The sequence below is a fragment of the Vitis vinifera genome, chromosome 6 (assembly GCF_030704535.1).
Source record: "Vitis vinifera cultivar Pinot Noir 40024 chromosome 6, ASM3070453v1".
In the NCBI taxonomy this organism is placed as follows: domain Eukaryota; kingdom Viridiplantae; phylum Streptophyta; class Magnoliopsida; order Vitales; family Vitaceae; genus Vitis; species Vitis vinifera.
In genome coordinates, this window is record NC_081810.1 from 16,029,615 (window position 1) to 16,101,703 (window position 72,089).

The window sequence follows — 72,089 nt, forward strand, 5'->3', positions numbered from 1 at the left end:
TTCAGGAGGACAGAAACAACCCTGAAATGCCTTCTTACAGAAGAGTTCCCAGGAACTTTCGGGAGGTAGAGCTTGAAGATTGTGGATATAATGAAATGAAGATTCTTTAACAGCAGAACCTACTTCAACATTTCGTGTTGTAATTACTATCCTGCTGCCTCTTTTGTTTTCTGGTAAAATATATTTAATAAATCTCCAGAACTCTAATTTCCAAACATCATAAAAAACAACGACATACCTTTTATCCTCCAAATACTCCCTAAGTCGAGTAATAAGAGACATCTCGTCCATTGCATCGGTACCATCAGGAATTGACTCTTTCCTTGCTAGATAGAATTGCTTTATCACGTTCCGAAGTACCTCCTCCATCTTGAATGACTGAGACACAGTGATCCAGGCACGGCAATCGAAGTGTTCCACCATCCTCTTGTTGTCATAAACCTTCTTGGCAAGAGTTGTCTTGCCAAGCCCGCCCATGCCCACCACCGAAATCACTGTTCGTTCTGGAGCTCCCTCTACCAGCCATTTTATCAATTCACCCTTGTGAGATTCAATACCCACAATTTCGGCATCTTCGATGAAAAGAGATGTCACTCCCGGGTCATGCCATGGAACACTTGTACCACTGCAGCTGCCTGATCCTAGCTCAAATGAACTAATAAACCCATAAGTTGAACTTGCTTCCTTCAGTTTACCCACCTTTAGCTTGAGATCCTAGACCTTGGAGGCTATCTCATGGCGTGGTTTCAGTTTCGGGAGTAGGTGAGAAATCTTACAGAGGAAACCAAGGACCCCACGACGATGAGGGGGATTTGCAAAGTGAAGAATGTATTCATCGACGAGATCTTCTATGCAATAAGTCGTCTCCCTTAGTTCTTGGACCCAAGTTTTAACGCCTTGGCCGGTGTCTCGTTTCTCGGCCTTTGCATCTGCATCCTTGAGGAAAGCTTGGATGTAGAGCAGCTCTGTTTTGATATCTTCAACTTGGGTGTGGACACCTCTCAATAATCTGGCTTCATCAGCGAGCAAGGAGAGCAACCTATCGGTGACTACAGTGACGGCGATCTCTGCCATCTCTTCCTCCTAACCTACTTCTGGAAGGCAGACTAATAATGAATGCTGTGAGTTCTTGACCCAAATCCTCTTGGTCTTTTTTTAACTCACCCACTGGGAATCTAGTCCATCGCATAATGTTGTTTTATTAAATTTTAATTATATATATATATATATTTTGTATTTTATATAATTAAATCAAATATAAAAAGTACCGCATTTTCCTATAATTAAAAAAAAAAAATAGTAATAATCAACAACTAGATGACTTTTCCTTTCACAGCCCCTATTTCTCTCCTTAACCATACAAGTTGTTTTCCGCACTACTTGTAGCTCATGAAAGTGATGAAGCGACTCAGAATGGTGATTACATCGAGAGGATCTCTATGTTTTTATTTATTTATTTTTATATATTTTCAAACTTTTAATTTTTAGTTTTGAATTTTAATTGAATCTAATTATTAACTTTGAAAATTAGTTTGATTAATTAAAACATATTTGGTCGTAATTAAAACTAAAAGAATTAAATTGTTGCACCAATAATTCTGTAATGTTGGTAGAGATTTAATTTTTATACATTTAATATTTTTAATTATATTTAATTAAATCAATTTATCTCAAGTTTAACTTTTGATCTGTATCTTGTTATCTTAATTATAAAAATATGTTTATTATAAATATAATTTCTCATAGCAATCTTAAATGAAAAATATTTAAAGCTCATTATAATCTATAAATAATATTAATAAAATGAAATATTATTTGTTAACATTTTCAATTAATACAATTAAATGGTTCCTTTTTATGTAGTTGTATTATTTTATTAAAAATAAAAAAAAGGCTATATAAAACTTTATTAATGCTTTTTATTTAATTCTCTAAAATGAAAAATGACTCTAAATTAGATTTTTAACTTATTCGAAGGGAATTTTTTTTAAAAAAGAAAAAACTACTAGATCGAAATGATAAAATGTCAAATACATTTTTTTTAAAAAGGTCAATTAGCAATAGGTCTACAAATTGGGTGTATTTAGATCAAGCCAATCCGATTTTATGAGGTCCTAAACCATTTTACCACAAATTTTATAAAGCAAGGCATGCTTTTAATAGAGACCAAAAAAGAAGCAGATATTAATTTAGGTAGGCAAAAGATGATGCTTTAACATGGATTTGAAAAATCAAGAAGAGGTATTTTCCTCTTCTACAATTATAGAGACATGTGAAAATTTAAAATAATTAGATTCAATTGAAAACAAATTATTGCAATGCAATGAAAAATAATTAAATAAGAGAACACTTGTAAAATAACACCAATATGTATGGTTAGTGGAAGCTTTAGATTGTCGATATTGTTAGGCATTTTAAAACTTGGACCAAAAAAGGAAATTGCAAGTGACCAGTGAATCAATCAATTTTATTAATAAACATATAACATTTGATTTGTTTATTTCCATAAATCCATGAAGAATACACATGAAGAAAATGTCGAAGTAATTTTAAAATTAGAAATTGAAATTTATTATGCACATATTCACATATGCATAACTATTGGATATGGAGGTATCCTAATAGCTTTTTAACTAAAAGTTAAGAATTAATATATTTTATATCTCTATTATTAATGTTTTTTTTATTGGTTTGCATTTTTCTTTTTTGTTTGTGTCAACTTTTTCAATAGTTTGTTGTCTTATTTGGTCATTTTCAATTTTTGTTTCAAATGATGTTAATGTCTCTCCTACCCCTCCTGAGGTAAAAGAAAATAAAATTGAGAAAGTTTTGTTTCATTTTTATTAGAATTTTATTTTTCTCATTTAAAGTTTGAATTTTGTTGATTAAAAATTTTATTATTTGGATTATTTGATGAATTTTTTATTTCTTATTTTGTAGTTAAGGTTATGATTCTTACAAGAGGTTTCCCAAATTTAAAAAATCAGTGGAAAAATGGAATTGTTGTTTTGATTTGTTGTATAAAGTTTCTATATTGTTTACGTAAAATATTTATAACTTAAAGTTTAAGAGTTATGAAATAATTTCTTTTTGTATCATTGTAAGGGGAGAAAAAAATTGTATTTAATCCATAGAGTATCATGAACAAAATGAGGAGATTATCTATAAATATAATGTTTTTTAATAGTATTTATGGAGAAAGTATGATTATCAGAATGAGTAGAAGATATTGACAAAGACTCTTGTTTAAAATAAGAACTTTTGGAGTAAAGTTTGAAATATTTGACAAATTATATAATTGGTTTTCAATTTGAATCATTTCGAAGTGGAATTTTAGATTATTAATATTTGTTTGATTAAATATGATTCTAATTTTTTATAAACAAAATTATGTTGATTAAATGACACAACTAATGAATCTACAGCATATGAAAAATTGTCTAGATTACATGTGTAATTGTTTAAATTATTTGTAGAAATATCTATCCTAAGAGACTTGGATGAATTAGCTCCATTTAATTACTTTATAATATTACTCATTGTGACAAAAAATAATCACAATCTAATCCTTTGAATATTTAATTTGTTTATTTCCATAAAAATTGAAATTTTTTATGCACATATTCACATATGCATGACTATTGGGTATGGAGGTATCCTCATAGTTTTTTTAATTGAAAGTTAAGTGTTAATGTATTTTTTATCTTTATTATTAATGATCTTGTATATATTGGTTTGCCCTTTTTGTTTTGTGTCGACTTCTTCAATAGTTTGTTGTCTTATTTGGTTATTTTCAATTTTTGTTTCTAATGATGTGATGTCTCTCCTACCTCTCCCAAGTAGTAGAAAACAAAATTTGAGAAAATTTTACTTCATTTTTATTAACATTTGATTTATCTTGTTTAAAGTTTGAATTTTATTGATTAAAAAGTTTTTTATTTAGATTATTTGGTCAACTTTTTATTCCTTATTTTGTATTTAAGGTTACGATTCTTTTCACAGGTTTTCTAAATTTGAAAAACTAATAGAAAAACGAAATTGTCATTTTAATTTGTTGTATAAAGTTTTTATATTATTTACTCAAAGCATTTCTGACTTGAGGTTTAAAAGTTTTAAAATAATTTCTTTTAAGAGGTTTAAGATATTATTTACTCAATCCATGAAGTATCATGAACAAAAGGAGGAGATTTTCTATAATTAAAACATTTTTAACGGTACTTGTATAGAAAGTGTGATTATTAAAATGAGTAAAAGATATTGACAAAGACGCTTATTCAAAAATGGGAACTTTTGGAGTAAAGTTTGAAATATTGTACAAACTATATAATTGGTTGTCAATTTCAATCATTTCTAAGTTGAATTTTAACTTATTAATACTTGTTTGATTAGATGATGAATCTAATTTTTTACTAACAAAATCATGTCAACTAAATGATGTAGGTAATGAATCTACAATATATGAAGAATTATCTAGATTACATGAGTAATTATCTAAATTTTATGTAGAACTATCTATCCTAAGAGATTTGGATAAACTAGCTCCCTTTAATTCCTTTATGATATTACTCAATGTGAAAAAAATAATCACAATCTAATCCTTTGAACATTTGATTTGTTTATTTCCATAAATCAATGAAAAATCTACACAATGAAAATGTCAAAGTAATTTTAAAATTGCAAATTGAAATTTTTATGCACAAATTCACATAAACTTCACTATTAGGCATGGAGGTAACGTCATAGATTTATATATATATATATATATATATATCTAAAAGTCAAGTGTTAAGGTATTTTCTATAGTGTTAATGTATTTTCTATCTCTATTTTTAATGATTTTTTTTATTGGTTTGTCTTTTTCCTTTTTGTTTGTGACAACCTTTTCAATAATTTGTTGTCTTGTTTGGTTATTTTCAACTTTTGTTTCTAATGATGTTGATGTCTCTCCTACCTCTCCTAGAAGAAAATAAATTTTGAGAAAATTTAGTTTCATTTTTATTAGAATTTGATTTTACTAGATTAAGGTTTGAATTTTGTTGATTATAAAGTTTATTATTTGAATTATTTGGTGAATTTTTTATTCCTTATTCTGTAGTCAAGGTATGATTCTTTCAAGAGGTTTCTTAAATTCGAAAAACTAGTGGAAAAATTGAATTATTATTTTAATTTGTTGTACAAAGTTTTCACATTGTTTATGTAAAGCATTTCCAACTTGAGGTTTAAGAGTTTTGAAATAATTTCTTTTTGCATAATTGTAAGGGGAGAAAATATCTTATTCAATCCATGTTGTATCAAAAAGAAAAGGAGAAGAATTTCTATATAATTATAATGTTTTTAATAGTATTTATAGAGAAAGAATGACTATTAGAATGAGTAAAAGATATTGACAAAAACTCTTGTTTAAAAAATAGGAACTTTTGGAGTAAAGTTTGAAATGTATCTGAAAAAAAATTCTACTTGGTTTTCATTTTGAATAATTTCTAAGTTGAATTTTCAATTATTAATATTTGTTTGATTAGACGATGAATCTAATTTTTGACAAACAAAATTATGTTGACTAAATTGTACAACTAATGAATCTACAATATATGAAAAACTATCTAGATTACATGAATAAATGTTTAAATTATATGCAAAACTATATATCTTAAGAGATGTGGATGAATTAGCTCAATTTATTACAAACAAAATTATGTTGACTAAATTGTATAGCTAATGAATCTACGGTATATGAAAGACTATCTAGATTACTGAATAGATGTCTAAATTATATGCAAAACTATATATCTTAAGAGATGTGGATGAATTAGCTCAATTTAATACAAACAAAATTATGTTTACTAAATTGTATAGCTAATGAATCTACAATATATGAAAGACTATCTAGATTACATGAATAAATGTCTAAATTATATGCGGCACTATCAATCCTAAGAGATTTGGATGAACTAGTTCAATTTAATACATTATAATATTACTCACTGTGATAGAAAACAATCACAATCTAATCGTTTGAACATTTGATTTGTTTATTTCCATAAATCCATGAAAAATCCATATGAAGAAAATGTCAAAGGAATTTTAAATTTTGAAATTGAATTTTTTTATGCATATATTCACATTTGCATAACTATTAGGTATGGAGGTACCCTCATAGTTTTTTAGTTGAAACTTAAGTGTTAATGTATTTTTTTATCTCTATTATTAATGATTTTGTTTTTATTGGTTTGTCATTTTCTTATTTGTTTGTGTGAACTTTTCAGTAGTTGTGTTGTTTGGTTATTTTCAATTTTTGTTTCTAATTATGTTGATGTCTCTCCTACCTCTCTCGAGATAGAAGAAAATAAAATTTGAAAAAATTTTGTTTTATTTTTATTAGAATTTGATTTTTCTTGTTTAAGGTTTGAATTTTGTTGATTAAAAAGTTCGTTATTTGAACTATTTGGCAATTTTTTATTCCTTATTCTATCATTAAGGTTATGATTCTTTTAAGAAGTTTCCTAAATTTGAAAAAACTGCAGAAAAATAGAATTGTCATTTTGATTTGTTGTATAAAGTTTTCATATTATTTATGTAAAGGATTTATAACTTGAGGTTTAAGAGTTTTAAAATAATTTCTTTTTGTAACACTATAAGGGCAGAAAAAAAATCTTATTTAATCCATGTAATTTCACAAATCTAATTTTAAATTATTAACATTTATTTGATTAGATGATGAATCTAATTTTTGATTGAAAAAATTATGTTGACTAAATGATCAACTAATTAATCTATAGTATATGAAGAATAATCTAGATTACATGAGTAATTGTTTAAATTATATGCAAACTATCTATCCTAAGAGATCTGAATGAACTAGCTCTATTTAATTCCTTTATAATGTTATTCATTGTGATAGAAAATAATCACAATCTAATCCTTTGAATATTTGATTTGTTCATTTTCATAAATACATGAAAAATCCATATGACGAAAATGTCAAAGTAATTTTAAAATGGCAATTGAAAATTTTTATGCACATATTCACATATGCATAACTATTTGGGTATGGAGGTATCTTCATAGTTTTTTTTTAACTAAAAGTTAAGTGTTAATGTATTTTATATCTCTATTATTAATATTTTTTTTATTTATTTGTTTGTCTTTTTCTTTTTTGTTTGTGTCAACTTGTTCAATAGTTTGTTGTTTTGAATGGTTATTTTAAATTTTTGTTTCTAATGATATTGATGTCCCTCCTACCTCTCTTTCGGGGTAGAAGAAAACAAAATTTAAGGAAAATTTATTTCATTTTTATTAGAATTTGATTTTTCTTGTTTAAGGTTTGAATTTTATTGATTAGAAAGTTTATCATTCGGATTATTTGGTGAATTTTTTATTGCTTGTTCTTTAGTTAAGGTTATAATTCTTTTAAGAGGTTTCCAAAATTTGAAAAACCAGTAGAAAAACAAAATTGTCATTTTGGTTTGTTGTATAAAGTTTTCATATTGTTTACTTAAAACATTTTTAACTTCAAGTTTAAGAGTTTTGAAAAAAATTTCCTTTTGCATGATTGTAAGGGAAAAAAAAAAATCTAATTCAATCCTTGTAGTATCACGAAGAAAATGAGATTTTTTTTATAATTATGACGTTTTTTAATAGTATTTGTATAGAAAGTATGACTATCAAACTCTTGTTTAAAAATAAGAACTTTTAGATTAATGTTTGAAATGTTTGACAAATTATAAAATTGGTTGTTTTGAATCATTTCTAAGTTGAATTTTAAATTATTAATATTTGTTTGATTAGAAGATGAATCTAATTTTAGATTAATAAAATTATGTTAACTAAATGATGTAGCCAATGAATCTATAGTATATGAAGATCTATCTAGACTACACGAATAATTGTCTAAATTATATGCAGTACTATCTATCCTAAAAGATCTAAATGAACTAGTTTCATTTAATTTTTTTATAATATTATTCATGGTGACAGAAAATAAATCACAATCTAATCGTTTGAACATTTGATTTGTTTATTTTCATAAATACATGAAAAATCCACTTGAGGAAAATGTCAAAGTAATTTTAAAATTGGAAATTGAATTTTTTATGCACATATTCACATATGCATGACTATTAGGTATGGAGGTATTTTCATAGTTTTTTTTTAACTAAAAGTTAAGTGTTAATGTATTTTCTATCTCTATTATTAATGATTTTGTATTTATTGCTTTGTTTTTTTCCTTTTTGTTTGTGTCAACTTGTTCAATATTTTGTTGTCTTGTTTGGTTATTTTTAATTTTTGTTTCTAATGATGTTGATATCTCTCCTACCTCTCTCGAGTTAGAAGAAAATTCTAATAACCAAACATAGGTTGAAAAATCAAAATTTTCTTTTATCCTTTACATTATTCTTGATTATATTGAAATTCAAAAAACAAAAAACAAAAAGTCTAAGATTGCGATATACACATTAAAGAATGTCACATATGCCTTTCTTAGAGTTATATCTATAAAATATAAATATAACGCTTAAAAGAAATGTTTGTAGATGTTATCGTTGAAAAAAGTTTATTCTTTTTTTTTTTTTTGTAAGCTAAGAGTGTCTATTTAACTATATTAGATGATATATGTAACTTTTTAGTAGTATTTTCTTTTAGAAAGACAAAATAAGGTGATAGATTCTTTTACTTCTACCGCTTATGCATTAAGCATAGACCGGGCTTTAAAATAGCCTAATATATTACAAAAACAAATAACCTAATACTTTAACAACATTAAGTACTATTTAGTTTTAAATTATATTTAAAATAAAGTAAAAAAATAAAAAATAAACACCACCTAAATCTTTATCTTTTTTTACCTACTTCATTCACAATTTTCCCTTTTTTGAAATGGAGGGAAATTTGGATTTTTAAAAAATAGGGGCCACATGGGGGTTTGGAATATATGGTAGATGTAAGACAATGAGCTTTGAGTCCGAACACAAAAGTAAAAGTCCAAAATAATTTAGTAAAACTCTTATAAAATAATAATCTTGGTCTACCCTTATAAAATAATACTCTTAGGATTAAAAAAATTATTATCTTAGCGAGGTTATGTTTCTACAATAGTACTTACATATGAAAATAATTTTAATAGGAGTAGTGATGTATGCATGGCAAAAAATTAAGGCACACAAAAAATATAGGGGTAGTGTATATATGCATTGTAAAAAATTAATGATGAAGTTGAGTTTAGTTTATGCACAAAGAAAAGATAGACAATTTTAGAGAAATATTTGAAAATTAGTTTAATTGAGAAAATATAAATTATAAAAAAATATTAATACTGTGGTTTGAATGTTTGCTTATTAATTTTTTATATACTCCATTAGTTACTAGTTTATATTTTTTAGTGTTATTAATAATTTTTTTTTTTAAATATTATTATTTTATGCATTTAGTGAGGTTATTAGTTTAGAATACCAACCTGAGTTAAGACCATAAGATTTTATTATTTAAATGAAGTTATTAATTTATTTAATATTTATTTACTAAAGTTTTACAATAATCATATCTTTGAAAAGAAATATGGAAGAGATTTTGGGTTTATTTGGTAACCGCTTTTTAAAACAATTCTGAAAAATAGTTTTTGAGAATAGTTTTTACAAATTATTCTTTGATTTTATAGAACAAAAGTCAATTTGAAAACCTAAAATATTTTTAACTTATTATTAATATTTTTAAATATATTTTAAAAATAATTTTTATATCTGGTGTTTTATTTTTAATTATTCTACATATATATAAAATTATTTCTTTAAACAACTCTCAAAAAACAAGTAACTAGAAACACCGTGTTTTTTGTTCTTAAGAACAGAAAACAGAAAACCATTTTTGGTTATCAAACGTGTTTATTCTGAAAAATAGTTCCCAAATAGATCCTTCTTCATTGGAAGTAAAAAAAAGGCAAGAGTTTGAAATTTTGAAAATTAGTAATGATATTGAAAGAAATTAAGTTGGGAGATGCGTTATGAAAGGAGACCCACACTCTCCAATTAACCCTTTTACACATTCAAGATTTGAGAGACACACATGGAAATTCTGGAGAAGAAAAATTTTAGAAGGAAGTTTGTTCATCATCCATGAATGGATGGATAGAGGCGGATCGGGATTAGGAAGCCGAATATTCTTTTATTGTAATTTAATTTGATAATTATGCATAAATAATTCTATTGATTGTAAATGATTTATTTATAAATTTGATTCATTTAAAAATAAAATTTTCTTTGTTTGATATTAAGTTTTTGTATGATTATAAGATTTTGTTTGAATATTTAGATTTGATTGAAAATTTGTGTTTGATATATAAATTTGTTTTGCTACATTTTGGTAGAAAATTATAAGTGAATCAATATTTCATAAAATAATTTATTTTAGAAAAATATTTTTAAAAACTAAACCTTGTATTAATTAATTATTTGTAATATAAAAATTGATTTTTAAAAACTAATTTTAAAAGAAATAAATTGACTTTAGGTGATAATTAATCAAATTTATTTATTTATTGGACTCTTTTTAATTTATCTTCTTTGTAAATAATTTAATTTATAAATTCATAAAACATATTGAATAAATGTAAATATTTTTTCCTCTCTATAAATTGTGTAAATTGTTTTGTATCATTTTGTGTGAGAATATTGAATAGGTAAAAAATACAATAAAATAATTTAATAATGATAAAATATTTTTTTTCATAAAAAAATCTTCATACTTATTCTTTTATGTGATGAAAATTAATATTCATAAAATTCAATTTATTTATTTATTTTATTTGTAAAAGACGTAATTTTGGTAAATAATTTTACTTTCAAAATCCACACAATATTTTGTATTATTTAAAACAAACTTTATTTATTTATTTATTCTTGTAATAAATTGTGTATTTGATTTTAGAATTATTTTCTGACAATTTATATAAAGATTTCAAATGGATCATTAAGTAATAAATAATTTGAGTCAATAAAATACTTTTGAACATTAAATTATTAGATTCATTAAAATTGATTCTTTATTATTTGTTTTAAAATATAAAATTCTCCTAGTTAATAATTGATCAAATTCCTTTTCTCTAAGTTATTGAACATAAAAATAAAAGTAATAAATTTGGAATCAAGATAACATAACAATTAGCTTAGCAAGTATGGGTATAATAGAAATGATAGTTAATGTCATATATTAAGGTTTGAAATCATGGTTTAACATAAAAATCTAAGCTTAATCTACCATTTCTGCCCTTGATGTGTGAATTAAGAAGAAAAAAAAGGGGAATATATGAAAAACAAGAAATTTCATATTTTGGGTGGGGGCCTAAGTTTTAAGTGCCCTAAATCTTCTTGATGCAAGTTCCTTAAGTGAGCCAACTTGCCTAGAGCACCTTTATTTTAACTACCTTGAGACACCCTTTTTCTAGTGCACCTCTAGCACATCTTTCTTTTAACTTTTGTCCCTTGTTCTTTAGCATGTTAAGTTCAGCATATGTACGTTCCTAAGTGTTTCACCTTATGTACACCCAACGTTAGGTTCATAGTTTTCAGTAGTACTCTAGTACTCTAATTAAGTGCATCCCAACACACTTATATTCTCAACATTATATTTATATTGTAAACATTTGAGTAAATGTCATCATTTATTATTATTTTTATTTATTTATTCCTTTACTTTTAAGCAAATGTCATCATAAATTATTTTTAAATTTACGATGTGAGTAAAGGAATATCCCCATTTGAATTCAATAAAAATGTTTTAAAAAAAGTTCCAAGTAAATCAAAATCTAAATTTTCCAATTTTAATTATAAAATGACATATTTTATTGAAAAATCCATGAAAAGAGTTTGGTAAAAAAAAGTAATCAAACATGGAAATCTTGAAAAATTATTTTCGGTCCTACCATTATGAAAACAATGAAATCCTCTCTAATTAGGAAAATTTTAAAATTGATCAACTTCCCATGATTAGTAAAAATTTCAATACAACTAAGTATACAAGAGGGACTTGAAGTTTTCCGACCTAAAGTACTTCGTCTCAACATCTAAATGAGAAAATTTAACCATAAACATTACAATTTCTTTCTTAATTTACACCTTAAATTCTAAAATTAAGGGTTAAACCTTGATGATATCTTAAAATAGTTTAGAACTTAGAGGCATGAAAGTTAGTTTCAAGGTACAATGAATAGAATTTGCACGTTTTTAGTGTAATTACACTCAAAGTATATTAAAGACTCAAATTTTATATAATAGGATGATTTCCAAGTGGTAGCATGTCCATAAGTCAAGTTCAAGAGTCTTTTAAGCGAGACTTTTACTCAATATATATGAACATTACACACATTTTCCCATTAGGGTCAATAGTGTAACTAACCATTATGTATTAATTGCACTATAGGTGGTTGTTGGAATGTTGCAGGTTAACCAGTTACCATACCTATCAACCTATATTTCGATTGATATAGGATCAACTCAACTAGTTGAGAGACCAATAACCATTGCTGACTAGCCCTCTTTACTTGCTAATCAACTGGTTGACCACTTTGGTTAACCAATCAGTCACTTGGGCCAACCATTGATCAACTACATAAGAAATATACAAAATTATTCTATAAGTGACTTTTATAAGGTTAGGTTAGTTCGATTTAAAAACTTAAGATTGAAAAACCCTTTTCATTGACAAAAATCCATGTTAAAACATGGATTTTCATCACTAAATGAATCAACCTCATTTTCATAAAAATTTTTAATAATGCATAAATAAGTTCTTTTAAAAAGTCTTTTAAAGAGTTTATTTTGTTTTTAAAAAAATATCAAACAAAAACTACTAAAGGAAAAAGAGCAATTCAAATTATTTTATGGATGGCAAGATAAATTATTTACAACCAAAATTATACCTATATAGATGAATTTATTTTTTTGTAATTCAATTTTTTTTTCAAGAAAATGAGTTGTTACATACAAAAAAAATAATAACTTAAAATTTCATGATTGAAATTTTCAAATTTAAAAAATTATTTTATTATATATTAATTCGTTTTAAAATATTACCTAAAATATCATATTACAATCTAAGTATTACACCATTATTTATGTAAAAAAATCAATTTAGATAATTCATAACATTAGAAATCTTGACGGGCTCCTCGAAATTTCTTCACTCTTCAATATCTCCAAAGTCTCCTTCTGAATTGTGGTCTCCTAAAAGTATTTTCTATGAAATTTTCTTCCCAAATTTTTCTCTCAAAAACTCTTCTTTAAAAAAAAAATCCAATTTTTTCTCTCCCAATCCTCCTATCTTTCCCCTTCCAAGGAATCAACACCCATGAAAGAAAAAAGAAAAAAAAAAAAACAGAAAGTCGCTTCTGTTTGTCCTCTTCCTCTAGCTCTACTCATGTGAAAATGATCCCAAAAAGTCTTCAATCTTCCATTTTGTTCTTTCCCTTACTTTTCTTCTTGATCACTTCTTCCAATGATTTTAAACTTAATTCAAATCCCCTTCCTTTTTATTCACCAATGCCATGCAATGCTTCCCATTCTCCTCCCTCCCTCAAAATCTCTTTTCTTCAAAGTTTCCATCTCTTAATAGTCATGCGCTCTTTCATCGCCTTCAAAATTTTCTGTCTAAAAATTCCATGGGTTACTTCTTTAACCAATTGTCAAATTTTCAAAATCTCTCTCTTAAAATCTTAAAACTCTCATTTTTCCTCCACCAACAAATGAATTTTCAAAATTTTATATAATATTCTTTTAAAATTTTCAAAATTTTTCTTAATATTCTCTTTTTTTCCCTTCAAAAGAAAAAGTTCTTTCACAAAATCAATTTCTTTTCTGTCTGACAACAAAGATATTATTCCTTTTATTTTCATTTTTTTTTTAAGAAAAACAAATAGACAAAGGCAAATTTTAGGGTCTACATATGTACTAATAGTCATAAAATTATAATCTTACAATGTATTGTATTGGATAAATAAATTGATCACACCTTCTTACCATGTTTTACATGCACCAAGTAATAATAGCTATTATTAGGCTAGAATTGTTATAGATATTTTAAGGCTATATATTTAAATTTATGATTAATTTTTTAAAAAAAATAATTTTTTTCTCTTGCTTATTACCTTCTAAATGAAATTGCCCTTTATTGTAATAACCTGGAAACATGTGGAGCCATAAATACCACAATATATTAAAAGAAATACCAAGTGGTGGGTTGAAAAAGGAAAAAAGGTTTCTTTGGTGTTAGTTCCCACTTCTGTGCTCATTGCACAGAATATAAAGCTCAGAGAATGCTTCAAATCTAAATTGTGAGAAGGTTACTTACGTACCGTTTCTTTTAGTTCTCACAATCATCCCAATATTTTGATGATTTCAAATCTATGTTGGGAATAGTCCAACTTCTAAACCGTGTAGAGTGCAGAGCTCACTAACCTTCTTTTACATCTTCAATCTATGCTTCAAGAAGGTACTAATGTGATTTAAGTGGTTTTTTTTTTTTTTTGTTGAATAGAAAAAACTAAAATATTTGACTTTTTCTATTAATCTAAAAATACATTATTGATATCAACCAATATAACTGAAGTGAACTTATTATCAATAATAAGTTTAGTTTAGATATATTGGTTAATATCAATGAGTTACTTTTAACTGAATTAAAAAAGTAAAATATTTTGACTTTTTCTATTTAGTTAAAAAACAAACACCACTTCACTTTATTACTTATTATACTCATTTCAATCTTTTGATGGTCTTTAACTCTCATATTCGCTCCATGTGAGAAAATGTCTTTATAACCAAACACCTTTCTTGGAAAAATGAAAAGAATAGAGTGTGTAACTCTCTTATATATCATTTGTTTTTTTTTTTTCTTTTTTTGTTTCTTTTTTTTTTTTTTTTTTTTGAATTTCATGCTAATAGAAGCTCTATTTTGGTCTTGCCATTTTCACGTACTCTTCAGTGATTTTTGTACGTACGTGTTTTGCATGTGCGCAAGTATAATATGATGATGAGGGGTGCAATTTGACCCTAGTTGGCCTTGTCTACCTAATGAACTTAAGATTTTAAAAAGTATATATTTAAAATAAAATAAAAAAATTTGTTTGGAACAACATCAAGCAAACGAGATGCAGAAAGATAATACATTGTTCCCATGAAAAAAGATTGATGACATATAAAAACGTTTTCTTAAGGTCAGAAGTAAGAAAATTAGAGACACTGAAGATATGAATTAGGAGGATAACCATGTTGACTTCGGGACCACAGACCGAAAATCATCAAAATGTGAGTGAGCCCTACACTCTGCATGGTTCTGGAGTTGGCAGTTTGATTTTTGATCTTGTTGGCTAGTCAATCATTCTCAGACAAAAGACAAGGTTTGTGCACAGTGGAGTTCAAGATCTCATCCATCAATGTATGATTTCCTTCCCTGGGGATCGAGAAGGCAAGACACGTATGACAATCCGACAGAAGGATTTCTTTATCATTTGGGTGACCCAGAAACATGAAGTTTAATTAATCTCTGCATTCTTATGATAAAAATGATGTTTGCATATTTGTCTAGTATTAGAGCCGTAGTGTTGTTCTCATTGGTATGATTCCTATTAGAAAATCTTTCTTTTTTTTTAATTATTTTATAAATAATAAAATAAAAATATGCTTGTTTTTGTGCAACATTAACATCCATGATTCCATAGCAAGTGTATTTCTTTTTGGCTGATTTTTGGATATGTTGTAATTCTTTAACTTAATTAAGTCTAAATTTAAAAATTTTATTGAATAATATACAATACAATATTGTTTGGGAGAAAAGCAAAACCTTGTGTTGATACTCCAATCTCTCCACAGATATTTTTAATTTTTGAGTTTGAATCCATAAGATGTAAATGACTGGAATTCTCATTTCAAAAGAGTAAAGATAGCAAATAAGAGCATTAACAGAATTCTACGCAACATGGTTGAGACCTCTAAAGATTGATCGCATAAACTTTCCTCTGCATTACGAGCATTTCTTCTAGCATGTGGATTGTTATAAATTAATTTTTTTTTAAATAATTTTTTTTTAATGAGTAATATAACAAGATAAGAATTAATTTTTAATAAAAAGATTAATACAAACTAAATATTAGAATTATGTTTGATTAAATGATTTTGATAAATAAATAAAAATGATGATGAAAAAATCAAAAGATACGTTTTTTTATATTTACTAAGTATTTACTTGTATAAGATTTTTTTTTTCTTTTATGTTACTCTATAACTTATATTTATTAATTTTGATTATATATTACTAAAAAATTATATTAGATGGGTTGAAAAAAATAGAAGGAAAGAAAATAGTAAATAAAACATTTAGGTAGTAGTCCAAAATAAATTTAAATTATTAACAAATACAGTTTTGGAAACTTTCCTTATTTCTTTTTAAGGAAAATATTTTATAATTTTTCATAACAATCTTTATTATTTTTCTGTGCATCATTTTCATTATTTTCAAATAGAGCATAATTATTTTCTTTAATTTTTTTTTTCTTTTTCCTAGAATTTTCTAAAACTTAACAGAATAGTTTTCATTAAAGAAAAAAAAATTGTGATGAAGGAAATTAATAATTCACTAGATTTATTATTATTTTCCTATTTATGAGATATTTTAGGTAAAATTAAATTATGCTTAATCATAAATCTATATATAATTTATTTATTATTTATCATTAAGTTAATTAGATAAAAAAAAAACAAAAACAAAAAACATAGTAACAAAAGTGCTGGATTTATGAGAAGTATATTGAATATTTTTGAGAATTTCTAGATTTTTTGGGCCATCTCTGGCCCACTTTACCATTTAGTGGTGAAACTTCTTGGGCCCTAAGAAGCAGTTCACGACCCAGTCCTGTTGAGAAACAGCCTCCCTAAAAGCTGCACCATCCCAGGCCCAACTAATGCTGGCCATTCCAGTCCTTGCTCTATTTGCACTAAATATACCAGTATTTTTCTTTGCAAATCCGATGTGGGATTGCCTCTTGAAGAGTTGAAAACACAAAAAAGCTTCAAGATCAAGGTTTAAACTTGGGTCTTTGGTGTGAAACAAATTGGCCCTCACTAATCAGACCAAATGTAATTTAATATATATATATATATATATATATATATATATATATATATATATATATTATAAGTTGAAAATTAATTAAAATAAATTTTTTTATAAATAAGTTAATTTTAATTATATTAGTATGTATTTTATATAATAAATTAAATACAAGATAAATATAAATTTATAAATAAAGTTTTCAATATTTCTAAATAAAAAATATTAAATACATTCTTATTTTAAAATTAATGTGTTTTCAAACTCGATAGATTCATCATGCATGTATTAATTTCTTCCTTACAACAATTGTAATGTATATATTAATTTTTTTATCCTTTTTTGAAATTAATTAATTTTCGTCAATTGAAATTTTTTGTTCAAATATTTATTAATATTTTTCTGTATATCCTGATATATTTATAAAATCAAATTACCAATATATCTATAAAAATCGATATTTTCATCGTTGTGCACAACCATAAACACATAAAAATGACCACATATAGGTTACCATAGTTCAACCCTAAAAAGAAGTTTCTCAAAAGGCTTCATCCCCATCTACTGAAGCACCCCTATTCCCTCTAGAGAACACATCACCACAGGAGTCATGCTTTTAATAGTCAACTCCCAAATATATTGAAAAACCCAATATCACTATAAGAAAAGAAAATGCAAACAATAATACCTTTTACTTCCTAAAGTGTCATCTCTATCCTATCATTGTATATCTTAGTCAATAATGACGATTTAGCAAGTGTCATCTTTAGTTAATGCTTTCAATGATGCTTTAAGAAGCATCATCTTTGAATGATGTTAACAATGATAACTAATTGAACATTTTTTTTTTATTAAAAATGATATTTTTTATATATATATTTTTTGGGCAAACCAATGTCCTTTTAGGGCTTGTAAACAAAAATAAAAAGAATAAAATAAGGAAAGACTATAGGTTATCCCCACGAACAACATCTATAATATAGGAATTAATAATTTGGAAAAAAAAAAATTGGCCTTATAACAACAATTTTTATTTAAATTCAATATTGGATTATATTTTATGAAAAGATGAAATAATAATATATGAAGTGAATAAACAGTTCCAAAATCAAATCACAGCCCTTAAAATTGTGACTTTTAGGGCCTTCTTTGACCTTATTTGAAAAATGAACTTCCATAGATTTGGTGTAGGTTGTAGAAGAAAAGTCATTTCACGGCTATTTGTGCAATTGCTCATTATTTCATTGGTCTTTTTGCAATTATTCATAATTTCAAGGATGGTAATGCATTTGCTCATAATTTTAGAGATTTTTTTGCAGTTAGTCAACATTGTAAGGGTATTTGTGTGATTACTCAAAATTTTAAGGGCATTTGTGTAATTACCCATAATTTGTGCAAAAGAACAATGAGAACTCAAATTTAAAAACATGCAAAAAATATATAAAGTCACTTATTGTAATTATCCAAGTTTGTTTTGTTTTATTTTATTTTTTAAATTTAGGTCGTGTTCAATAAATTACTATTGTCTAGTTGAATGCATTAGAGAGTACCTCCACAATAGCACTGTATTCTTAGCAAATCAACACTAATATAGGAAGGAAAAATCAATAGAGAAAGAAACAAGGGCAAAATGGCTAATCCACGTGAAATTTGTTATTGGTAGATCTCAACACAAAATTTGGGAGGATAAATTGAAGGATTGATATTTTCAGATTTTAAACGATTTATACATGAGTCTTTCAAGTGTAAGGCAACCTTTAAACCATTTGAGCAAGCATGCCCTTATTGTATATGATGAACTACATATTTTATATTTTATATTTACACCTAAATTTTTTATATATTTTTTTTTAAATAAAATATTAAAAATACTATTTTAATAGATTTATTAATTTTAAATATTTATTTTCAAATTCTATTTAATTTATTCTTTAAAGCACAAACATCATGAATTAAATACAAAAAATAAATAAAATTATAAATATTTTTAAATAGAAAAATAATTATACATATATTATAAAATAGAAAAATTATCATTTTAGTATTAAATGTATTTTCAAATCTAACTATTATTATAAAATGCCATAATTATATTATTCATATATCAATTATAATATATGTATTATTGTTTATTTATTATTTTTGGAATACTCTTCAACATTTTAATAAGTTTTGATCAATTTTTGTCTCACTAATTTTTTTTTCACATGTCATTGATATTTCTTGATATATTCGTGAAAGTCAATACTTTCATCCTTGGCAATCATTAGTGTAATGAATGAATGAACATTACTTCAAAACTAAATATGGAAAGAAATAAAAAGGTAAGAGAGAGGAGCATTAAAAAATATTGCATTCTCTAAAGATGAAAACTAATGTAACAAGAAGACATTCCTTACAGTTTTATTAGGAAAAAAAATGTTGTAATCCCGTCAACATGTAAATTCAAAAACATTTTTTTGGAAAGTTATAGGTTTGAAATATCCATGTTCTCAAAAAATAAAAAAAAGAAGAAGAAAGAAGAAAAAGAAGAAGAATTTTTCAAACATGATGTAAGTAACAAAATTTTATTTTAGTTAAATATTTTAAAATATTAAAATATCTCGAGGTATTGAGTTAGAGAAATATCTTAAATACACAAGATTTGATGTTGATTTTCCTTAGATATTTGTTAGTCACTTTTGAAGTATATGATTCCTAATAATTAAATATCTTTATATAGTGAAAAATCAACCTTAGCTCTTCTTTGTGATTGATCAAGAGGGAGACTTCTTAAATTTAACTCATAAAGTAGACTTTGATATCTTTTGAAGAACCCTTTGTTATGCTCAAATCTTATTATCCACATATCTTGTTTGACTAAGATCATTGAAATTGTTTCCTGAAGTGAGTCAGCACAAAATTCTGAATCTTTGGCTAAGTTTAAATTACCATATATTTTCCTAGATTCATTCCTTAAATATAAGTTGCTCACTTGCAACATTTGGAAACACCCCCAAAATGGATACAAAGGCAATCATGAATAAAAACAAAAATCAAAATAAAAAGAAATCATAGTGTACAATGCTTCCACTTTCAAAAGAAAAAAAAATGATATCAAATTAAGAGGGAGCTTAAGTTGTGTTGTATGTAGATCAACGAGGCCATGTTAAATAAAAATTTGATGATCTTAGAACAAATTGACTAGATGTGTTCTTTAATTTGACCAAACGCATGACTGGATTTCTTCTGAGTGATCAATTTCTAAATATAAAATTAGATAGTAAGTCGTATTTCCTTGAACACCAATCCTTATGTTTCTATGTTGATCCTCTTATACACTGATAGTTATGTATTAGTTCCTAAACTGAATTAGGATTAATTTTCTTCTTTGGAGTTGAAACTTCATTCTTTTTTTATTGACTTATATTATTTGGGAATTGTACTTAGTGTATTACTTGTCAATCTAATTTTCAAAGTTTATACTATATGAGTCTACCCTGAGATGCTTGTCAATGTTGATCTTAAAATTCCATATTAAATATCACTTGGTCTTTCTTAATTTATCGTAATTCATAGTCTCTTAAAAGCTCGTTGCTTTGAACTTAGAAGTTCAATTGTACATCGAGTGCTCAAGCATACTAACCAATGCTCGAGAGCTCTTATCCAACACTTCTAACGCTGAAGTGTTATAAGTCCTTTCTAGCACCGCTTCAAGTGGTTAGACTGCTCTAGCGATATAAGTTGTATCCAATACCGCTTCTAGCGCTCACGCCGCTTGAGTACTAATTTGCATTGAGCGCTCATATAGGTTATTTAAAGTCTTTCCAGTGCGTCATATGGGAATTTTTTAATATTTCTAGTTATCTTGAGCACTCTAGGTTCCTGTTCTTCATTCGTTTGAGGTCAGTTTGCTTGTTTTTTCTCATTTTCATTTGCTTAGCATTGTTTCAAACTTCATCAACATCATTTCTAGTAGTTTAGGGTCTGTTTGGTTCCTGTTTTCAAGAACTGTTTTCTATTCTTGAAAATAAAAAACACAAAAAACTTGTTTGGGGAAGGAGGTGCATTTTTGTTTTGTGTGTTTTTTGTGTTCTCAAAAATCACCTTTTTGAGATTGTTTTTTCACTATTCAAATAATATATTATTTTTTGTGTTTTCTCTTCTTTCTTTTTGTGTTTTCTTAGTTGTTTTTTGTGTTTCCACAATGATGAGCTCCACCCAACCACCACACCCCCACCCGCAAACCTTTTCTTCTTCCTTAAATTATTGAAATTAATATACTTACATATGGTGACAAATTCATCATTTGTTTAAGAAAATTATAACTGGTGTAAAAATTTCAAAATGAAATAATTTTTTTTAATTTAAATGAATTGTGCATATGAAAATTATTTATATATTTATAATATCAAGTTAATAGAAGAAATCACTTTATTAATTAAAAAAAATAACTTTCAAATGTGTTTTTTGTTTTACTTATTCTAAAAAACTTTTTTATTAATTCAATCAAACATGTTTTTTTTTTTTTTTGTTTTAGAACAAAAACTGTTTTCCAAAATTCAGTTCCCGAACACATTTTTTTTTTTTTTTTAAAACACAAAAACCTATTATAAAAAACTATTCTAAAAAATTGTTTTCCAAAACAGTTTTAAAAAACAACAACCAAACATGCCCTTAGTTTTCTTTCATTGTTTTCTCTTTTTTTTTTTATGCCTTTTTGTATTCTTTTATTTTTTATGGCTACTCATCATCATCAACATGAGGTGACCCCTCCTGGGTCACTAAAGCCCATTTAGGGCATTGCTCTCCAAGGTCCTTTCGAATTAGATGACCTTTTAGTGGGGTGTTTCCACTATGAGAAGGTTTCTACTTATTTCTATGCTTCTTTTCATGATCACCGTAATGAGGTCGAGTGTCCCATTAACCTTAAAGCTGTCTAATCAACTCAACCAACTTGATTCTAACCTAATCAACCCTAATTTAACCCAACCAACTTGAGTTTAGCTTGACCAACCTGAATTCAACTTGAGTTTAGAAAAATGAGGTTGGGTTGAGCTTGAATTAGGTATCTCGAGTTAAAGGTTGACTTGAGTTGAGGTTAGGTTGATTATTTCTTAATTTGAGTTGGCTAAGATTGGTCATCAAATCGACCATCTCACCCAAGTTGCAACCCTAGTTATTAATTTATGCCCTAAATCTTTAAATTTTTAAAGGTTAAGGGAGACTATTTTAAACTATTTTATTTACTTTATTATTAAAATATAAAAGGCTTATTAGATACAAACATAGTGAACACCACCACCAACAATTCCTATTGATTGATTCAAACCTTAAATAGTATTGCATAATCTAGAAGCTGGGATTTCCTCTATCCCTGAAGGGAAAGTAATAATAATACATGGAAAAGGAGAAAAACATCACATCAATCTTATATGGGATGCTCAAAGAAGTGTCCTTACACAACTTGATTTTCAGTAACAAGAACTTCAAACTTGATCGGTGCCCAACAGTTATCACCAAGCACAACCTACAATCATCACTGAAATTTCATTAGGTCACGACCAACAACCACAGCCATATCTCAAGTAGAACTGGACCAGGTGTAACTCAAGGCCATCCATCTGATCAGTCTTAAACTTGGGACTTTTTCAAACTGAATGAATTATTTTAAATGGACTACTACTTAAATGATTGATTAAATTCTAAATTTAGATGTTTCAAATTTATTAATGGGTCAATTACATTATAGACTATGTTTTTTTTATTTATGCAACAACTATATTGGAAGTGATGCAAATATAATACTTCAAATTTTCCAAAAATTTCAAATGGTAGAAGAAGACCATTTTGCACAGTTCAAAACTTTTTGTATTATTTAAAGAAGATAATCCTCCACGTGTAAAGCTAAGTAATATAACTATACATGTAACTGATAATTAAGTGGATCTAATAAGGTGAATTGACCTTCAGTTTCCTGCTATCTCAAAAAAAAAAAAAAAATGAAAAAATTGCAACCAGACATGGGACAATTCCCACACTGTGCCCAGGTCAAATTAGTTAAATTTTGATTCAACCTACTCAAGAGGTAATTTCATACCAACTAAAAGAGCATGAAAGTTCGCAATAAACTCACCCGGGATTTGGAATGACATTTTTGGTGGTCATCTTAGTGCCTCGGAGCTGAAGCCTCCAGCATGGGAAAAGTGGGAAAAGACACTGGGAACATGTTCAACTATCTGATAATTTTGGCCACCTAGTAGCATACTATTTGTGAATTCTGTTGACATATCCCAAAAATCAATCCTTCTAAGGGTTTCGAGGAAGCGAATGCCAGAGGGCACCTCCTCCAGTTGTGGGCTAGGCCCAATTTCTAAATGTTCGAGTAGAGGTGATGCTCCATCGTGTATTTTCAGGGTTTTCAGTCCCTTCATGTCAGTGAGTTGTAACCGTTTAAGTTTCTGAAATCCTAACTCTGCAAAACACAAACATTCACCGTCATATGCATCGAAGAGGTAAACCTCCAATAGATTAGGCAGAGCTTGGGGGACTTCCATTGGGTCATAGCTTAACCTGGACAACGTTAAAGACACATGAACTAGACTTCGAAGTGTTGAAAGCCATTCCGGCAACTTGCTTAAGCATCATTGGAGATAGAGAGTTCTAAGATATCTGGGTGGATCAGATATAGTTTCTAACTTGAGAATATCATCATCCCTTGCACATATGCATAAAGCTTCAAGGTACTTCATATTTGAAATGGAGGCACAAAGACTTAGCCCGTCTTCTTCCATAAGGTTTGTAATGCCCAGCTTCCTCAACTGTTTCAGCTTTCCCAGCTCCGCAATTAGGCCCTTCCCGTGATTTGCCTCCACATAACACAGCTTCTGCAACTCTACCATACTGCCAATCACCTCCCCTACAAGTACTCTAACAGATGGGAGTTGACCTACAGAATGGTAGTTATAAGAATAGGATAGAATATGGTGCAGCTTTTGAAGCTTCTCGATCTCAACTGGAAGCGCATCCACAAGGGAATGTTTCAGATCCAAAGTTTGCAGGTTTTGTAACTTACCTATGGACTTTGGAAGCATCTTGACTTTTGTCCTCCTCAGACTTAAGTACCTCAAGTGGAACAGATTTCCCAAATCTTCTGGAACACTATATAGAGGAGCATCTTCAAAATCCAATACTTTCAAAAGCTTAAAGTTGGTAAGGGATGTACCTGTAAACAGCATGGGCCCTAAATCAATGTCAAAAAGCAAAATTGAACGAATCTGTGAGTTTCTATTAGTAGTCTCCACAACATTATCTTTACTTTTTTGAATTGATATGAGCCGAAATTTTCCATCAAAGCTTGAGTCCTCTTCCCCCAAAGCACGACAAAAACTCAACTCCTCAGCCTTTCTGAGGATAATTTCACGCATCAAATCATGGACTCTGCAACTTCTAATTTTCCCTAGATAATCCACGTAAGACAATTGAACCAAGCTTCTATGAATCAGTTCAGTCAAGTATTCTTTGGCAACCTGTTCCAATGTTATCCCTTTCTTTCCTTTCACAAACCCTTCAGCTATCCACAGTCGGATGAATCTTCCACAATTAATGGAGTAGTCCTCTGGAAAAATGGCAAAGTACAAGAAACAAGACTTGAGGTAGTGAGGCAAGTCATCATAACTGAGGGACAGAATTTTAGTGATATTTTCAAGATGGGGATTACTTTCTAATTGGGAACCAAGACTGTCATTAAATTTCTGCCATTCTAACTCATTCTTCTCTTTGGTTGATAAAGCACCGCCCATTGCCACAATTGCAAGCGGCAATCCTTCACATCTTTTAACAATAGCAAAATAAAAAATTTTGAGGGGTTTTAGAAAACAAACGCTTTTGAACCTTTCAAAATTATTTTTAAACCTATCATAAGGTATTAATTTACAATTTTTTTTTAAAGCAACACTTTTAAAATTTAATTGAAGTTATCTTTTTAAAAGATAGATTTCAATTCGATTCCTCCTAACTATCATAGATTTAAAAATATTTTTTGAATTATCATATTTTTTAAAATTATTATAATTTTTTGTAAATCCAAAAAAAAATTCTTGCCACTTTGAAATTTTTAATTCCAATGGATCCATTTCCAATTAGGTCCAATTACATGGTACAATGACTTTTATATCGGACATTGATGTTATAAACCCACCCTACATTTCCAACTAGGTTCAATTATCCAACGTATTCAGCTTAGATAGCCATTGACATTATAAAACCAACCCACAATTCCAATTAGGCCCAATTATCTTATGAAATGACTTTGGACAACCCATTGACATTAAAGAACCAACCCACATTTCCAATTAGGCCCAACTATCTATTATATTAAGCTTGGGCAGCCCATTGACATACTAAAACCAGCTCATACCCTTAGTTGACTTTACTTGGACATGTTATTTGATTTTCAAAAAATTGAGAAGCAACTTCTTCTTTTGTGTAATTGATGAATTGAGGTATTCAATAATAAAGTTGATATTTCAAATGCAAATAGGCCTTGGTTCTACGACAAATCATACAACAAATCTTTGATTTCAAAGGAGACATGTAAAGGAAGGAAAATAACAAGAAAAGGAAAGGTGAAAAAAAAAACTTCAAATTCGTTTAACTTATGTTAATTTTCTATATAAAGATCAAATAATTTTGAAATGTATAAGTTTCTAAGTAATTTTAATTATGTTGATTTTCTTTTATAGTTTTCACAACTAAACCATTCCAAAGCAAAACTCTTCCTTTTAGTATTCTAAACAAGAAAAAATGGCTCTAGGTGGCCCACAAAAGTTATGCCACAGGCCAGTGGATCTATAAATGTGAACAAGAGAAATTGTTTATAAAATCAAATCATTTTTCATTCAAGGATTGGTTAGTTGTAAATGAAAGAACATTGCATGCTCAAAAAATGGGTATGTCAAATGTCTGTTTTTAATTTCTCACATCTCAATAGTAGTTAATGCATCTGCAAATGACATAACTAACCCATATATGTTTTGGGTATCAACTATCTCTATGATTTCATGATTCATAATGCTTCAATGGCATTTCCATATATTAGCGTGGGAGATATGGTGAAAACATTGCACTTCTCAAAGGAGCAACAAAGAAATAGTCCGGACCCATCAACATGGAGACATGGTTTAGGTTAAAAACCTAAACAACCATACAAACATAGTGAACACCACCACCAACAATTCCTATTGATTGATTCAAACCTTAAATAGTATTGCATAATCTAGAAGCTGGGATTTCCTCTATCCCTGAAGGGAAAGTAATAATAATACATGGAAAAGGAGAAAAACATCACATCAATCTTATATGGGATGCTCAAAGAAGTGCCCTTACACAACTTGATTTTCAGTAACAAGAACTTCAAACTTGATCAGTGCCCAACAGTTATCACCAATCACAACCTACAATCATCACTGAAATTTCATTAGGTCATGACCAACAACCACAGCCATATCTCAAGTAGAACTGGACCAGGTGTAACTCAAGGCCATCCATCTGATCAGTCTTAAACTTGGGACTTTTTCAAACTGAATGAATTATTTTAAATGGACTGCTACTTAAATGATTGATTAAATTCTAAAGTTAGATGTTTCAAATTTATTAATGGGTCAATTACATTATAGACTATGTTCTTTGCCTTATGCGACAACTATATTGGAAGTGATGCAAATATAATACTTTAAATTTTCCAAATATTTCAAATGATAGAAGACCATTTTGCACAGTTCAAAACTTTTTTGTATTATTTAAAGAAGATTATCCTCCACATGTAAATCTAAGTAATATAACTATATAAGTAACTGGTAATTAGGTGGATTTAATTAGTTGAATTGACCTTCAGTTACCTGCGATCTCAACTCAAGCAAAAAAAGAAAGTGCAACCAGACATGGGACAATTCCCACACTGTGCCCAGCCAAATTAGTTAAATTTTGATTCAACTTACTCAAAGAGGTAACTTCATACCAACTAAAAGAGCATGAAAGTTTGCAATAAACTCACCCGGGATTTGGAATGACATTTTTGGTGGTCATCTTAGTGTCTTGGTGCTGTAGCCTCCAGAACGGAAAAAGTGGAAAAAGACATTGGGGACATGTTCAACTATGTGATAATTTTGTCCATGATCTGGTACCATACTAAATGCGAATTCTTCTGACATGCCCCAAAACTCAATACTTGTAAGGGTTTTGAGCAGGCGAATGCCAGGTGGCACCTCCTCCAGTTGTGGGCTAGGCCCAATTTCAAAATGTTTGAGTAGAGGCAGTGCTCCATCGCGTATTTTCAGGGTTTTCAGTCCCTTCATGTCTCTGAGTTGTAACCGTTCTAGTTTCTGAAATCCTAATTCCGAAAAACACAAACATTCACCGTCGTATGCAGTGTGGAGTTCAACCTCCAATAGATTAGGCAGAGCTTGGAGGACTTCCACTGGATCATAGCTTAACCTGGACCTTCTTAAACATACACGAACTAGACTTCGAAGTGTGAGAAGCCATTCCGGCAACTTGCTTAAGCATCCTTGGAGAAAGAGAGTTCTAAGATATCTGGGTGGATCAGATATAGTTTCTAACTTGAGAATATCATCATCCCTTGCACATATGCATAACGCTTCAAGGTACTTCATATTTGAAATGGAGGCATAAAGACTTAGCCCGTCTTCTTCCATAAGGTTTGTAATGCCCAGCTTTCTCAACTGTTTCAGCTTTCCTAGCTCCGCAATTAGGCCCTTCCCGTGATTTGCCTCCACATAACACAGCTTCTGCAACTCTACCATACTGCCAATCACCTCCCCTACAAGTATTCCTCTAACAGATGGGAGTTGATATGCAGAATGGTAGTTATAAGAATAGGCTAGAATATGGCGCAGCTTTTGAAGCTTCTTGATCTCAACTGGAAGCGCATCCACGAGGGAATGTTTCAGATCCAAAGTTTGCAGGTTTTGTAACTTACCTATGGACTTTGGAAGCATCTTGACTTTTGTCCTCCTCAGACTTAAGTACCTCAAGTGGAACAGATTTCCCAAATCTTCTGGAACACTATATAGAGGAGCTTTTTCAAAATCCAATACTTTCAAAAGCTTAAAGTTGGCAAGGAATGTACCTGTAAAGAGCATGGGCACTGCATCAATGTCAAAAAGCAAAATTGAGCGAATCTGTGGGTTCCTATTAATAGCCTCCACAACATTATCTGTGCTTTTTTGAACTGATCCACGCCGAAATTTTCCATCAAAGCTTGAGTCTTCTTCCCCAAAAGAACGACATAAACTCAACTCCTCAGCCTTTCTGAGGATAATCTCACGCATCAAATCATGGACTCTGCAACTTCTAATTTTCCCTCTATAATCCACGTAGGACAATTGAACCAAGCTTCTATGAATCAGTTCAGTCAAGTATTCTTCGGCAACCTGTTCCAATGTTATTCCTTTCTTTCCTTTCACAAATCCTTCAGCTATCCACAGTCGGATGAGTCTTCCACAATTAATGGAGTAGTCCTCTGGAAAAATGGCAAAGTACACGAAACAAGACTTGAGGTAGTGAGGCAAGTCATCATAACTGAGGGACAGAATTTTAGTGATATTTTCAAGATGGGGATTACTTTCTAATTGGGAACCAAGACTGTTATTAAATTTCTGCCATTCTAACTCATTCTTCTCTTTGGTTGATAAAGCACCGCCCATTGCCACAATTGCAAGCGGCAATCCTTCACATCTTTTAACAATAGCAAGGGAAATTTCCTCTAATTCAGGAGGACAGAAACAACCCTGAAATGCCTTCTTACAGAAGAGTTCCCAGGAACTTTCGGGAGGTAGAGCTTGAAGATTGTGGATATAATGAAATGAAGATTCTTTAACAGCAGAACCTACTTCAACATTTCGTGTTGTAATTACTATCCTGCTGCCTCTTTTGTTTTCTGGTAAAATATATTTAATAAATCTCCAGAACTCTAATTTCCAAACATCATCAAAAACAACGACATACCTTTTATCCTCCAAATACTCCCTAAGTCGAGTAATAAGAGACATCTCGTCCATTGCATCGGTACCATCAGGAATTGACTCTTTCCTTGCTAGATAGAATTGCTTTATCACGTTCCGAAGTACCTCCTCCATCTTGAATGACTGAGACACAGTGATCCAAGCACGGCAATCGAAGTGTTCCACCATCCTCTTGTTGTCATAAACCTTCTTGGCAAGAGTTGTCTTGCCAAGCCCGCCCATGCCCACCACCGAAATTACTGTTCGTTCTGGAGCTCCCTCTACCAGCCATTTTATCAATTCACCCTTGTGAGATTCAATACCCACAATTTCGGCGTCTTCGATGAAAAGAGATGTCACTCCCGGGTCATGCCATGGAACACTTGTACCACTGCAGCTGCCTGATCCTAGCTCAAATGAACTAATAAACCCATAAGTTGAACTTGCTTCCTTCAGTTTACCCACCTTTAGCTTGAGATCCTGGACCTTGGAGGCTATCTCATGGCGTGGTTTCAGTTTCGGGAGTAGGTGAGAAATCTTACAGAGGAAACCAAGGACCCCACGACGATGAGGGGGATTTGCAAAGTGAAGAATGTATTCATCGACGAGATCTTCTATGCAATAAGCCGTCTCCCTTAGTTCTTGGACCCAAGTTTTAACGCCTTGGCCGGTGTCTCATTTCTCGGCCTTTGCATCTGCATCCTTGAGGAAAGCTTGGATGTAGAGCAGCTCTGTTTTGATATCTTCAACTTGGGTGTGGACACCTCTCAATAATCTGGCTTCATCATCGAGCAAGGAGAGCAACCTATCGGTGACTACAGTGACGGCGATCTCTGCCATCTCTTCCTCCTAACCTACTTCTGGAAGGCAGACTAATAATGAATGCTGTGAGTTCTTGACCCAAATCCTCTTGGTCTTTTTTTAACTCACCCACTGGGAATCTAGTCCATCGCATAATGTTGTTTTATCAAATTTTAATTATATATATATATATATATATATATATATATATATATTGTATTTTATATAATTAAATCAAATATAAAAAGTACCGCATTTTCCTATAATTAAAAAAAAAAATAGTAATAATCAACAACTACATGACTTTTCCTTTCACAGCCCCTATTTCTCTCCTTAACCATACAAGTTGTTTTCCGCACTACTTGTAGCTCATGAAAGTGATGAAGCGACTCAGAATGGTGATTACATCGAGAGGATCTCTATGTTTTTATTTATTTATTTTTATATATTTTCAAACTTTTAATTTTTAGTTTTGAATTTTAATTGAATCTAATTATTAACTTTGAAAATTAGTTTGATTAATTAAAACATATTTGGTCGTAATTAAAACTAAAAGAATTAAATTGTTGCACCAATAATTCTGTAATGTTGGTAGAGATTTAATTTTTATACATTTAATATTTTTAATTATATTTAATTAAATCAATTTATCTCAAGTTTAACTTTTGATCTGTATCTTGTTATCTTAATTATAAAAATATGTTTATTATAAATATAATTTCTCATAGCAATCTTAAATGAAAAATATTTAAAGCTCATTATAATCTATAAATAATATTAATAAAATGAAATATTATTTGTTAACATTTTCAATTAATACAATTAAATGGTTCCTTTTTATGTAGTTGTATTATTTTATTAAAAATAAAAAAATGCTATATAAAACTTTATTAATACTTTTTATTTAATTCTCTAAAATGAAAAATGACTCTAAATTAGATTTTTAACTTATTCAAAGGGATTTTTAAAAAAAAAAAAAAGAAAGAAAAAAAGAAAAAACTACTAGATCGAAATGATAAAATGTCAAATACATTTATAAAAAAAAGGTCAATTAGCAATAGGTCTACAAATTGGGTGTATTTAGATCAAGCCAATTCGATTTTATGAGGTCCTAAACCATTTTACCACAACTTTTATAAAGCAAGGCATGCTTTTAATAGAGACCAAAAAAGACGCAGGTATTGATTTAGGTAGGCAAAAGATGATGCTTTAACATGGATTTTCCTCTTCTACAATTATAGAGACATGTGAAAATTTAAAATAATTAGATTCAATTGAAAACAAATTATTGCAATGCAATGGAAAATAATTAAATAAGAGAATACTTGTAAAATAACACCAATATGTATGGTTAGTGGAAGCTTTAGATTGTCAATACAAAGGTTAGGCATTCAAAACTTTGGACCTAAAAAGGAAATTGCAAGTGACCGGTGAATCAGTCAATTTTATTAATAAACATATAACATTTGATTTGTTTATTTCCATAAATCCATGAAGAATACACATGAAGAAAATGTCGAAGTAATTTTAAAATTAAAAATTGAAATTTATTATGCATATATTCACATATGCATAACTATTGGATATGGAGGTATCCTAATAGCTTTTTAACTAAAAGTTAAGAATTAATATATTTTGTATCTCTATTATTAATTTTTTTTATTAGTTTGCATTTTTCTTTTTTGTTTGTGTCAACTTTTTCAATAGTTTGTTGTCTTATTTGGTCATTTTCAATTTTTGTTTCAAATGATGTTAATGTCTCTCCTGTAGGGACCCCACCCTCTGAGAACACGTGGCACGCATCTTGCAGTGACACGTGGCACGCATCTTATAGTGACATATGGCACGCATTGTCATCCGGGTCACCCTCATCTGAACCTTCCTATAAAGCACACATGACATACCTTTTATATCCGGACTGCCTCAAGGAAGAGCAAACGACGCTTACAAAGCATAGACATCCGGACGGCTTCCATAAATGCGTCCGCTCCACAATACATCCGGATAACCAACATGGGCTATCCGGATATAATTGTCCGGATCATTGACTAAAGTAAAGCGAGTCTTACACGCTATCACAACAACCAGCCATGGCCCACGTCCCATCACCTGCAGAGTGAAAGGACGGGTTGAGGTGACAACAAGTCACTTCCCACGATCATTCTACATGATCACTTCCCACGATCTCTGACAGCCGCATCACCTACCACGGTTTCTGACAGCCGCCCGTAGAGTGGTGATGACCCTGCTGCCATCTAATGTCATCATGACAACATAAAATATCTCCCCACCATTAATGGGAGGAACAGTACTCCTGGCACTATATATAAACCTTCACACGAAGAGGAAGGTAATCGCTTGATACCTAGAAAAAGGCCAACTGATTTATATCTCCCTTTCTAACCATGGCTAACAAAACCATCGGAGGGTGCGTCCGGACACCCTGTCCGGACGTCTTTTGCAGGTATATCGACTGAATCAAGAACCTATATTAGTTGAGGTCGCGCGTCCATCCATTTGGCAACTACGTGGAACACTAGGAGCGCGAGGTATCAACATTGGCGCCGTCTGTGGGAAAATTTTCATTTTGATTCAGTCACTAGCAAAGATGGCCACACCTTCCCGAAGTCGTTCCTCTGGTAGGGGAGAGGAAGATGATTTTGAATGGCGTCAAACCATCGAAAGAAGACAGTTGGCAAGCGAATGACAACTGAAAGCTCTTCTCCATGAGACAGAAAGATTGAGAGAAGAAAACACTGTATTACGCATCCAGGCTTCAACATCAGGGCCTCCTCGACGTCAGCATTCAAGGGGCCAAGTAGCAAACTCAAGGCCTCAACAAGAACCAGAATCAATATATCCTGGGACAACAGGAGCTATCCCAGGAGCATGCAACATGAGGCCTCATGAGCCACGCACACCTATGCCTCGAGCTCCCCGTGAGGAAAGCTCAGACTCTACTCACTTTTCAGCGAAAAGACAACGTGATGAAAAATCCCAATTGTCAAATTCGATGCGCGCAAGGCTAGGCCCACAAGAGCCTGGAAGATCAAGGCCACCAATGGCCACAACCTGGGTACCACACCCTGACCCCATGACCACCCCCATGGTGCAGAACATATACCCGCATCGTGACCCCATAGTCACCCCTGTGATGCGGAACGTTCATTCGCACCCAGCGGTACAGTAAGCTGGGGGAAACCTCCCAAACGAGCCACCCATTGGCTCCATCAGCAGAAGGCTGGATGACATGCTCTCCACGCCCTTCTGCTCTCATATCATCCATTACGAGCCCCCAAGGGGATTCCTCGTACCAAAATTTTCCACATACGATGGAACCAACGATCCCTTCGATCACATCATGCATTATCGACAGCTCATGACGCTCGATATTGGCAACGATGCACTACTATGCAAAGTATTTCCCGCCAGCCTACAAGGACAGGCCCTCTCATGGTTTCATCGCCTACCTCCCAATTCTGTTGGCAATTTCAGGGACCTGTCCGAAGCTTTCGTGGGACAATACTTGTGCTCCGCTCGACACAAGCAAAATATCAGCACCCTGCAGAACATAAAAATGCAAGATAACGAATCCTTGAGAGAATTTGTAAAGCGGTTTGGCCAAGCTGTACTTCAAGTAGAGGCTTGCAGTATGGATGCTGTCCTACAGATCTTCAAGCGAAGCATCTGTCCAGGCACTCCATTTTTCGAATCACTGGCTAAAAAGCCTCCTACAACGATGGATGACTTATTCAGACGAGCCAACAAGTATTCAATGCTCGAAGATAACGTGCGTGCAGCCACCCAACAAGTTTTGGTTGCCGGACGACCATCTAGAGGTGACGCGGAGAGAAATGCTATACCTCCGGACCGGCCAAGGCCATCCGATCGGAGGCAGGAGGGACCGAGTCGCCCGGATAGGCCGCCCCCCACGCCTCTTTCCATATCATATGAAAAACTTCTCCCTATGATCCAAGGTTTGTCTGACTTCAGGTGGCCAAGACCCCAAGGAACAGACCCATCCACAAGGGATCGTAACAAGAGATGTGCCTTCCACAAGGAACACGGTCACACGACAGAAACATGCAGGAGCCTCCAGTATCTGGTCGAGAAGCTCATCAAGGCAGGACATCTAAAGCAATATCTCCGCTCAGATACTGAAGGAAAAGTCACTTCCCAACATCACAATCCTGGAGCCCCCAAGGCCCCAGCCGCCCCCAAGGCCGTTATAAACTATATTAATGGGGGTCCATCTGACGAGGAATATGACTCTAGGCGAAAAAGGTAGAAGTTGTTGCGTGCCGCATCAATACGCGAACACATCAATTCCATCCGGCTTGGACTAACCGGAGGGGGCCCTCACCCCATAGATGGGACAATCATTTTCCCACTGGTAGATCCCACCCAGACACTGCAGCCACATCGCGACGCCCTCATCTTGTCCTTGGAAATAGGAGACTTCGATGTGCGGCGTATCTTGGTTGACCCAGGCAGCTCGGCCGACCTTGTACAGGCATCGGTCGTTAGCCACATGGGACACAGTCTCGCAGGCCTCGAAAACCCTGGGCGAATCTTGTCCTGATTTAACGAATCATCAACTACGTCCTTGGGAGACATTGTACTGCCGGTCCAAGCTGGCCCAGTCACTCTCAACGTACAATTCTCAGTGGTACAAGAGTTATCACCCTTCAATATCATCTTGGGGCGCGCATGGCTACACTACATGAAAGCCATCCCCTCTACGTATCATCAAATGGTGAGTTTTCTCACCAACGAAGGGCAAATCGACCTATATGGCAGCCAGCTGGCCGCTCGCCAATGCTATCAGATAGCACGAGAAGCAGGGGCCAACCAGGAGGATGCATCTCCCCCTGAACCCAGCATTGCACATGACCAATAGCAATTATTGGGCCCGGCGGACAAAGATCCCCTGGCAGCAGATCCCTTACAAACAATCCAAATTTCGGAGGAAAACACTCACCTCACGAACATCAGTTCCCTCATGACACAAGAAGAAACTCAGAGCATGCAAAACATCCTCCGACGAAACCGTGACATCTTTGCATGGGCACATTCTGATATGAAGGGAATTCATCCCTCTATTGCATCTCACAGGCTTAACGTCTTTTCAACTGCCAAACCCGTCCGGCAGAAAATTAGGCGCTTTCACCCGGATAGACAAAAAGTCATCCGGAATGAGATTGACAAATTGCTAGAAGTCGGATTCATCAGAGAAGTGGCTTATCCAGATTGGTTGGCAAACGTAGTGGTGGTACCCAAAAAAGAAGGAAAATGGCGAGTTTGTGTAGATTACACCAATCTCAACAATGCATGTCCAAAAGACAGCTTTCCCTTGCCAGGAATAGATCAAATTGTGGATTCCACTTCCGGGCAAGGGATGCTCTCTTTCTTGGATGCCTTCTCCGGATATCACCAGATTCCCATGTCCCCGGATGACGAAGAAAAGACAGCATTCATAACGCCACACAGCCTCTATTGCTACAAAGTCATGCCATTCGGACTCAAAAATGCTGGCGCCACTTATCAGAGACTGATGACAAAGATCTTCAAACCTCTGATAGGCCACACAGTAGAGGTATATATTGATGATATTGTGGTTAAAAGTAAAACCCGAGAGGAGCATGTTCTTCATTTACAAGAAGTTTTTCACCTCTTGAAGAAATATGGCATGAAGCTGAATCCTTCCAAATGCGCATTTAGTGTAAGTGCTGGTAAATTTCTGGGTTTTATGGTCAGCCAAAGAGAGATAGAGGTGAGCCCAGATCAAGTCAAGGCAGTCATGGAAACACCCCCTGCCAGAAACAAGAAGGAGCTACAACGGCTCACAGGCAAGCTCGTCGCACTAGGGCGTTTTATAGCCCGCTTCACTGATGAATTGCGACCCTTCTTCTTGGCAATACGAAAAGTTGGAGCACACGGATGGACGGACAGTTGCCAAAACGCTTTCGAAAAGATTAAGCATTGTCTTATGCAACCACCCATCTTGAGCAGCCCCATCCCAAAGGAAAAATTGTACATATATCTGGCGGTATCAGAATGGGCAATCAGCGCCGTTGTATTCCGCTGCCCCTCACCCAAGGAGCAGAAACCTATCTACTACATCAGCAGGGCATTGGCAGACGTAGAAACCAGATATTCAAAAATGGAGCTAACAGCCTTAGCCCTTCGAAGCGCTGCCCAGAAGGTCCGCCCTTATTTCCAAGCTCATCTAGTGATTGTACTAACTGATCAGCCCCTTCGCAATATTCTGCACAAGCTAGATTTAACCGGGAGAATGCTACAATGGGCCATTGAATTGAGCAAGTTTGGAATCGAATTCCAACCCAGATTGTCCATGAAAGGCCAAGTAATGGTTGACTTCGTGCTAGAATATTCCCGAAGACCCAGCCAACACCAAGAATCAAGTAAACAAGAATGGTGGACTCTGCGAGTTGACGGAGCCTCACACTCATCAGGCTCTGGAGTTGGGCTCCTACTACAGTCCCCAACTGGGGAGCATTTGGAGCAAGCCATCCGGCTGGGATTCTCTGCCTCTAACAACGAAGCAGAATATGAGGCCATCTTGTCCGGATTGGACCTCGCCCTTGCTCTATCAGTCTCCAAACTCCGAATCTACAACGACTCACAACTCGTTGTAAGGCATGTCCAGAAGGAATATGAGGCTAAAGACGCACGCATGGCGCGATACTTAGCTAAAGTAAGAAACACCTTGCAGTAATTCACCGAATGGACAATCGAAAAAATCAAGTGAGTTGACAATAGGCGCCCTGACGCCTTGGCCGGTATAGCTGCCTCCCTTCCTATCAAAGAAGCCATTTTGCTGCCTATACATGTGCAAACCAACCCTTCTGTCGCAGGGAACTCCACCTGCAACACCGTTGAGGCAAACCAAGCGGACGATCAAGAATGGACGTACAACATCGCAGAATATCTCCGGACAGGCACCCTACCCGAAGATCCCAAACAGGCACTCAAAATCCGGGTGCAAGTTGCGCGTTTCACCTTAATTGTGGGACACTTGTACAAACGATCCTTCACAGGACCGTACCTTCGGTGCCTAGGGCATTTAGAGGCCCAGTATGTGTTAGCTGAGTTACATGAGGGAATATGCGGGAATCATTCCGGAGGACGATCTCTGGCACATAGAACCCATTCGCAAGGATACTATTGGCCAACAATGAAGCAAGACGCGGCAGCCTATGTCAAAAAATGCGATAAATGTCAAAGGTATGCTCCCATTCCACATATGCCGTCAGCAACATTGAAGTCAATCTCAGGCCCATGGCCCTTTGCGCAATGGGGCATGGACATAGTGGGACCTCTCCCAGCTACACCTGCCCAAAATAAATTTTTGCTCGTTGCCACAGATTATTTCAGTAAGTGGGTGGAAGCTGAAGCATATGCTAGCATCAAAGACAAAGATGTCACCAAGTTCGTATGGAAAAACATTGTTTGCCGTTTATCCCCCAAACCATCATAGCTAACAATGGTCCACAATTTGACAGTATTGCATTCAGGAATTTCTGTTCGGAGCTGAACATCCGGAATTCATACTCCACACCACGATATCCTCAAAGTAATGGGCAAGTAGAAGCCACAAACAAAACCCTAATCACTGCCTTAAAGAAAAGGCTTGAACAAGCTAAAGGGAAGTGGGTGGAGGAGCTACTCGGCGTCCTATGGGCCTATCGAACCACACCCGGACGACCAACAGGAAACACTCCTTTCGCCCTTGCATATGGAATGGATGCAGTCATTCCTACTGAAATAGGTCTTCCTACTATCCGGACTAACGCAGCAAAGTAGAATGATGCAAACACAGAATTAGAAAGAAATTTGGATTGGACGGATGAGGTAAGAGAAAGTGCAGCCATCCGGATGACAGACTATCAACAAAGAGCATCCGCCCATTACAATCGCAAAGTAAAGCCCAGAAGCTTCAAAAATGGTACGCTAGTCCTTAGAAAAGTTTTTGAAAACACTGCTAAAGTAGGCGCAGGGAAGTTCCAAGCTAACTGGGAAGGACCCTATGTAGTGACTAAAGCAAGTGAAAGTGGAGCCTATCATTTACAAAAGTTAGACGGAACTCCATTACTTAGACCATGGAATGTGTCTAGTTTAAAACAGTACTATCAATAAAGAGCAAGTCAAAGTACAAATGAGAAAAGAAGTATTTTATTGATATATGTAAATATGTGTACAAAGAGGTCTCCGGACCACAAAAAATACAGAAAGAAGATTACAGGAAAAATCGCAAAAAGAAAAACTATCAGGAAGTAGGCTTGTCAAAAAGTTGCTTCTCTTCACCCGGAGGAACTGAAAGGACATCTCGCTTTATGCCGTTCTTCTTCATACAGCAGCGATAGCCGAAGATGAAGGTATCATCCACTTGCTTTTGATAGTCCGCTTCAAGCTCCTCCCTCTCTGCAGCAAACTCCCGTTCTAGTTCTTCTTTTTGGGCTGTTAAGCGCAACTGCAAATCTTCTTTCTGCTTCTTTTCAATTGAAGCCTCTGTTTGGAGTTGCCTCACCTCCCCCCTCAGTCGGGCCATCTCGTCTTCTGCCTCATGCAGACGGGCCTCCATCGATTCCTCCCGGCTCTTCGCCTCAGCCAAATCAGCCCGGAGGGCCTCATTCTCCCATCGAGCGGTGGACAAACTGGCTTCGGCCTCCGTCAGTCTCAGGCGCAGCTGATCTTCACTATTTTTGTGCCGAGACGCGAAGGCCTTCATATAATCAATGGTTCGCAACAAGTCACTGAATAAGTCGTGTTGTTGAGCCATGCCACGAAGACCACTTACCAGCTGCATCCAAGCACACAAACGAGAAAAGCAAAGTTATAAATCACACCACAAACACATATCAGAATGAGGAAGAATCAAGAAGCACAAAAAGTATACCGTTTCCACCATCTCAAACATCTTGGCTGAAGGCATGATAGTAGTCAAGCCGGGTGGAATATGTTTCAGCTTATCTTCCAACTCCGCTTAGCTAAAAGGGCTAGCGGAGGTGCAAGCCGCGTCATCAACAAGATCCCCACCTGATGAGACAACAGAAGGCGACTCTTGTTCCAGATTCGGAGCCTCAACATTTACGACCGGATGGGTCTCCCCGGGTGCAACTTCATCCGGGACCATCACCGGGACGGCGGGAGTCTCAGTTGTCATCTCTACTTCGCCTCCCTCCGGATGAGCGTCGTAGGCAGATGAACAACTAACTTCAATCTCTTGCTGACGATCTTGAAGCCGCCCGATGAGTCCGGACCTCAGGTTGCGCGTCGAACGCGGCCTCTTTAAAGGTGGCCCCTTCATCAGAACAAGAGCCAGACGGTCCAGATCGTCAGAGGGCTGACTCTGGCTTTCTGCCCCTGCCTCCTCCATCGGGGTCGCGCAAACGGCTTCAGCTGCATCGACACCCGGATTAGGGGAACCCGGATGGTTGATAAACGCAGCCTCCTCAGCCAAATTAGCCAGACGGGCAACCACCGCCAAGGAGGTACTCGAGTGGTTCAGCCCCGCAACGTGTCCGGGTCCGCTTGAGATGGAATGAGGAGCAGGGTTCACTGGCTCCTCTATAATTACTTCCGCCTCATGAGTAATTGGCGGAAGAGCAAAAATCTTGGGAGGAGTGGGCTCCTTCACTCCCTTCCCATTCTTCACCAGCTTCCTCTTTTTCGCTGGAGCTTTATTTGAAGGAGAGGCTGCGCCGCGTTTCTGTCCGGGAGCCTTCCGAAGGGTTCCTTCGTTCTTTCTCTTCTCCCGATCATCCAGGAGTGCTCGGCGTTTTTCAGCGTCAGCCTCTTTAAACTCCTGGTAGATCAGGAGATCCTTCACAGTATAATGCTCCCCAGACACTACCTCATTTGGCATCTTCTTGGGGAGAATATTGACGATATATTCCTAGGACTCCCGGACGACCGCCATTAGATTCCGCGCAGAGAGCAGCGTCTTGTAGTGCCTCTCCTTGGCGTCTATCTCAAATAATTTGTTGAGACAGACAAAAAACGCCTTTTCCACCCAGTCCACGATGTGGTCCCTCCTTTCCAGACCTACGTTGACAGCAACAAAAGGTGAGAATACCGTTCGGAAAAATCAACAAAAGACAACAAAGTAAAAGCCGGACAAAAGTCGCAAAGCAAACTTACCCGAAATCACTAAGGAGTAGTTTGGAGAGAAGGGCCTCGCTGGATGCTTCGACCCCGCCCATGCACCCCGGACCATCACGAGTCCCTTCGCACCTCCCTTCGTTGAGTCTGGCAGCTCCGTCACCAATTGAAGGGAGGGCAGGTGAGCGGACATGCTGAAGATGTCATTTTTTACCTTCTTTAGAGAATAAACAAAAAACACCTCCAGCAGCGTGAGGTCGAGGTTGTACAGCATGTTTATGATGCTGCATCCCATCAGCACTCGGACGATGTTGGGATGAATGAAGGCGGGTGGAATCTGGGTGAAATGGAGGAATTCCTTGAACAACGCCGGTAGAGGAAACCGGAGCCCCGCGTTGAATTGTTCCTTTGAGAAGATGACGGTATCTTGTTCAGCTTTCTCGGTAGACACGACATCCTCCCCATTCAAAAATTCCACAATCACGCCATTGGGGATGCAGAATCGATCCCGAAACTCCTTTACGCTCAGTTTGTCTGTAGATTTCTCATAAGCGTCGCCGGCGTGGAAAGATGAAGTAGCTTTCTTCTTTGAAGACATTTTTTAGCCCAAGTTTGAACCGAAACCTACATACAAAAAGGGCAACAGTCAAACATAGCAAATCCAAAAACCAAAAAACCCCAGAAAACCAACATTTCACACAATCGCAAGCGGCTTGCCCAAAAAAGATAGGAACGAAGCCAACAAACAACAAGCGCAACAAAAGGAAAAACAAACACAAAATGCACGTACCGAGAGGAAATCTGAAGAAGAAAGGTTGCTGTTGCAAAACACGAAAACCACCGGTAGAAAGGTTCTAGGGCTTCACTTAGAAAAAGCAGAAGAAAGCACAGAAGGAAGAAGAAGCAAAAACTCTCAGAAGAAACGCAGTAGGAAAAATACAACAGAAGGCACAGTCTGCTATTTATAGGGGGACAGCCCCTCGGAAAATCAAACGCCCAAACAACGCCATCATTGAAACGACATGCTGCCTGGGAATACCCAGAGTTGGCGGCTCATCATAAATGCCTTTTTGGCTCCCGCACCCCCACTCGCCACGTGGCCCAACCAGACCAAAAGTCGACTCCGGTTTCAAAAACCAATTATTTTTTAACCCGCCCATTTTTTCTAAGGCAAAATAGGCAAGTTAAAAAATGAGGGCATTGTAGGGACCCCACCCTCTGAGAACACGTGGCACGCATCTTGCAGTGACACGTGGCACGCATCTTATAGTGACACATGGCACGCATTGTCATCCGAGTCACCCTCATCTAGACCTTCCTATAAAGCACACATGGCGCACCTTTTATATCCGGACTGTCTCAAGGAAGAGCAAACGACGCTTACAAAGCATAGACATCCGGACGGCTTCCATAAATGCGTCCGCTCCACAATACATCCGAATAACCAACATGGGCTATCCGGATATAATTGTCCGGATCATTGACTAAAGTAAAGCGAGTCTTACACGCTATCACAACAACCAGCCATGACCCACGTCCCATCACCTGCAGAGTGAAAGGATGGGTTAAGGTGACAACAAGTCACTTCCCACAATCATTCTACATGATCACTTCCCACGATCTCTGACAGCCGCATCACCTACCACGGTTTCTGATAGCCGCCCGTAGAGTGGTGATGACCCTGCTGCCATCTAATGTCATCATGACAACATAAAATATCTCTCCACCATTAATGGGAGGAACAGTACTCCTGGCACTATATATAAACCTTCACACGAAGAGGAAGATAATCGCTTGATACCTAGAAAAAGGCGAACTGATTTATATCTCCCTCTCTAACCATGGCTAACAAAACCATCGGAGGGTGCGTCCGGACACCCTGTCCGGACGTCTTTTGCAGGTATATCGACTGAATCAAGAACCTATATTGGTTGAGGTCGCGCGTCCATCCATTTGGCAACTACGTGGAACGCTAGGAGCGCGAGGTATCAACATCTCCTACCCCTCTTGAGGTAAAAGAAAATAAAATTGAGAAAGTTTTGTTCCATTTTTATTAGATTTGATTTTTCTCATTTAAAGTTTGAATTTTTTTGATTAAAAATTTTATTATTTGGATTATTTGATGAAGTTTTTATTTTTTATTTTGTAGTTAAGGTTATGATTCTTATAAGAGGTTTCCCAAATTTTAAAAATCATTGGAAAAAAGGAATTGTTGTTTTGATTTGTTGTATAAAGTTTCTATATTGTTTACGTAAAATATTTATAACTTAAAGTTTAAGAGTTTTGAAATAATTTCTTTTTGTATCATTGTAAGGGGAGAAATTTTTTTTATTTAATCCATATAGTATCATGAACAAAAGGAGGAGATTATCTATAAATATAATATTTTTTAATAGTATTTATGGAGAAAGTATGATTATCAGAATGAGTAGAAGATATTGACAAAGACTCTTGTTTAAAATAAGAACTTTTGGAGTAAAGTTTGAAATATTTGATGAATTATATAATTGGTTTTCAATTTGAATAATTTCAAAGTGGAATTTTAGATTATTAATATTTGTTTGATTAGATATGATTATAATTTTTTATAAACAAAATTATGTTGATTAAATGACACAACTAATGAATCTACAGTATATGAAAAATTGTCTAGATTTCATGTGTAATTGTTTAAATTATTTGTAGAAATATCCATCCTAAGAGACTTGGATGAACAAGCTCCATTTAATTACTTTATAATATTACTCATTGTGACAAAAAATAATCACAATCTAATCCTTTGAATATTTAATTTGTTTATTTCTATAAAAATTGAAATTTTTTATGCACATATTCACATATGCATGCCTATTGGGTATGGAAGTATCCTCATAGTTTTTTTTTGAATTGAAAGTTAAGCGTTAATGTATTTTTTATCTCTATTATTAATGATCTTGTATATATTGGTTTGTCTTTTTTTTTTTTTTTTTTTTTTGTGTCAACTTCTTCAATTGTTTGTTGTCTTATTTGGTTATTTTCAATTTTTGTTTCTAATGATGTGATGTCTCTCCTACCTCTCCCAGGTAGTAGAAAACAAAATTTGAGAAAATTTTACTTCATTTTTATTAACATTTGATTTATCTTGTTTAAAGTTTGAATTTTATTGATTAAAAAGTTTATTATTTAGATTATTTGGTCAACTTTTTATTCCTTATTTTGTAGTTAAGGTTATGATTCTTTTAAGAGGTTTTCTAAATTTGAAAAACTAATAGAAAAACGAAATTGTCATTTTGATTTGTTGTATAAAGTTTTTATATTATTTACTCAAAGCATTTATGACTTGAGGTTTAAAAGTTTTAAAATATTTTATTTTAAGAGGTTTAAAATATTATTTACTCAATCCATGAAGTATCGTGAACAAAAGGAGGAGATTTTCTATAATTATAATATTTTTTAATGGTATTTGTATAGAAAGTATGACTATCAAAATGAGTAGAAGATATTGAAAAAGATGCTTATTCAAAAATGGGAACTTTTGGAGTAAAGTTTGAAATATTGTACAAACTATATAATTGGTTGCCAATTTCAATCATTTCTAAGTTGAATTTTAACTTATTAATACTTGTTTGATTAGATGATGAATCTAATTTTTTTACTAACAAAATCATGTCGACTAAATGATGGAGATAATGAATCTACAATATATGAAGAATTATCTAGATTACATGAGTAATTATCTAAATTCTATGTAGAACTGTCTATCCTAAGAGATTTGGATAAACTAGCTCCATTTAATTCCTTTATAATATTACTCATTGTGAAAAAAATAATCACAATCTAATCATTTGAACATTTGATTTGTTTATTTCCATAAATCAATGAAAAATCTACACGATGAAAATGTCAAAGTAATTTTAAAATTGGAAATTGAAATTTTTTATGCACAAATTCACATAAACTTAACTATTAGGCATGGAGATAATGTCGTAGATTTATATATATATATATATCTAAAATTCAAGTGTTAAGGTATTTTCTATAGTGTTAATGTATTTTCTATCTCTATTTTTAATGATTTTTTTTTTATTATTATTGGTTTGTCTTTTTCCTTTTTGTTTGTGACAACCTTTTCAATAGTTTGTTGTCTTGTTTGGTTATTTTCAAATTTTGTTTCTAATGATGTTGATGTCTCTCCTACCTCTCCTAGAAGGAAATAAAATTTGAGAAAATTTATTTTCATTTTTATTAGAATTTGATTTTACTTGATTAAGGTTTGAATTTTGTTTATTATAAAGTTAATTATTTGAATTATTTGGTGAATTTTTTATTCCTTATTTTGTAGTCAAGGTATGATTCTTTCAAGAGGTTTCCTAAATTCGAAAAACTAGTAGAAAAACTGAATTATTATTTTAATTTGTTGTATAAAGTTTTCATATTGTTTATGTAAAGCATTTCCAACTTGAGGTTTAAGAGTTTTGAAATAATTTATTTTTGCATAATTGTAAGGGGAGAAAATATCTTATTCAATCCATGTTGTATCAAAAAGAAAAGGAGAAGAATTTCTATATAATTATAATGTTTTTAATAGTATTTATAGAGAAAGAATGACTATTAGAATGAGTAAAAGATATTGACAAAAACTCTTGTTTAAAAAATAGGAACTTCTAGAGTAAAGTTTGAAATGTATATGAAAAAAAGAAAAAATCTACTTGGTTTTCATTTTGAATAATTTCTAAGTTGAATTTTCAATTATTAATATTTGTTTGATTAAATGATGACTCTAATTTTTGTCAAACAAAATTATGTTGACTAAATTGTACAACTAATGAATCTACAATATATGAAAAACTGTCTAGATTACATGAATAAATGTTTAGATTATATGCAAAACTATATATCATAGGAGATGTGGATGAATTAGCTCAATTTAATACAAACAAAATTATGTTGACTAAATTGTATAGCTAATGATCGTTTGAACATTTGATTTGTTTATTTCCATAAATACATGAAAAATCCATATGAAGAAAATGTCAAAGGTTTAAAATTTGAAATTTTTTATGCATGTATTCACATTTGCATAACTATTAGGTATGGAGGTACCCTCATAGTTTTTTAATTGAAACTTAAGTATTAATGTATTTTTTATCTCTATTATTAATGATTTTGTTTTTATTGGTTTGTCATTTTCTTATTTGTTTGTGTGAACTTTTCAATAGTTTGTTGTCTTGTTTGGTTATTTTCAATTTTTGTTTCTAATTATGTTGATGTCTCTCCTACCTCTCCCGAGACAGAAAAAAATAAAATTTGAGAAAATTTTGTTTTATTTTTATTAGAATTTGATTTTTCTTGTTTAAGGTTTGAATTTTGTTGATTAAAAAGTTCATTATTTGAATTATTTGGTGATTTTTTTTATTCCTTATTCTGTAGTTAAGGTTATGATTCATTTAAGAAGTTTCCTAAATTTGAAAAAACTGCAAAAAAACATAATTGCCATTTTGATTTGTTGTATAAAGTTTTCCTATTATTTATGTAAAGGATTTATAACTTGAGATTTAAGAGTTTTAAAATAATTTCTTTTTGTAACACTATAAGGGGAGAAAAAATTTCTTATTTAATCCATGTAATTTCATGAATCTAATTTTAAATTATTAACATTTGTTTGATTAGATGATGAATCTAATTTTTGATTGAAAAAGTATGTTGACTAAATGATCAACTAATTAATCTATAGCATATGAAGAATAATCTAGATTATATGTGTAATTGTTTAAATTATATGCAAACTATCTATCCTAAGAGATCTGAATGAACTAGCTTCATTTAATTCCTTTATAATATTATTCATTGTGATAGAAAATAATCTCAATCTAATCCTTTGAATATTTGATTTGTTCATTTTCATAAATACATGAAAAATCCATATGACGAAAATGTCAAAGTAATTTTAAAATGGCAATTGAAATTTTTTATGCACATATTCACATATGCATAACTATTTGGGTATGGAGGTATCTTCATAGTTTTTTTTTTTTTTTTTTTAACTAAAAGTTAAGTGTTAATGTATTTTCTATCTCTATTATTAATTTTTTTTTTATTGGTTTGTCTTTTTCCTTTTTGTTTGTGTCTACTTGTTCAATAGTTTGTTGTCTTGAATGGTTATTTTAAATTTTTGTTTCTAATGATATTGATGTCTCTCCTACCTCTTCTTCGAGGTCGAAGAAAACAAAATTTAAGAAAGATTTATTTCATTTTATTAGAATTTGATTTTTCTTGTTTAAGGTTTGAATTTTATTGATTAGAAATTTTATCATTCAGATTATTTGGTGAATTTTTTATTGCTTGTTCTTCAGTTAAGGTTATAATTTTTTTAAGAGGTTTCCAAAATTTGAAAAACCAGTAGAAAAACAAAATTGTCATTTTGGTTTGTTGTATAAAATTTTCATATTGTTTACTTAAAACATTTCTAACTTCAGGTTTAAGAGTTTTGAAAAAATTTCCTTTTGCATGATTGTAAGGGGAAAAAAATCTAATTCAATCCTTGTAGTATCATGAAGAAAAAGAGATTTTCTATAATTATGACGTTTTTTTAATAGTATTTGTATAGAAAGTATGACTATCAAAATGAGTAGAAAATACTGATAAAGACTCTTGTTTAAAAATAAGAACTTTTAGATTAAAGTTTGAAATGTTTGACAAATTATAAAATTGGTTGTCAATTCGAATCATTTCTAAGTTGAATTTTAAATTATTAATATTTGTTTTATTAGAAGATGAATCTAATTTTAGATTAACAAAATTATGTTAACTAAATGATGCAGCCAATGAATCTACAGTATATGAAAATCTATCTAGATTACATGAATAATTGTCTAAATTATATGCAGTACTATCTATCCTAAGAGATCTAGATGAACTAGTTTCATTTAATTTTTTTATAATATTATTCATGGTGACAGAAAATAAATCACAATCTAATCGTTCGAACATTTGATTTGTTTATTTTCATAAATACATGAAAAAACCACTTGAGGAAAATGTCAAAGTAATTTTAAAATTGGAAATTAAAATTTTTTATACACATATTCACATATGCATAACTATTAGGTATGGAGGTATTTTCATAGTTTTTTTTAACTAGAAGTTAAGTGTTAATGTATTTTCTATCTCTATTATTAATGATTTTGTATTTATTGCTTTGTTTTTTTCCTTTTGTTTGTGTCAACTTGTTCAATATTTTGTTGTCTTGTTTGGTTATTTTTAATTTTTGTTTCTAATGATGTTGATATCTCTCCTACCTCTCTCGAGGTAGAAGAAAATTCTAATAACCAAAAATAGGGTTGAAAAATCAAAATTTTCTTTTATCCTTTACATTATTCTTGATTATATTGAAATTCAAAAAACAAAAAACAAAAAGTCTAAGATTGCGATATACACATTAAAGAATGTCATATATGCCTTTCTTAGAGTTATATCTATAATATATAAATATAACGCTTAAAGAAATGTTTGTAGATGTTATTGTTGAAAAAAGTTCTTTCATTATTTGGTTTGATGACATTTTTAGTCCTTTTTTTTTTTTTTTTGTAAACTAAGAGTGTCTAGTTAACTATATTAGATGATATATGTAACTTGTTTAGTAGTATTTTCTTTTAGAAAGACAAAATAAGGTGGTAGATTCTTTTACTTCTACAGCTTATGCATTAAGCATAGATCAGGCTTTAAAATAGCCTAATATATTACAAAAACAAATAACCTAATACTTTAACAACATTAAGTACTATTTAGTTTTAAGTTCTATTTAGAATTAAGTATAAATAAATAAAAATAAACACCACCTAAGTCTTTATCTTTTTTTACCTACTTCATTCACAATTTTCCCTTTTTTGAAATGGAGGAAAATTTGAATTTTTAAAAAATAGGGGCCACAAGGGGGTTTGGAAATATGGTAGATGTAAGACAATGATCTTTGAGTCCGAACACAAAAGTAAAAGTCCAAAATAATTCAATAAAACTCTTATAAAATAATCATCTTGGTCTACCCTTATAAAATAATACTCTTATGATTAAAAAAAAATATCTTAGTAAGGTTATGTTTCTACAATAGTACTTACATATGAAAATAATTTTAATAGGAGTAGTGATGTATGCATGGCAAAAAATTAAGGCACACAAAAAATATATACTAGGGGTAGTGTATATATGCATTGTAAAAAATTAATGATGAAGTTGAGTTTAGTTTATGCACAAAGAAAAGATAGACAACTTTAGATAAATATTTGAAAATTAGTTGAATTGAGAAAATATAAATTATAAAAAAATATTGATACTGTGGTTTGAATATTTGCTTATTAATTTTTTATATATTCCATTAGTTACTAATTTATATTTTTTAGTGTTATTAATAATTTTTTTAAAAAAATATTATTATTTTATGCATTTAGTGAGGTTATTAGTTTAGAATACCAACCCGAGTTAAGACCATAAGATTTTATTATTTAAATGAAGTTATTAATTTATTTAATATTTATTTACTAAAGTTTTACAATAATTGTATGTTTGAAAAGAAATATGGAAGAGATTTCAGGTTTGTTTGGTAACTGTTTTTTAAAACAATTCTAAAAAATAGTTTTTGATAATAGTTTTTAAAAATTATTCTATGATTTTTATAGAACAAAAGTTTATTTGAAAACCTAAAATATTTTTAACCTATTGTTAATATTTTTAAATATATTTTAAAAGTAATTTTTATATCTGGTGTTTTTTATTTTTAATTATTCTACATATATATAAAATTATTTCTTTAAACAACCCTCAGAAAACAAACAAAAACAATTAAAAGATGTTCTCTAAAAACATCGTGTTTTTTGTTCTTAAGAATAGAAAACAAAAAACCATTTTTGATTATCAAACATGTTTATTCTGAAAAATAGTTCCCAAATAGACTTTTTTTTCATTGGAAGTAAAAAAAGGCAAGAGTTTGAAATTTTGAAAATTAGTAATGATATTGAAAGAAATTAAGTTGGGAGATGCGTTATGAAAGGAGACCCGTACTTTCCAATTAACCATTTTACACATTCAAGATTTGAGAGACACATGGAAATTTTGGAGAAGAAAATTTTAAGAAGGAAGTTTGTTCTGATGAATTTTTAAACAATATAGGATCACATGTAGACATTAAAGCATGCATAAAATGGGAATAAACGAAACGCTCACCTTGATTAATGTTGTGGAAAGCCATTTTCGTTCTCCACTACTTCCAAGACGAAGCTCAGTCCATGATAATATGTGAATCCGGGTTCAATGAGCTCTTCCCTTTCTTACACCCAAGATTCAGTCCAAGTGTACTGTGCATGCCCTCTCCAGCCAAAGAAGAAGAAGATAGAGAGATGAAACGAGAGAGAGAGAGCTATCTCTATTCACTTATATATATATATATATCACGGATTACACACATTATTTGGACCACTTGACTTAATGGGCCAGTAAAGTGAATTAGGGTGAGCCCATAAAAAATCAAGCAACAATATGTGTCCAGCCCCATTATGGACCACAATGAAAAAATAAAATAACATTGATTTATGGCATTATCACATTGATTATGTAAGTCCACACATAAAAAATTCCAACAATTCTCCCACTTGGACTACATAATCAAACATCACAACATATACATAATCATAAATCAATATCCCATAGAATCTCATCAAAACAAATAATCAAAAGCAATCTTACATGCTTTATTGCTTGATTCACAGGGAAATATACAATAATAGTAATCCTTCCAACAACAGCATAATTTTACAATGCCAAAAATGGCTCCCACTAACTTAATGCAACCTAGGCTTCCAACAACCCCATTTGAGATACATGTTCATGAAACACAACTATGGGTAAGCCTTTTGTTAATGGATCCGCCAACATACCTTTTGTGGACATGTGCTCAACATCAATAAGAGACTCTACCACTTTCTCTTTAACAAAATGGAACTTTACATCAATATGCTTGGAGCGAGAAATACTCCTAGTGTTCTTAGAGAAAGCAACAGTTGTGGAATTATCACAAAATAATTTCAGCGGTCTAGAAATGGAGTCAACTACTCCCAAAGCTGAAACAAAATTCCACATCCATATAGCATGACAACAAGCCTCATAACATGCCACATACTCTGCCTCCATAGTTGAGGATGTTGTTAGTGTTTACTTGACACTTTTCCAAGATACAGCTCCTCCCGCCATCATAAAAATATAGCCCATAGTGAATTTCTTATCATCTATGCATCCAACAAAATGAGCATCACAAAACCCAACTACATCAAGTATGTTGGAGCGTTGATATGTCAACATTAAGTCCTTAGTTCCTTGCAAATACCCAAGGACCTTCTTAGCAACTTTCCAATGTTGACTCCTAGGATTGCTCAAGTACCTTCCCAACATGCCCACAACAAAAGCAATATCAGGGCGTGTACATACTTAAGCATACATAAGGCTGTCAACAAAAGATGAATAAGGAATGACTCTCATTTCCTCTCTCTCATCATCATTTTGAGGACACTGAGCCTTTGAAAACTTATCACCCTTCACAATTGGCGCTCTAGTAGAACTACAGTTGTGCATATTGAACCTCTTCAATATCTTCTCAATATAGGCTCTTTGAGACAATTTAAGCACTCCATTAGCCTACCATGAAAAATCTTTATGCCCAAAACATAAGAAGCCTCACCAAGATCCTTCATGTCAAAATGGGTTGACAACATGTGCTTTGTCTCAATCAACAAGTCAAAATCATTTGATGCGAGTAGTATATCATCAACATATAAAACAAGAAATATGTAACTACTCTCACTGACCCTCAAATATATACATCTGTCAACTGTATTCTCTTTAAAACCATTTTGGGTGACAATCCTATCAAACTTTAAATACCACTGCCTCGAAGCTTGTTTAAGACCATAAATTGACTTATTGAGCTTGCAAACTAAATCTTCCTTTCCAACTTCTGCAAAACCAGTAGGCTGCTCCATATACACGTCCTCATCTAGATCACCATTCAAGAAAGTTGTCTTGACATCCATTTGATGTAGCTCCAAATCAAAATCAGTTACTATGGCCATAATCACTCTAAAAGAGTCCTTGGTCAACACAGGTGAGAAGGTTTCTTTAAAATCAATTCCTTCTCTTTAACTATAACCTTTAACCACAAGTCTAGCTTTATATCTCTCTATTTGCCTGCTAGAATCACATTTTGTCTTAAATACCCACTTGCATCCAACTGGTTTACAACCATGTGGCAATTCGACCAAATCCCACACACTATTCAAATACATAGAGTTCATTTCATCATCCATGGCTTCTTTCTAAGAAGGGAATTGAGGACAATGAATTACTTCTTGATAAGTGACTAGATCATAAGCATCATAACCATCATACTCATGCTCCTGCAAATAAACCATATAATAATCTGAAATAGCCAGTCTACGAACCCTTTGTGATCTTCTCAAAGTAATCCCATCAATAACAGTATCATCAATAGGAATGCTAGGTTCCACTTGATCACCATGCTCTCCTTGATTAGTGGTTGGCTGTTGGACAATGGGAACATCCACATTTGGAACATGATATGTGTGAAAAGGAATTATAACATGTTTTTTTTCCAAAAGGTATCTCACGAGGCACAAAATTGGGATCAACATTAACTTCATCTTCAAAGTATACAACCCTATCTGACTCAATGATCCTGGTGTTATGAGATGAACAATAAAATCTGGAACCCCTTGATCCAATGCAATAGCCAACAAAGAAACCACTAATGGTTTTAGGATCAAGTTTCTTTGACTGCGGGTTATATGGCCTAACCTCAGCCTTACATCCCCAAACATGGAAATGGTGAAGGCTTGGTTTCTTCCTTGACCATAGCTCATAAGGTGTCTTAGGCACAAACTTACTAGGCACTTGATTCAAAATATATACCGCAGTCTTTAAGGCTTCACCCCACAGAAATTCTGATAAGGAGGAATTAGACAACATGCACCTCACCGTATCCAACAATGTGCGATTCCTCCTTTCTGCAACCTCATTCTATTGAGGAGTGCCTGACATTGTATATCTAGCATCAATGTTGTATTCCAATAGAAACTTAGCGAATGGTCCAAGATTCCGTCTAGTCTCATCATATCTCCCATAATACTCACCACCTCTATCAGACTTCACAGCTTTAATGGGTATTCCCAACTGCAACTCTACCTTAGCCTTAAAGGCCTTAAACACATTTAGGGAGTCAGATTTCTGATGGATTAGTTCAACATAACCATATCTAGAGAAATCATCAATAAAAGTGATGAAATATTTAGAACCCCCTAAGGTAGTTGGTGTCATGGGACCACATCTATCTGTGTGGATCAAATCTATAAAAATCTAACCAAGGGGTCTCAAACTGTTACAGAGTTTCTTCAATTGGTGAAGTGTCGGGCTGATGAACTTGCTATTCTTGGGGCACTAATGAATGAAGATGACCTCATAGACAAAATTCTTGATGGTCTTAGGGATGACTATAAAGATATTATATGTGCAGCTCAAGCTCTCGATACCATGATCATGTTCGATGAGCTCCACGAAAAGCTTCTAAATTTTGAAACATCTCTTCAAGGTGCAAAATCTAAACCCTCTCATTTTCCAACCTTAGCAAATCCTGCAAATCGTAACACTACAAGTTGGCGTCCATCTTTCAACTCTGGTAATACTAACAATAATTGACGTCCATCAACACACTTTGGTAACAACAGAACAGATTGGCATCCCTCACCTAATACCAATAATCGCTCCCCCGCGTTTCCTAACGCTGGACAAAACTCTTCTCATAGCCAACGACCTCCTTTTCGACCTTATCTTAGTTATTGCCAGATATGTGGAATACAGGGGCACACTGCCAAGAGATGTCCCTCTTTTTGCTTGGTTCCAAATCAACCTAATACAACTCCAGTTGCACCAGTGAACAACACTCTGACACCATGGCAACCTCGAGCTCATTTTGTAGCCAACACTACTCCCACCACTCCGCAATGGCTACTGGACAGTGGTGCTTCTCATTATGTCACTGCCAACCTGAGTAATCTATCTCTCCATACACCTTACACTAGTTCCGATGACATTATGATTGGCGATGGATCAAGTCTTCCTATAACTCACACTGGTTCTACATCTTTTACCACTCATAACACATCATTTAAATTAGACAATGTTTTATGTGTCCCTAGCATGAGAAAGAATCTAATTTCCATTTCTCAATTTTGTACATCTAACAATGTCTCTGTTGAATTCTTACCATCCTCTTTTCATGTGGAGGAACTTTGCACAGGGCAATCCTTTTGAAGGGTCACATGGAGGATGGGGTGTATGAATGGCCGGTTTCCTCTTCCCTAATAGCTCCATTAATAGCCTTTTCTAGTGTCAAAACTTCTTCATTTGAGTGGCATCATAGATTAGGCCATCCTACTTTTCCCATTTTAAAACATTGTTTCACATTATCAGTTAGACTTATCTTCCTCTCTTATCTCTGATTTTTTTGTGTAATGCTTGTCACTACAATAAAAGCCATAAATTACCTTTCTCTACATCTACTGTTGTCTCCTTTCAACCACTTGAAATTATTTTCTGTGATGTGTGGACTTCCCCTGTTATCTCCCATAACGGTTTTAAATATTATGTCATATTTGTTGATCACTTCACTAAATACATTTAGTTTTATCCCCTTCAACAGAAATCTAAAGTTAAAGTCGTGTTTATCAAATTTAAAGCCATTGTGGAAACACACTTTCAAAAGAAAATCTATACACTTTATTTCGATAATGGTGGTGAATACTTGGCTCTTTGAACTTTTCTTACTACCCATGGGATCACTCACCTTACTACTCCACCACACACTCCTGAACACAATGGGTACTCTGAAAGACGTCATCGTCACATTGTCGAAACAGGTCTCACTCTCTTCTCTCATGCATCACTTCCTTTAACGTTTTGGACTCATGTTTTTACCACTGTTGTTTACCTAATAAATCGTATGCCCACTCCCATACTAAATCTATCATCTCCTTATGAAAACATTTTTGGCTCTCCCCCAAACTACTCTAAACTTAGGATTTTCAGTTGTTTGTGCTACCCATGGTTACGTTCTTATTCATCTCACAAACTTGAGTCTCGTTCCAAGCCTTGTATTTTTCTTGGCTATTCTCTTACTCAAAGTGCTTATCTGTGCTATCATCCTCCCACATCTAGAATGTATGTCTCTCGTCATGTCAAATTTGTTGAGTCTGTCTTCCCTTCTCTTACTTTATCCATGCCATTTGCCTGTCTAAAACTCGACACTGTCTCCACATGGATTCCTCCCATCATCACAGTTCCAACCAACCAGGCTTCCATCGGGACATTCAACACACCATCTGCAGTTCAACCTTAAGGACTGCTCTCATGTGATGCTTCATTCCCTACTACCAACACAACCCCACACATATCACATGAGTCTACTATTCAACCAACCATCTCTCTGCCTTCACCTGAAATCCAACCAACCACCTCCATGCTTTCACCTAACACCCAACCAAACACATCTATCCCTATCCCTAACACAACTTCACAACCACCACCCACACATTCAATAACCACTAGAGCCAAAAACAACATTTGAAAACCAATCCAGAAACTTAATCTCTCCACACAACTCTCTCACCCTTGTGAAGTAGAACTAACCACTATGACCCAAGCTCTCAAATATCCAAAATGGCGTCGGGCCATGACTGAAGAATATGATGCTCTTGTTCGAAATGGGACATGGGAGCTTGTCCTATCATATTCTATTCACAATATAGTTGGATGTAAGTGGATTTTTCGAACTAAACGTCACTCTGATGGTTCTATTGATAGGCACAAAGCACGCTTGGTTGCGAAAGGCTCTCATCAATGACTAGGAATTGACTATCATGACACTTTCAGTCCTGTGGTGAAGCCTACTACAATCCGTTTAGTTCTTAGCCTTGTTGTGAGTCGTGGTTGGTCTCTACGACAACTAGATGTAAATAATGCTTTTTTGCAAGGTCATCTCTCTGAAAATGTTTATATGTCTCAACCTCCAGGTTTTGTTGATTTAGATAATCCAACTCATGTTTGCAAGCTTCGGAAAGCAATTTATGGGCTTAAACAAGCTCCATGAGCATGGTACCATGAGCTTCGCAAATTTCTTATTGCTTCAGGTTTTCACAATTCTCATGCCTATACATCTCTTTTTGTTCTAAACACTGGTGGTAACCTTCTCTATCTTCTGGTTTATGTGGATGACATCATTCTTACTGGAAATGATGATACTATGGTTCACAAGTTTATGCAGCTGCTTGCTCACCAATTTTCTCTAAAAGATCTGGGGCACTTATCATATTTTCTTGGTGTGGAAGTTATTCCAAATGATCATGGTATACTCCTCTCTCAATGAAGTTACATTGTTGATCTTCTTACTCACACAAAAATGATGGATGCTAAACCAGTACATACTCCATTACCTACTAGTCCTCCCATTACATTCTTCCCTCAAAGATCCTATAGAGTATAGAACAATTGTTGGCAGCTTACAATACTTACTGATCACACGACCCGACATTGCCTTTGCTATTAACAAGCTTTCTCAATACATGCATCAACTGACTACAGAACATTGGCTCCTTGTGAAACGTCTCTTGCACTATCTATGTGGTTCCTCTAGTGATGGCATTCAGCTTTACCATGACTCCCCCTCTCTTTACATGCCTTTTCCGATTCTGACTTGGCTGGAAACAAGGATGATCTCACATCTACTAGTGCCTATGTTGTTTACATTGGCCGTAATCCTATCTCATGGAGTTCCAAGAAGCAAAGAACAGCTGTTAGATCCTCCATGGAGGCTGAATATCGGACGATAGCTGCCACAGCTACAGAGCTTAATTGGGTCAGTTCTCTCTTGACAGAACTAGGTGTTGTTCTTCCTCAATCCCCTTTGATTTATTGTGACAATATTGGGGCAACCAACTTGTGCTCAAACCCATTTTTTCACTCTAAGATGAAGCATGTTGCCATTGATTTTCATTTTATTCATGAGCAAGTTCAAAATGGCACTTTACATGTTTCTCATGTTTCAAGTGATGATCAGCTTGTTGATGCCCTTACCAAACCTCTTCCAAAGTCTTGGTTTCTTTCACTTAAATCCAAGATTGGTCTCGTCACACGACCCCAATCTTGAGGGGGCATATTAGAGATGTCTCTCCATTCCTTCTCATAAATTGTTGTAACTGCTTTAGTTTGTTTAATTTTTGAATTTGTATTTTAAGTTACAGCTTACATTTATCTTTAGGGATATGTTTCCAATCTGTTACAATATCTTGTATTTATATCTGCTATTTTAATGAGAAGCAGTGTGTGGCATATTCCCTTTCCTCTATTCCTTTGTTCCTCTGTTTCTCTCATTGTTATAAATTGTGGTCTCCTAAAATTATTTTCTATGAAATTTTCTCCCCAAAATTTTCTCTCAAAAACTTTTCTTTCAAAAAAATTTCCAATTTTTTTCTCTCCCAATTCTCTTATCTTTCCCCTTCCAAGGAATCAACACCCGTGAAAGAAAAAAAAGAAAAAAAAAAAACAAAAATTTGCTTCTGTTTGTCCTCTTCCTCTAGCTCTACTCATGTGAAAATGAACCCAAAAAGTCTTCAATCTTCCATTTTGTTCTTTCCCTTACTTTTCTTCTTGATCACTTCTTCCAATGATTTTAAACTTAATTCAAATCCCCTTCCTTTTATTCACCAATCCCATGCAATGCTTCCCATTCTTCTCCCTCCCTCAAAATCTCTTTTCTTGAAAGTTTCCATCTCTTAATAGTCATGCACTCTTTCATCGCCTTCAAAATTTTCTGTCTAAAAATCCCATGGGTTACTTCTTTAACTAATTATCAAAATTTCAAAATCTCTCTTAAAATCTGAAAACTCTCATTTTTCCTCCAGCAATAAATGAGTACCCTTCCTTAATATTTTCCTTCCTTCCCTTCAAAAGAAAAAGTTCTTTCGGTAAATCAAATTCTTTCCTTTCTGACAATGAAGACATTATTCCTTTTATTTTCATTTTTTTTTTAGAAAAACAAATAGACAAGGGCAAATTTTAGGGTCTAAATATGTACTAATAATCATAAAATTATAATCTTACAATGTATTGTATTGAATAAATAAATTGACCACACCTTCTTACCATGTTTTACATGCACCAAGTAATAATAGCTATTATTAGGCTAGAATTATTATAGATATTTTAAGGCTATATATTTAAATTTATGATTAATTTTTTTAAAAATAAATAAATTTTTTCTCTTGCTTATTACCTTCTAAATGAAATTGCCCTTTATTGTAATAACCTGGAAACATGTGGAGCCATAAATACCACAATATATTAAAAGTAATACCAAGTGGTGGGTTGAAAAAGGAAAAAAGGTTTCTTTGGTGTTAGTTCCCACTTCTGTGCTCATTGCACAGAATATAAAGCTCAGAGAATGCTTCAAATCTAAATTGTGAGAAGGTTACTTACGTACCGTTTCTTTTAGTTCTCACAATCATCCCAATATTTTGATGATTTCAAATCTATGTTGGGAATAGTCCAACTTCTGAACCGTGTAGAGTGCAGAGCTCACTAACCTTCTTTTACATCTTCAATCTCTGCTTCGAGAAGGTACTAATGTGATTTAAGTGGTTTTTTTCTTTTGCTAAATAGAAAAAATTAAAATATTTGATTTTTTTTTATTAATTTAAAAATATCTTGTTGATATTAACAAATATAATTGAAGTGAACTTATTGTCAATAATAAATTTAGTTTAATTATATTGGTTAATATTAATAAATTACTTTTAACTGAATTAAAAAAGTAAAACATTTTAGCTTTTTCTATTTAGTCAAAAAACAAACACCACTTCACTTTATTACTTATTATACTCATTTGAATCTGTTGATGGTCTCTAACTCTCTTATATATTCTCCATGTGAGAAAATGTCTTTATAACCAAACACCTTTCTTGGAAAAATGAAAAGAATAGAGTGTGTAACTCTCTTATATATCATTTGTTTTTTTTTTCTTTTTTTGTTTCTTTTTTTTTTTTTATTTTTTTTATTTTTTTTGAATTACATGCTAATAGAAGCTCTATTTTGGTCTTGCTATTATCACGTACTCTTAGTGATTTTTGTACGTACGTGTTTTGCATGTGCGCAAGTATAATATGATGATGAGGGGTGCAATTTGACCCTAGTTGGCCTTGTCTACCTAATGAACTTAAGATTTAAAAAAAAAAAAATTGTTTAGAACAACATCAAGCAAAACAAGATGCAGAAAGATAATACGTTGTTCCCATGAAAAAAGATTGATGACATATAAAAACGTTTTCTTAAGATCAGAAGTAAGAAAATTAGAGACACTGATGATATGAATTAGGAGGATAACCATGTTAACTTCGGGACCACAGACCGAGAATCATCAAAATGTGAGTGAGCCCTACACTCTGCATGGTTCTGGAGTTGGCAGTTTGATTTTTGATCTTGTTGGCTAGTCAATCATTCTCAGACAAAAGACAAGGTTTGTGCACAGTGGAGTTCAAGATCTCATCCATCAATGTATGATTTCCTTCCCTGGGGATCGAGAAGGCAAGACATGTATGACAATCCGATAGAAGGATTTCTTTATCATTTGGGTGACCCAGAAACATGAAGTTTAATTAATCTCTGCATTCTTATGATAAAAAAGTTGTTTGCATATTTGTCTAGTAATTTATATTTACTTTTGAAATAAATAATAGTTAAAAATAGTCATTACATTTCATTAGAATAAAAAATAATAATTTTTTTTTCATAGTTTTAACCCTAATATGAGAAATTGTTTTATTAAATAAAAGTTTAATCACTTCACTTCAGTGACATACTTTTGTTTCCAATGTTACATGATAAGTATAAGGTTGAATTTGTAGATTTTTTGGGCCATCTCTGGCCCACTTTGCCAGAGAGTGGTGAAACTTCTTGGGCCTCAAGAAGCAGTTCACGACCCAGTCCTGTTGTAAAACAGCCTCCAAAAAGCTGCACTAACCCAGCCCCAACCAGTGCTGGTCATGCTAGTCCTTGTTCTATTTGCACTAAATATACCAGTATTTTTCTTTGAAAATCCGATGTGGGATTGCCTCTTGAAGAGTCGAAAACACAAAAAAGCTTCAAGATAAAGGTTTAAACTTGGGTCTTTGGTGTGAAACAAATTGGCCCTCACTAATCAGACCAAATGTAATTTAATATATATATATATTATAAGTTGAAAATTAATTAAAATAAAATTTTTGTAAATAAGTTAATTTTAATTATATTAGTATGTATTTTATATAATAAATTAAATAAAAGATAAATATAAATTTATAAATAAAGTTTTCAATATTTCTAAATAAAAATTATTAAATACATTCTTATTTTAAAATTAATGTGTTCTCAAACTCGATATATTATTGTCTAATGTTATAAATTCATCATGTATGTGTTAATTTCTTCCTTACAACAATTGTAATGTATATATTATTTTTTTATCCTTTTTTGAAATTAATTAATTTCCGTCAATCGATATTTTTTGTCAAAATATTTATTGATATTTTTTTATATATCCCAATATTTATAAAAATCAATATTTTCATCCTTGTGTGCAACCATAAACACGTAAAAATGACCTGTATAAGTTAACATAATTCAACCCTAAAAAGAAGTTTCTCAAAAGGCTTCGTCCCCATCTAGCACCCCTATTCTCTCTAGAGAACACATCACCACACGAGTCATGCTTTTAATAGTCAACTCCCAAATATATTGAAACACCCAATATCACTATAAGAAAAGAAAATGCAAAAAATAATACCTTTTGCTTCCTAAAGTGTCATCTCTATCCTATCATCGTATATCTTAGTCAATAATGACGATTTTAGCAAGTGTCATCTTTAGCTAGTACTTTCAATGATGCTTTAAGAATGATGTTAACAATGATAACTAATTGAACATTTTTTTATTAAAAATAATATTTTTTATATTTTTGTTTTTGGGCAAACCAATGTCCTTTTATGGCTTGTAAACAAAAATAAAAAGAATAAAATAAGGAAAGACTATAGGTTATCCCACTAACAACATCTATAATATAGAAATTAATAATTTGGAAAAAAAATTCAATTATTGGATTATATTTTATGAAACGATGAAATAATAATATATGAAGTGAATAAACAGTTCCAAAATCAAATCACAGCCCTTAAAATTGTGACTTTTAGGGCCTTCTTTGACCTTATTTGAAAAATGAACTTCCATAGATTTGGTGTAGGTTGTAGAAGAAAAGTCATTTCGCGGGTATTTGTGTAATTTCTCATTATTTCATTGGTCTTTTTGCAATTATTCATAATTTCAAGGATGGTAATCCATTTGCTCATAATTTTAGAGATCTTTTTGCAGTTAGTCAAAATTGTAAGGGTCTTTGTGTGATTACTCAAAATTTTAAGGGCATTTGTGTAATTACTCATAATTTGTGCAAAAGAACAACGAGAACTCAAATTTAAAAACATGGAAAAAATATATAATATCACTTATTGTAATTATCCAAGCTTGTTTTATTTTATTTTATTTTTTAAATTTAGGTCGTGTTCAATAAATTACTATTGTCTAATTGAATGCATTAGAGAGTACCTCCACAATAGCAATGTATTCTTAATAAATCAACACTAATATAGAAGGAAAAATCAATAAAGAAAGAAACAAGGGCAAAATGGCTAATCCATATATTATGGATATATCCTTGATATCTCAAGTATTGGTAGATCTCAACACAAAATTTGGGAGGATAAATTGAAGGATTGATATTTTCCGATTTTAAACGATTTATACATGAGTCTTTCAAGTGTAAGGCAACCTTTAAACCACTTGAGCAAACATGCCCTAATTGTATATGATGAACTACATATTTTATATTTTATATTTACACCTAAATTTTATATATATTTTAAAAAATAAAATATTAAAAATACTATTTTAATAGATTTATTAATTTTAAATATTTATTTTCAAATTCTATTTAATTTATTCTTTAAAGCACAAACATCATGAATTAAATACAAAAATAAATAAATTTTTAAATAAAATTACAAATGTTTTTAAATAGAAAAATAATTATACATATATTATAAAATAGAAAAATTATCATTTTAGTATTAAATGTATTTTAAGATCTACCTATTATTATAAAATGTCATAAATTATATTATTCATATATCAATTATAATATATGTATTATTGTTTGTTTTATTATTTTTGGAGTACTCTTCAACATTTTAATAAATTTTGATCAATTTCTATCTCACTAATTTTTTTTCACAATTGTCATTGATATATTCGTGAAAATCAATACTTTCATCCTTGACAATCATTAGTGTAATGAATGAATGAACATTACTTCAAAACTAAATATGGAAAGAAATAAAAAGGTAACAGAGAGGAGCATTAAAAAATATTGCATTCTCTAAAGATGAAAACTAATGTAACAAGAAGACATTCCTTATAGTTTTATTAGGAAAAAAATGTTGTAATCCAGTCAACATGTAAATTCAAAAACATTTTTTTTTGGAAAGTTATAGGTTTGAAATATCCATGTTCTCAAAAATAAAAAAAATAAAAAAAAGAAGAATTTTTCAAACATGATATAAGTAACAAAATTTTATTTTAGTTAAATATTTTAAAATATTAAAATATCTCGAGGTATTGAGTTAGAGAAATATCTTAAATACACAAGATTTGATGTTAATTTTCCTTAGATATTTGATAATCACTTTTGAAGTATATGATTCCTAATAATTAAATATCTTTGTATAGTGAAAAATCAACCTTAGTTCTTCTTTGTGATTGATCAAGAGGGAGACTTCTTAAGTTTAACTATAAAGTAGACTTTGATATCTTTGGAAGAACCCTTTGTTATGCTCAAATCTTATTATCCACATGTCTTGTTTGACTAAGATCATTGAAATTGTTTCCTGAAGTGAGTCAGCACAAAATTCTGAATCTTTGGCTAAGTTTAAATTACCATATATTTTCCTAGATTCATTCTTTAAATATAAGCTGCTCACTTGCAACATTTGGAAACACCCCCAAAATGGATACAAAGGCAACCATGAATAAAAACAAAAATCAAAATAAAAAGAAAGCATAGTGTACAATGCTTCCACTCTCAAAAGAAAAAAAAATGATATCAAATTAAGAGAGAGTTTAAGTTGTGTTGTATGTAGATCAATGAGGCCATGTTAAATAAAAATCCGATGATCTTAGAACAAATTGACTAGATGTGTTCTTTAATTTGACCAAAGGCATGACTGGATTTCTTCTGAGTGATCAATTTCTAAATATAAAATTAGATAGTAAGTCATATTTCCTTGAACATCAATCCTTATGTTTCTATGTTGATCCTCTTATACACTAATAGTTATGAATTAGTTCCTAAACTGAATTGGAATTAATTTTCTTCTTTGGAGTTGAAACTTCATTCTTTTTCGATTGACTTATATTATTTGGGAATTGTACTTGGTGTATTACTTGTCAATCTAATTTTCAAAGTTTATACTATATGAATCTACGCTGAGATGCTTGTCAATGTTGATCTTAAAATTCCATATTGAATATCACTTGGTCTTTCTTAATTTATCGTAATTCATAGTCTCTTAAAAGCTCGTTGCTTTGAACTTAGAAGTTCAATTGTACATCGAGTGCTCAAGCATACTAACCAATGCTCGAGAGCTCTTATCCAACACTTCTAACGCTGAAGTGTTATAAGTCCTTTCTAGCACCGCTTCAAGTGGTTAGACCGCTCTAGCAATATAAGTTGTATCCAATACCGCTTCTAGCGCTCACGCCGCTTGAGCACTAATTTGCATCGAGCGCTCATACAGGTTATTTAAAGTCTTTCCAATACGCCATATGGGAATTTTTTAATATTTCTAGTTATCTTGAGCACTCTAGGTTCCTGTTCTTCATTCGTTTGAGGTCAGTCTGCTTGTTTTTTCTCATTTTCATTTGCTTAGCATTGTTTCAGACTTCATCAACATCATTTCTAGTAGTTTAGGGTCTATTTGGTTCCTATTTTCAAGAACTGTTTTCTATTCTTGAAAATAAAAAACACAAAAAACTTGTTTGGGGAAGAAAGTGTGTTTTTGTTTTTTGTGTTTTTTGTGTTCTTAAAAACCACTTTTTTGAGAACAATAAAAAAAAAAATTCATTGTTTTTTCATTATTCAAATAATAGATTGTTTTTTGTGTTTTCTCTTATTTCTTTTTGTGTTTTCTTAATTTTTTTTTTTTTTTTGTGTTTCCACAATGACGAGCTCCACCCAACCACCACACCCCCACCCGCAAACCCTTTATTCTTCCTTAAATTATTGAAATTAATATACTTACACATGGTGACAAATTCATCCTTTGTTTAAGAAAATTATAACTGGTGTAAAAATTTCAAAATGGAATAATTTTTTTTTAATTTAAATGAATTGTGCATATGAAAATTATTTATATATTTATAATATCAAGTTAATGGAAGAAAACACTTTATTAATTAAAAAAAAAATAACTTTCAAACGTGTTTTTTGTTTTACTTATTCTAAAAAGCTTTTTTATTAACTCAACCAAACATGTTTTTTTTTTTTTGAGAACAAAAACTGTTTTCCAAAATTTAGTTCCCAAACACAATTTTTTTTTTTTTTTTTTTCTGAAAACACAAAAACCTATTCTAAAAAACTGTTCTCAAAAATTGTTTTCCAGAATAGTTTTAAAAAACAACAACCAAACATGCCCTTAGTTTTCTTTCATTGTTTTTTTTTTATTTTTTTTTATGCCTTTTTGTATTCTTTTTATTTTTTATGGCTAGTCATCATCATCAACACGAGGTGACCCCTCCTACGTCACTAAAGCCCATTTAGGGCATTGCTCTCCAAGGTCCTTTCGAATTAGATGACCTTTTAGTGGGGTGTTTCCATTGTGAGAAGGTTTCTACTTATTTCTACTCTTCTTTTCATGATCACCGTAATGAGGTCGAGTGTCCCATTAACCTTAAAGCTTTCTAATCAACTCAACCAACTTGATTCTAACCTAATCAACCCTAATTTAACCCAACCAACTTGAGTTTAGCTTGACCAACCTGAATTCAACTTGAGTTTAGAAAAATGAGGTTAGGTTGGGCTTGAATTAGGTATCTCGAGTTAGAGGTTGACTTGAGTTGAGCTTATGTTGATTATTTCTTAATTTGAGTTGTCTAAGATTGGTCATAAAATCGACCATCTCACCCAAGTTGCAACCCTAGTTATTTATGCCCTAAATCTTTAAATTTTTAAAGGTTAAGGGAGACTATTTTAAACTATTTTATTTACTTTATTATTAAAATATAAAAGACTTATTAGAAAGTTTATAAGTTTATAATGTTGGAATAGAATTTTCAAACCAAAAGAAATATTTAAAAGCTAATTTGTTAATACTTCTATTCCATCTTTGTTTCTTTCTCAATTATCTTGTTCAAAGGCTTTTCACAAACTTTTTAGTGGGTTTGGTTTGAGAATGGTTTTTTTTTTTTTTCCTTAAAATTGTTGTGGTGATATGAAGAAGAAATTATCAACCAATCTTTTACAATTCAACACACAACCTTCTTGCAACTGCAATACTATCCACACAACAAAGAAGAACTTATGCACGCAAACACCAAAGCAACGATAATCAAGACACAAAGGTTTATGTGGTTTAGTAAAACAACTGACCTACATCCACGAATTGTAGCAGCAATTTTCACTATTTGTAGCCAATGATACAAGACAAAAACACACCATAACAATTTCTTTCCTAAGGTCAACCCTCAAATACAAGCCCCAAAATACCATGCTCACTTGCCTTGATTTGATTTGATTTTTCTTCCTATTTTGTTACCCTTAATAGCTGGCCACAAATCTGGTTTGATTTACACCTTGTTTCCTAACTAACGGTAAAGCCAATTTTTTTCACAATTGTTGTTGTTTTTTTCCTTAAAACTAATTTTATTAGAAAAGTGAAAAATATTTTTAGAAAATAAATTTTTACTTAAAATTTTATATGCTATACATGTCATATTTTATGATATATACACATAATATACAATTTGAGACATATTTTTATAAATTTTTTTAATTATATACTATATATATATATATATATATATATATATATATATATATATATATATATATATATATATATATATATATATATTCATTATTTCTTATTTTCATATGCTTTTATTTTAAAATTGTGTAATAAAATATTTTGTTATGCTTATGACTTAATTAGTTTTTAATAATAAAATATATTTACTTAGGATAATCCATAATTTAATAAATAAAATAAAGTACTTAGGTAACACAAATGTTTTAAAAACTGAATTGGACCAATCGATCCAACCATTAACCAAGTGGCTTTCTAGTTCAGTTTGACACTTTGAATCGTTTCAGTGTTGAACTGGATTTAAACCATCCAAACTAATGGTTTGACTAATGAACCATAAGAATTGGATGGTTCTGAATGAATCAAATGGTTTTAATGTTTTATTTTATTTTTCCTTGTCCTAAACTACTATCATTTTGATGTTTTCTTAAGCAAAACAAAGTTGCTTCATCCTTCATTTTGCCTAACATCAGATCCTTATATCTCATTTTGTTTTTGTTTTCTTACTCTCATGCCCTCAAATTGAACACTATAGTCTATGATTATTTGAATGGTTGAACTATCACCACCACATCGTGTCGCAATTGTCGCTAACTCATCAACATTATGCACATTGGTGCCACCACACTTTTGCCTTAATTGTTGTGCAGAGGTGGTCAAGTGGTATATCGTTGGATAGCAGCCATGCTCTTGTTGTATCATCTTATTATGGTTGGTTTGAGTTTATTTTTTATTTTTTTTTATTTTTATTTTATGAGAGTTTATATGTAGTTTAGACTTTGGCATCTTTAGACTTTGGTTCATTGTGGGCCTTAAATTTTGTCCCCATAGTACATGCCTTTAGTTATACTTGTTACCCTTCACCTTACACATTCATGTAGTATGCTCTTAGGTGTGAACTCGTATTTTTTGCATGCGTCACTTACTTTTATTTATTTTTAAAAGGGGAAATCAAATAATAACAAAACCCCTAAAAAGACTCTTGACTTTTGAAAAACTATCTGCAAAAAACTCGAGTCTAGGTCCGGGGATCAAATTACTTATTGGGAAGGTACCTTGAAGAGGTAACACCTCTCTAAGCCCTAAAATGGTCTCTACTAGCCGAGTTGAGAGAAATATGATAATTAGTCAGTTGATTATGAATACATAGATAGGTTGAGGTGATTTCGAAAGTCTGCTAATTCTAACATGCTAAACAAGGATTCAAACCACAATCATAAAGAAAGGATAATATGTGTACTTAGATTTATAACTTAAATGCTATCACAAAACACCAAAGTTAGTTCAAGTATTATATCACTTAACATGCATTTTATCAAAGGAAATCAAATGAACATCAAGGCACCCAAAGTCAATATCAAACATGGATTTAGTTTCCAATGACACACATATTCATGGAACTTTGAAATGGAAAAATAGAGAGCGTACCTGAGTAGCAAGCATCAACGTTTTTATAAAAATGAGGTTAATTCACAAATAATAATAATGAGATTAAAGAATAATAAAAAAATTAAATATATATATATATATATATATATATATATATATATATATATATATATATATATATATATATATTTACTTAGCATGTCTCAAATCAAGGAAAGTTCATAACCATGTTCAAAAGTGACCAAATTATCAATAACAAAGGAATTATCATTAATAGGGTAGAATATTGGTTCATAAAATAAACTCTAAATAAATATCAAGAAAGGTTATCTCACCAAAATAAAAATTAGCTAACATCTTTAACATGTCCAGATTAACATCCAATAGACCAAATTAATTAATTATATTCCAATTAATATCAAATTGTTTCACAAGTGGGTTACTTCATAGAAAAATCAACAAATGATCAAAACAAACGACTCTAAAAAATAAATCTAAAAAAAATATCTAGAAGTTAAGTTTTATTATGAAAATTTTCAAAGAACATCTCCTATATGTCTAGTTTATCATCCAATGACCAAGTTAATTAACTAACCCTCCTTTAGTACTAGATTTAATAATGATGATAATAGGTCCAACATGGCATCTTTTTAAGGTATTCAACAATTGATTTTTATAATTAACTTAGTTATATCCTAAAATCATACAACACTTCACACAACCAGATTAATATGTCTATTTTATATGAAAATAATCATAGGGAAATATCACATTCATAACATATTTAAAAATAAATAAACTTCTCTCAACTCCAGAAGAGAACTTGTGAAGTGGGTACAAGAAGAAAAAATTATGTCTCTTATTTAAGAAATTATTTATTAATATTTTATGTATCAAAAATTAAATTTAAGAAGTCTTGATTAAGAGAAAAATGTACTAAGTGTAAAAAACAAAATGAAAATTGAACCTTATGAAAGATTGATTTATTATTCAAATTGGAAAAAAATATTTGACCCAAACAAGATTCTAAAGTCAAGTTTAAGGAGTTTAGAATGTCATAGAATAGTTAGAAAATTTTTAAAGGGCTTCTAATTTGTCAGATTCCAATTTATGAATGTAGAAGTACAGTGAACGATCCACAATTTCAATGAAAAACTATGTTTTGGAAAATTTTTGTATATAGGTATCTATTAAATCCCATTCCAATTTCCATGAATTTATCCATAAAGACTCCATTGATTGGAGCTATGAAATTTAATTCATGTATATTCAAAACCAAAATTCATTTTAAAATTTTTTTCAAATATGCATACCTAATAAAATTGGTTGCATGAATTTTGGAAAATTGACATTTCTTTACCTAATTGAACTAAGATTAATTTTAAAATGAAGTTAGAAGATTAATTTGGCTGTAAAAAAAAGTTGAAAACAATTTTTTAAAAAAATATTAAAACACATAAAATCTCAAACACTAACTATCAAGAAAAAGTGTAAGTGTGTATATGTGAATTCTCTAGTGAGTCAAGGTGAAACTCAAGTGTCTTAAATATTAAGCTAAGGGGCAACTGCATTTAAAACTAATTGTCTTAATTTAGTCTTAAATTATGATACAAAAATGTCCTAAGTATGTGCCTAATCAAGCCTAGACAAGTAAAATCATCTATTGGTGTCAAATGTATGTGAATTGTGATAGGTAAGCCGAAAACTTATATTAACTAAAAACAAAAAACTCAAGGAGGCATGAAACCAAATTAATATATTTATTCAAAGCCAATTGTCATGCAATTATCTAGTGGCTTATTAAAAAAAAAAAAGAGTTTGAAGAAAAATTAACTCAATCTCAATCATAATTTATCAAACAATCAACATTCAATCAAACAATTTCCTAAATGTCAAATCTAACAACACTCATGTGTGGCCCAGTTTGTCCACACCTAAACCTAATCTAGGATATTCCAAAATTGAAAGAAATTGGTAAAGAAGATAAAGAAGATGAAGAAGATAATAATATAATCAAGAAGTAAAGAAAATTTTCGGCAACTTACCTCTAAAACTTCTCTGAATCTGATGTTATTTTCAAGCTCTTCAAGTTGCTGGTGTGAAACTCCACCATGCAGTTACTATATCTTCAATAGATGATTGCATCTCCATCGAATTGCTTTATTCAAGGCTACAACATATTAATTCTCCATTGATAGCCACATGATTCTTCTCACTGATGCATCTTTCTACTAGGAATCATTATCTTGATTTATTTAACCATGGGAGTCACTTTTCTATCTAGTAACTCATAGCTCTTTAAGATACCAATTCATTGTCACACATTCAGTATCCATGGCTGTCACTATCATGCATCATTTCACTTTCTAATTCAACTTAAATTCACCTCATTACACACCAACGAAACCCACATGAATGCATTGAAATTCAATCACCAAATATCTCCATTAAATGACCACTTTATTCACTCATTTCAATTAAACAGTTCAACCATAAGCTTCATTAGAATTTCAACATGCTTTCTCCATTAAATCCACACTGAATGCACCATTAGACTTTCATAAAAAAAATTCAACAACTGATCTCATCATATACCGCCACCAAATTCCAATTTCAAGGCCACCAAATTCATGGAATTCACATGCATTTTTCCATTAAAAAATTCTGCAACTCAAGCTTTTAATAGCCACCAAAATTTCCTTATTTCCATTAAAATTTCATTCTTCAAAACACTACCTAACACGATTGCATCTCCGTTGCTTTCCACAAAGCATTACATGGCCATGAATATTTCAATTTCCACTTTGATTTTTAATTCAAATACAAGCCATTCTACTAACATACCCTGACAACCTTTATTCATGAATTCATTTTCATTTTTAAGTTGAACAAATATCCACCACAATTTAGCATGGCTACACTGCTAATTTTCCAATAACATGGATTTAACGAAAACTAAGACTATAAGATGCTAAAAAACATGAGATCGATTAGACTAAAATTAATAACTAAGACTATAGCATAATAACATGAAATTAATTAAACTAAGAAATTAAAAATGTACAAAATATTTAGACTAAAAGAACAAATCAAAGCTGAACTAAGAAAAAACCAAATGATCACATAGGATTAATTAACTAATACACTAAAAAAAAAAATCTAACTCATTAAAAAAAATAAGAATTATATCACATTGTAGACCCTCCATTTTGTCCTCCTAACACATATCCTATTAAGTATTTGTCCGGTACTTTACAACAATTCTCTAGTGGCCCATTACTACTTGTGTAGTCTATATTTTCGAAGCCACCTTGGGGACTCTAGTTGAGGGATTTATCCAACCCCATTGTGACTCTTGGCAACCCTATTTTATACCTAGGCCCATTTAGGCACCTTAGGCTCACTTAGGCACCATAGGCCCACTTAAGCACCATAGGCCCACTTAGGCACCTTAGGCCACTTAGGCCCATTTAGGCACCTTAGGCTCACTTAGGCACTACAAGCCCTATTTAGACTTAGACCCACTTAGGCACTATAAGCCCTATTTAGACTTAGGCCTACTTAGGCACCTTAGGCCCACTTAGGCACCTTAGGCCCACTTAGGCACCTTAGGCCCACTTAGGCACCATAGGCTCACTTAGGCACCTTAGGCCCATTAGACACCACCCTAAGCCCACTAAGGCACTCTAGGCCCACTTAGGCATCATAGGCTCACTTAGGCACCTTAGGCACCTTAGGCCCATTAGGCACCACCCTAGGCTCACTTAGGCACCCTAGGCCCACATAGGCACTCTAGACCCACTTAGGCGTCTTAGGTCTACTTAGGCACTTAGGCACTTAGGCCCATTAGGCACCACTCTAGGCCCACTTAGGCACCTTGGCCCCACTTAGGCACCTTAGGCACCACCTTAGGCTCACTAGGCGCATTTAGGCACATATGACCCATTAGGCATGACTAGCCCACTTAGTTTTACCAACCTTGCCTAGGTCACCTTTTAGGCACATCTTGCATGGTTACATGGCTTCATGGCTCACATTTTTGCATGGCTTGCATGACTTTCCTTTTTATTATTATCTATTTAGCCATTTTGTATATTACTTTGGGTATTTTTTTTATCATTTCATAAAACACTTTTATTCAATCTGATAATTTTGTAAAATACTTTTATTTATTTTAATCTAATAATATTATAAAACACTTTGAATATAATCTAATAATTTTGTACAATATTTTTGTTTAATTTAATCTATTAATTTCATCAAATACTTTTAGTAATCTAATAATTGTATAAAATATTATATTTTTTGTCAATTCAATAATTTTTTACTCATTTCCTAAAACATGTTTTTTTTTTTTAATTTAACCTATTAACTTTGGAATTTTGTAGGGAGATTTATCAATGGAGAGTTTGGCTTCTTTAGGAAAGGAAACTTGGAGGTTGTGATTGAGAGATATTCAGTCCACGTTTGAAAAAAAAAAATAAAGAAAGGAAAGAGAGGCTTGGGATGGAAAGATAGGAAGATGTTTTTTCAGGCCATGATGTAGATAGAGAATGAGTCCACGTTCAAGGAAGATGGGGAAAGTGCAGCCACATGATTGAGGGAAAAAAAGATGATTTTTCGGGCGAGGAGAAGCAGACATGGGGAGGATTGATAGGACATTTTTTGGCAAGTTGAATGAATCTCACTTTCAGGAAAGATACAGAGAGGTTTTAAAAGGCATTACGGGGATTTTGAGTGGAGATTCAGAGTTTTTTTTATAAAAAAAAAAAAGGAGTTTTCTGGAGGGAGGATTCAATCTGAAAGTGGAAGAAGAGAGGAAAACTTTTTTTTTTTTTTTTTTGAAGATATTGGAGGCTACCGTTTGGGAGTAGATCAGTTCGTGTTTTGAAAGGATTAGAGATTGTCATTTGGGAGAAGATCAGTCCGCGTTTTGAAGGGATTAGAGGTTGCCATTTGGACAAAGATCAATCCACGTTTTGAAGGGATTAGAGGTTTCCGTTTGGACAAGGATCAGTCCGCGTTTTGAAGGGATTAGAGGTTGCCCTATGGACGAAGATCAGTCCGCGTTTTGAAGGGATTAGATGTAATGCCCAAGTTTTCTTTTTAAAGGGTAATTTAGGAAATTCTTAATAATGATATTAAATTAATTAATTTAATAAAATGGAAGAGGAGTGAAAATGTAATTTTACAAATAATACCCTAGGTATAAATAGAAAATTCTCTTCTTCCTGTTCTTTTTTTTAATTGTATTCCTGTTCGCAAAGAGTTTCTAGAGAACGTGAAGTTGAGATCAGATTTCAAGGTTTGAAGAACAAACCTCTATAGGTAAGATTTTAACCCCTAGATTATTATTTTAGATTCATTAGTTAATTTCAAACACATTAGATATATTTTTTTTGGAAAACCCCAAATCTAGATTAGGGTTAGT

The 72,089-nt window shown here is 32.1% G+C and overlaps 5 protein-coding genes across 6 annotated transcripts in view; 1 reads left to right on the forward strand and 4 right to left on the reverse strand.

Annotated features, from left to right (window-relative positions):
* Positions 1-476, reverse strand: part of LOC100249534 (disease resistance protein RPM1-like) — a 3,082-nt gene extending 2,606 nt beyond the window's left edge. The window contains exon 1 of the mRNA XM_019220636.2: positions 1-476. This exon is cut by the window's left edge and continues 1,737 nt beyond it. The gene's annotated coding sequence lies outside the window, so the exon portion shown is untranslated.
* LOC132253947 (disease resistance protein RPM1-like) overlaps positions 1-477 on the reverse strand; it is an 889-nt gene extending 412 nt beyond the window's left edge. The window contains exon 1 of the mRNA XM_059737567.1: positions 239-477. Coding sequence (XP_059593550.1) covers positions 239-477 — 239 coding nt within the window. The remainder of the gene's footprint in view (positions 1-238) is intronic.
* A 22,757-nt stretch (positions 478-23,234) lies between these two features.
* LOC109122746 (disease resistance protein RPM1-like) lies at positions 23,235-24,872 on the reverse strand. The gene is made up of 2 exons (XM_019220446.1): positions 23,770-24,872; positions 23,235-23,643 (listed from the first exon to the last, which is right to left on the reverse strand). The coding sequence occupies exons 1-2, from the start codon at positions 24,870-24,872 to the stop codon at positions 23,235-23,237; spliced, it is 1,512 nt and encodes a 503-aa protein (XP_019075991.1).
* Positions 24,873-26,206: 1,334 nt separating this feature from the next.
* LOC100259922 (disease resistance protein RPM1) lies at positions 26,207-30,008 on the reverse strand. 2 transcript variants are annotated; one of them, XM_010653312.3, is made up of 2 exons: positions 27,125-30,008; positions 26,207-26,525 (listed from the first exon to the last, which is right to left on the reverse strand). In XM_010653312.3, exon 1 carries the CDS (start codon positions 29,334-29,336, stop codon positions 27,153-27,155), a length of 2,184 nt encoding a protein of 727 aa, XP_010651614.1. In that variant the 5' UTR covers positions 29,337-30,008; the 3' UTR covers positions 26,207-26,525; positions 27,125-27,152. The 2 variants fall into 2 exon arrangements, with proteins under 2 accessions (XP_010651614.1, XP_010651615.1); XM_010653313.3 differs by having other exon boundaries at positions 26,207-26,537.
* A 3,625-nt stretch (positions 30,009-33,633) lies between these two features.
* LOC100854978 (uncharacterized) lies at positions 33,634-34,182 on the forward strand. The gene has a single exon (XM_010653393.1). The coding sequence runs from the start codon at positions 33,634-33,636 to the stop codon at positions 34,180-34,182; it is 549 nt and encodes a 182-aa protein (XP_010651695.1).
* The last annotated feature ends 37,907 nt before the right edge of the window (positions 34,183-72,089 follow it).

Coding starts and splice junctions, on each gene's coding strand:
- LOC100854978 (XM_010653393.1), top strand. CDS start 33,634: ATGGATGACTTATTCAGACGAGCCAACAAGTATTCAATGCTCGAAGAT.
- LOC100259922 (XM_010653312.3), bottom strand. CDS start 29,336: ATGGGCGGGCTTGGCAAGACAACTCTTGCCAAGAAGGTTTATGACAAC.
- LOC109122746 (XM_019220446.1), bottom strand. CDS start 24,872: ATGGGCGGTGCTTTATCAACCAAAGAGAAGAATGAGTTAGAATGGCAG. Junction 23,644..23,769: donor AGGGATGATGATATTCTCAA/GTTAGAAACTAT, acceptor AACGTTGTCCAG/GTTAAGCTATGACCCAATGG.